Source organism: Papaver somniferum, chromosome 3, assembly GCF_003573695.1.
Source record: "Papaver somniferum cultivar HN1 chromosome 3, ASM357369v1, whole genome shotgun sequence".
In the NCBI taxonomy this organism is placed as follows: Eukaryota; Viridiplantae; Streptophyta; class Magnoliopsida; order Ranunculales; family Papaveraceae; genus Papaver; species Papaver somniferum.
In genome coordinates this window covers 124,775,804-124,847,892 of record NC_039360.1, presented here as the reverse complement: position 1 = coordinate 124,847,892, position 72,089 = coordinate 124,775,804, and the positions used below count along the sequence as shown (strand labels likewise).

At 37.0% G+C, this 72,089-nt stretch overlaps 2 protein-coding genes across 3 annotated transcripts; one reads left to right on the top strand and one right to left on the bottom strand.

The window, feature by feature from the left end:
* The first annotated feature begins 58,452 nt into the window (after positions 1-58,452).
* On the top strand, positions 58,453-59,478 carry LOC113357277 (histone H2AX-like). The gene is made up of 2 exons (XM_026600636.1): positions 58,453-58,755; positions 59,100-59,478. The coding sequence occupies exons 1-2, from the start codon at positions 58,552-58,554 to the stop codon at positions 59,319-59,321; spliced, it is 426 nt and encodes a 141-aa protein (XP_026456421.1). The 5' UTR covers positions 58,453-58,551; the 3' UTR covers positions 59,322-59,478.
* Positions 59,479-59,558: 80 nt separating this feature from the next.
* On the bottom strand, positions 59,559-63,448 carry LOC113357276. 2 transcript variants are annotated; one of them, XM_026600634.1, is made up of 7 exons: positions 62,984-63,441; positions 61,795-61,923; positions 61,217-61,306; positions 60,401-60,541; positions 60,265-60,321; positions 59,996-60,022; positions 59,559-59,860 (listed from the first exon to the last, which is right to left on the bottom strand). In XM_026600634.1, exons 1-7 carry the CDS (start codon positions 63,215-63,217, stop codon positions 59,564-59,566), a joined length of 975 nt encoding a protein of 324 aa, XP_026456419.1. In that variant the 5' UTR covers positions 63,218-63,441; the 3' UTR covers positions 59,559-59,563. The 2 variants fall into 2 exon arrangements, with proteins under 2 accessions (XP_026456419.1, XP_026456420.1); XM_026600635.1 differs by having other exon boundaries at positions 59,575-59,829; positions 62,984-63,448.
* Between the last annotated feature and the right edge of the window lie 8,641 nt (positions 63,449-72,089).

The window sequence follows — 72,089 nt, the reverse complement described above, 5'->3', positions numbered from 1 at the left end:
CCATTTTGTTGATGTCACGGTCGTCATACTGGACGCTAACAACAGGCATGCCGAATGCCTACCGACTCTCGCTTCTAAGTTGCAATTCGAAGGGGCAGAGAAAACAATCACCGTGCAGAGGCGTACTGTATCATCTACCTGGCTCGCTCATGTCGAAGACGTTCCAGCAAATGATTGGCGAGCACCCATCATTCATGAATTGAGCAGCTCTATTATAGAAGGGAAAATCAGTCTCAAAGAATTAAAAAACTATTTCTTGCTCCACGAGGAGTTGTACTATCGAAATCCTGATGGATCCTTATCACGGTGCCTTGGAAACGATGAAGCGGAAGAACAACTCGAGCGCATACATGAAGAAATCTGCGGGCAAACGTTAGTAGTAACACTTTACAGAAAGCTTCAAAGGGCGGGATACTACTGGCCTTCCATGGAGGCTCAGTCAAGAGCTCTACAAGGATCTTGTCCTAATTGTCAGACACCTCCTCATCACTTAGAGGTTTTGACAGTCCACCACACTGGGGGATAGAGGGAACCTTACATCAAATACCTCCGAGACAATGAACTACCACGGGAAAAGAAAAAAACGGTCAAAATCATTCAGAGAGCTAAGAGATTTGTCTTTTTTGATGGGATCTTATACCGCAAAAGCTTTGGTGGTAATTTACTGAGATGCTTAGTTGAGCATGAAATCCTAACAATTCTGAAGGAAATGCACGATGGAGAACATCAAGGAAAAAGAAAATTATTTATCCAAATTCATGAGAAATATTATTAGCCGACCATGGAAGACGATGCAGCTGCACACGTCTAGAGGTGTCACCAATGCCAAATCCATGGTAATCTCATCCACACTCCTTGTATCCCATTGAATTCTATGAATAGTCCATGGTCTTTCTACAGCTGGGGACTATATATCATCAGGAATATCAATCCAGCATCTTCAAAGCAACATGAATACATCATCACCGCAACTGAGTATTTCACCAAATGGGTCGAAGCTATTCCGCTTCTAAGCACCACCGGAGGCACGATTGCAGCCTTCATCAAAGAGCACATAATATGTAGATTCGGTGTTCCTAAGCACATTGTTACCAATAACGGAACTCCTTTCGCCAACAGGCACGTGACGGAATTACTCGAGGAATACGGCATCAAACTGGTCTTCTCCACACCATATTATCCCCAAGGAAACGGACAAGCGGAGAGCACCAACAAAACTTTGATCTGAATTCTCAGTCGGACAATTCATGACAATCCTCTAACGTGGCATGAACAATTGCCTATGGATCTATGGGCTTATCGAACCGCACCAAGGAGCTCAATTGGGACTTCACCATATTCCCTTGTCTACGGAGCCGACGCCATACTTCCGGCAGAAATCAAAATTCCTTCAGCAAGGATTGCAACATCCAGTGGAGTGCAATGGGATGAAGACGAAGTATCCAAATCAAGAATCGTTGAACTAGACATGGTCGAGTCAAGGAGGGCTAAGGTGGAAAAATACATAGAAACCTACACAGAGGATCTCCAGAGCCTATAATAAAATGGTAAGACCTCGAACATTTCAAGTAGGAGATCTAGTATTAAAGACAGCAAAGCACGTTCAACAAGACATGTCCGCTCACAAGTTCTCTCTGAAATGGGAAGGACCATATGTAGTCATCAAAGCAGTATCCAGTAGATATTACAGGATCTTAGCTGTTGATGGAGGAGTGGAAGGAAATATAATCAACGGAAAATGACTCAAAGCATATTACGTCTGATCCATGAATATTTTTTTTTTTTACCTTTTTCATCATTTCAAGCATTTTCAAAAATGTAATTTCATTCCTCCAAAGAGCGTGCAAAATGCTCCTTTGTTCATTAAATGTTTCATAAATGAACAAAATTCCTCCATATCATGATCAATTATTCCACCTAACCAAAAGCCTAAACCTATTCAAAAAACAACAATCATAAGTGCTCACTCAGAGCAAACCGTCCAGCAATGGATAATCTCTATAAGCAACCCTGTCAAGTTTCTTCTGGAAACTTTTGGTTTTCGTCTTCAACTCCTGTACCGCCTTCTCAACCCGGGCCGACTCCAAAGCGAGCATCTTTTCTTCCTCCAGTAAAGCAGTTGTCAGAGAAATTGCATCAGCAGCCTCCGCCGCCTTATGAATCTTGATTATCTCGAGCCGATGACGAAGCCATCTTACGTTGAACCGCAAGGTCTCGCAGTTCGAAATCATCTCATCCCACCTGTCCAATTCTTGATTCTTGACATCTCGCAGGCACATCTGTTTCATCTCCTCGATGATTGGCAACAGCCCTGCAACTGTAGTCAGGAGGGTTGGTAGAAAACCTTTCCACACCTCGGTCATAGCGACATGCCCATATCTTTTCCAGATTTTGGTGTAAAGAGGCGTGTGACACTTGGGAATGACGAATCTACCAAACACCTCATTTTCCGGGAAAGTATTGAGCAAAGAGCTTCGAATAAGAGTCCAGATGTTGGATATTCACGAGCGTGAATCCTGTCTCCATCCTCCACGGATTCTACAAAGTCTTCACCAAATCGGTTGCTGCTGCCTTCAACCTCAACCACGGCCACGAACTTTCCATTTCTCCTCCTTCCAGCATCAACGACCACACGAACATTCGCCTGTGACGAAATGAAGAAGTGTTTAATTTTATCAAAATTAAACATGATAAAGCTTAGGAGGCTATAAGATTGCTTACGGATGATCCAGCCTCATCATGAGCCGACATGTACCGGGCAGGAGCTCTGACGGTTCACTTGGGCCTCGAATTATGAGAATAAAGATTCTTCTGGTTATCCTGCAACAAATCGATTTCTTATGATCAATAACCTCGATCAAACATATACGAAAAATATGTACAACTTACTGAGATGGACACTTCTACTTCATGCTTCGACTGGAGTTCATTTCGAGAAGAAGTACTATCGCTGGACATGGTGATAGAAGGTGTGACAATCAAAGTTTCTTCTGAGATGAAACTAACTCAGGAATAGAATAAATATCTGTGCAAGCATTAAACCCTAAAACTTGAAGATATATACAAGATACAGCAGGCGCATATCTTCTGCAAATAGTCAAATCAGTTGCGAGTCTTACTGAAACCCTAAGTCTCGAGAAAGATGCGGAGTAAGATAATACACTGGGACTGGGGACTGACCAAAAAAAAATCATGGTCAGCAAGACCGTTGTGTGTTACATGTCATCTCTGTGATGTGCCTGGATATTTTCACAGGTAGAAGCCGTAAAGCAAGCAAAGGGAAAATCACGATGGGTTCGGCGTATTTTCAATCAAGAAGAGCCAACATTAATAAAGGATATCTCGTTCGAAAGGAAATTATTAATACGAAGTTCTCCAAATAAGACGTCTACTACGAAGGCTAAAGGACATTCAAATTTTTAATAAAAAAAATAGAATGGAAGTAAAGCTACTCGTCGGACTCATCCGAATTATCAGATTTGTCATCACTGTCCTTCTTGTCATCCGAGTTATCATATTTGTCATCATTGTCTTCCTCTTCGTCGGAATCAGCGTCAGAATCGTCGATGAAGTTTGTATGGATATCGTCTGAGTCCGAGTCCTTTTCTGCTTCAGCTTCAATTTGCTTCATAGTCTTCCGGAACTCTCTTTCATATCGGTCAGGCTTGATCTTGCACTCTGAGAAGACCCACGTAGTTTCCTATTCAGAAGCGTCATCATCAGAGTCAGAGGGTACCCCATCGACGTCTCTCCTCAACCGCTTGTATTCGGCGCCGAATTCGATCCTTTCTGCGCTGATGATTTTCTGCTTCATCATCTTCAGCCTTTCTCTTCATAAGTTCAGCATAAGTGACCCTTCGATCATTCAAGGGTATGCTAGGCTTTGCTCTCTCATCATGAGTTGTCTTAGCTTTCGATTTGGCCACAGAAGCTTTGGAATCCTCGTTAGAAGAGCTGGAGGAAGAAGAGGAATAACTATAATCGTAATCGCTGCTGCTGGGAGTTGACATTTTCTGGAACCAGAAGCACAAAATTATCAACATGCAAGTAAATCCATCTGCGAAAATGGTAATTCTTAACTCTTACCTCTTTACAATTCCACTAACAGTAGTGATGGTAATGCAAGAGTTAACACCTCAAAGTCGTTCGTCCCTTCGAAACCTATAAAAGACGAACGAAACTCAGATTTTCATAAAATCATGAACATTTCTACTGTGTGAACATTCAGCATGGAATTATGAAAAATAAAACATTATTTCATCATAAATAATTGTTTACTTTGAATATTACTCAAAATCGAACTTGGGTTTTCGATAATATATGTTTACAAAAGCGTGAAACGATAACTCGCGTTTTTATTTTGTGAGTGATAACTCAGGCAAAAAAATTTCCATGAGAATGTCACGGCTTTATATACAAAATACTTTTCGTGGACATCACAATTTATATATATATATATATATATATAAAAATTCCTTCGTATCGTCATTTGTCTTTAAAACGAAGGTTTATTTCAATTTTGTGAAAGATCACACCTTATAAGATAAATTTTTGATTTCCATGAAATCTCATAAACAAAGTTTTATCACTGGACCTAGGTCTATTTATGAAAAAAAATCTCTCATAAATCAGGGATTTTTATTAGTTTCTCAAACTAAAACGAACATACGTTTTCAAAAATGAGGGTTTTCAACAAAACTCACACTCATATATGTATGCACATGTATATATAATTTAAACATGATCACTTCACGAAACTCATTAACTTAAAAAAAAACAAAAAAACTTACGTGATCGGCGGTGGCCGGAATTCGGTCGGACGGCACCCGATCGGTGGCAGCAACGACTCCAGCGAATTTTCCCCTGCTACTGTTGACGTGAGGAGGATGAAGAGGTGATGAAGGTACTTGTCGGTCGTGGGAAAAATAATAAAAGAAAAAGAATTAATTCCCTTTTATATCAAATTTTATTTCCAAAACCTAACTCTACAAGGATTTCCTTATCGGGCCCGGCCCGCGAATCCTAAACGACCAAGGTCCCGTCATCCAAATCAGCGGTTCAACACCAATTTATGCTCATTAGATGATGCTCTATTATGCCACTGGGATCTTCATTCCAGTCATGGTTGGCTCGTTCTATCAAAATCCGGTAACGTCTTGACTTACGACTAAGTTCAATTACTTATATTGTTTATGACCGGAAAATCACCATTCAATGCTGACTGAGCAACACGACTGTTCCTCACTAAGCATGGGACTTAATGTAGATGGTGTATTTTCGACAAAGGCTAAAATTGTAAACCCATAATTATACGAAATTCTGATCCAGCAATCAGACGTGAGTATTGAGACACGAGTCTCTCATCGAATCTCTAACTGAGAATACTGTCTCTCAGAGTACATGCAGATATGTAGTCTCTCGGCTAGGCAACGACATATCTCATGAATACTAAACACTTCAGTAATTACTTCTATATAGAATCACGAGATTGGACGGCTCCTAGACAGCTTGCCTGCTAGTATAGAGCAATAACGTCTTCAGGATACAAACAACAGTTTTCCCTGACTATATAAAGGATATGACGCTTCAACAAGCTCATGTCGCTCAGAATAATCAATGCTCCTAGACGTTCATACTAGTAAAGAGTTATCAATTAATTATTCTTAAATTCTTAGATTCATCCACTGAATCTTTGGAAAATATTCAAATATTTTCGTAATATTTCGTTACTTCAATTCATGGTTCTTCTCAGCTGAATTCCATGGGTTAGTAATAAATATTCAACACACGGGGGTATGAGTTACCTTCGAGTAAGCCCTGACTCAAAAGGTGCAAGTGTACTCGACGATGATGCACTAACAATCACCTGCTCGAACGAGTATTTCAAAATACGACGAAACGATGAACCTATGCAAAATAGAAAAACAATAAAAAACAATAAAATATTGACCAAGGCGCTGGGGGACAGGGCCCACTAACCGGTCGGCCGTGTCGTGGCCAGTCCCACGCCAGTATTATATTTTATCATATTTTGTTATTTTCCGTGATCTTATGAAAATCCTTTCATTTGAACAATATCCTTCGTTTTGAGGAAACTCCTCAATTTCATGGTGTTTCCTTCACACCAAGGAAATAATATAAAATTTGGAAAAGTGACGTGGGACCGTGTTTATTGGCCAACCGTCCATGCCTTGATCCTGGCCGGCCCCACACCTCATGGTTCCTCATTATTTTATTAATATTTCCCTAATCTCATGAAAACTCCTTAATCTCATGGTATTTCCTTAAAACCGTGAAAAAATAATATAAAATTAGGGAAACTCGTGGGACCGGGCCCCAGCCGGCCATACATGCCCTAGCCGGTCCCACACATCCCTTTATTTTATTATTATTATTTTAAGTTTCCTTGATCCCATGAAATTCCTTAATTTCATGGTATATCTCTCAAATTATGAAAATTCCTTCAAATCATGGAAATAATACATAATATTAGGGAAAACGCACTGGACCGGGCCCCAACCGGCCGACCATGCTCAAAGTCGGTCCCACACGCCCTTATTTATTATTATTAGTATTTTATTCTTCCTTGATCCCATGGAAACTCCTTAATTTCAACAAATTCCTTGACTTCATGATATTTTCATAAAATCATGAAAAATAATATAAAATTAGGAAAAAGCACCATGGGACCGTGGTCATTGGCCGGGCGGCCATGCCTTGGCCTCAGCGGTCCCATGCTTCATCATTCCTTCATTTTATAGTTATTTTCCTTCATCTCATGAAGTTTCCTCAGTTTCAGCAAAACCCTGATTTTGTCATATTTTCCCAAATGGTCGCTCAAACGCACGCCAGAAAATATCAAAATTCTCAGAACTGAGACACAGACGTTTTGATATCGTGAGCATGTTTCCTTGACCGACCAAGGTTGGATCTTTGGCATGCAAGGAGCCAGTCCCACGATTTGACCTAATTTGCGCAATTGCACGTATTAGTTCCAAAACTCTTCCAAATAATTTTTGAATTTCATAGAGTGATCGTCATTCGATCCCGTGACCATCCAGGGATGGTTTCATGACCCCTTGGTCGGTCTCTCACCTCTTCACAATTAATTAGGTTTTATCACCTAAGGCTCGGACGAGCATTGTATGAGAAATGATTGAACCAACATTTGATCATCCTTTCACCAATTCTTAAAGGGGTCTTGGTATTTGCTCACTCGAGCATATGGGAGCTACATGGTTGACCCACGATCCCATGTATCCAGTCCCTCCTTCATTCCATGGTTATTTTCAATAAACCATCAATTGGTCGTCAGTTGATAAAATTAGGGTTTCTGAGTCCAAGGATCATATTCCAGACTCGGACGAACGTTAATAATTTTACAACGATCTCATGATCAACATTTTATTAATTATACTCGGTCTAGTTGCCAGTATCTTAATTTAATATTTTATTTGGTCACGCTACCAATAATTCATCAAACGATCAACGTACAGATGAATAATATTTGCTCACACTGAGGAATATTGGTTCATCTTAACTATCAACATTTATTCGAGAATTATACCTCTGTCTCAACAGACACGTTCAATTCATGAGTCTCAGAACATTTTGCAAAATCATGTTCAACTCAGCAAATACATGGACTCATCGTCCCATGAAGTCATGAAGTCATCATGACTAACTAAATACATGTCTGCCTTGCAGACTCCACGAGACATCAATCGTGTCACATTGGGGGATATTAACTAGGGTTTTGGTCTGGCGGTCTACGTCACGTGTGTTCATACACACGATGAAAATGTGAGCAAGTCGTGCAATCAATTGAAGGAGTTAACAAAGTAGTGGATGGAAAATCGACCAAGTCTCTGCACGATGAGCAACTGGTTTCAAACACGATTTCCATTTCCCCACTATTTGATTCCATCAACTGTCACACTTCATGGATCACGGTGTTTTCAATTCCAGCAATATAAATAAGTCTCTAAATCATGATTGGAGATACAAGAATCTCACGTCAAACAGACAACAAGAGATTAACAACTCATCATCTGAGTAATTACTCTCAATAGAGATTCAATCATTCAGAAATTATCTTATTCAGAATATACAATACACCTACAATCTTTGATTACCGTTGATTCCACACATTTCTCAGCTTCCCTCCTACAGATCGACCCATCCTCTCTTGTGACTGAATTTACTCTGGAACGACCATTGTCTTGGTTTAAGCCGGAAAACTACAGATTGATCTCTCGAATTCAAAGCACTCTCTTCTTGCAGTGCATCTGTGTGAGGTTGAACATTTCGCTCGGTTCAAGGAGTCTCCTCCGCACGGTCGTATCCCCAATTCCGTAAAAACCAGCAAATCTTTTTGCCCCATCCACACCACTTCTATTTCTTCTTGTGATAAGCAACGTAATATTATATCGTCGAATCTCTTCATATAGAGTATGCCTTCCCTCAGGAAGAATCGTCTGGACTTCTTTTGGATCTTCAGTGCATCTTGTCTGTTAAGCGGCAATCACTCATGCTGGAGATAGTCAATGTATGGTTGTCTCCAGTGTTCTATCTCCAGCATACTTCCGTTTGTTGTGGAGGCGCCTGGCAGTCTTCACATTTATCTTGGATCATTACAGCTTGGACTTCCATGTTTGGCCAATACACGCCCATCCTTTGCAATCTACGGTATAATGGAACTCCTCATATTTGTCCGCATGACTCTTCATGGACGCGATTTAATAGCCCATGTGCTTCTGTTTTTCCTACACATCATGACAATGCCCCTCTGGATGTCCGGAAGTATAAATCCCCTCGGACCACAACAAATTGTTTTAGCAATTTGGTAGGCAGTAACTGCTCGTCCGCTGTTTTAGTCAAGTCTTCGAGGTATGCTGTCCTCCAATCATCCTTCAGTTCAAACGCCGTGTCCTCTTTCCATGTACTAGACAACGCTCTTCTTTTCACCACTATGGTTCATTCATCGGCTTCTTTCAAAGGTAGCTTTGCTACCAAGATGGCCAGAGCATCCGCATGCTTATTGGTTGATCTTCCAGTGTGCTCGACCATAGTACTCCCTATTCTTTCTATTAGTTCTTGAGCTTCCGCTCGATAGGGTGCTAGATGTGATTCTTTTACCTGAAAGTCGTCGGATATCTGATTTGTGACCAGCTTAGAATCTCCTTTGACATTGACAGCCCTTAGGTTGAGCTCTTATGCCATCCGTAATCCAGGAATTAACGCTTCATATTCCGCAACATTATTGCTGCACTCGAAGTCTAGCTTGAAAGCAAATGACATTATTTATTTCTTTGGTGTTTCAAAAACTATCCATGCCCCTCCATAGGAGCCATATGACGATCCATCAAAAAACATCGTCCATCGTTCTTCCTCTTCAACTTCCGCGACTTCCCCAGGTATTTCATCACTTATCTCTGTCATATCCATTCCTGGGAATGCAGCCAGTAGGTTCGCAAATGATTTCCCGCGCACTCCTTTAGATCATTGGTATTTCAGTTCGAACTCACATAGTTGAAGTAACCAGCGAGTTGTTCTTCCGGAAAATACAGGCTTTGTGGCTAGGTAAGCGATTGGATTGGTGGTTGCGATTACTATGGTTTCCTAGGCGAGCAAGTAGGATCTTAATTTCTGTGTAGCGTACACAAGCGCCAAACATGCTTGTTCCGCTCTCGAGTATCGGAACTCCTCATCCCTAAAGCCTCTGCTGATATAGTGAATCAGACATAACCGATCATTGCCGAGATTCTGAGCCAAAAGTGCCCCAATCGCCACGTTGGTGAGCGTTGTGTATAAAGATAGGGGTTCACCCTTGACGGGAGGTCGTAGGACCTTCGTGCTAACCAAGCATTCTTTTAATTTCTGAAAGGCCCGCTCTTGAACTTCTCCCCATTCAAACTGTTTATTCTTCTTTAATAGCGGTGTAAATGCTAACAGCAACTGTGCCAGCCCAGGGATGAATCTCCGGACATAAGAAACTCTCCCTATGAAAGTTTGTAACTTTTTACGTTCACGGGTGCCCTCATAGTATTTATTTCTTCGACTTTATCCGGATCGATCTGTATCCCTTAGTTTGTGACCACAAATTCTAATAATTTCCCGGAGGTGACTCCAAAAGCGCATTTGAGAGGGTTCATCTTTAAACTGTACTTCCTACATCTATTGAAGACGCGTCTCAAGTGATCAAGATGGTCTTCTCGAGCTCGAGATTTAACCACCACATCATCTATGTAAACTTCCATGATCTGATGCATCATGTCATGAAAAATTGTCACCATTGATCGTTGGTAAGTGGCACCCGCATTCTTTATACCAAATGGCATTACTGCATAATAGAAATTTCCATACGGAGTTTGGAACCCCATTTTGTGCGCGTCTTCTGCAGACATCTTTACTTGGTTGTATCCGCTGAATCCGTCCATGAAAGAGAACATACCATACCCGCATGTGTTATTCACCATTACATCTATATTTGGTAATGGAAAATCATCCTTAGGGGATGCTCGGTTCAAATCTCGATAGTCGACACAACAACGGACTTTCCCATTCTTCTTTTCCACATGCACGATATTAGCTAACCATTACGGATGTTGGATTGGCTTGATGAATTATGCTTTTAGCAGTTTCTCCACTTCTTCTTTGATCGCCAGCTCTATCCTCTCCGGAAAATTGCGGCTTCGTTGCTTAATTGGCTTATACTCGGGCGACACATTAATATTATGTGCTATCAAGTTGCTGTCGAGTCCAAGCATCTCGTCGTATGTGAAGGCAAATACATCTCGATATTCTCGAAGCAATTTGATCATTCGTGACTTCTCTTCCTTTTCAAGGTGTTTGCTAATGCGTACGCAGCGAGGTTCGTCTTCCGAGCCAAGGTTTACTTCTTCTAGTGTATCAAGTGTAGGGTCGACCTTCTCCTTTTCTTTGGGCAGACTATTGATTATCTCTTCTTCTGAGGCGTGAGATTTCTCTTATCTTGGTGATTCTTCAAGTATTGGGGTCGCTTCCATCATTTCCTCATCTATTGATGACATAGCACAATCATGCTTAGAACTGGAAGCTTCCCCGACTAATTGCTATAAGCGATAGACATGTCCGCCACCAGGTCGTGAGAAACGCTTGAATTGCATATTCTTAGTCTCAACCATATTTCTCTTATTCCATATGGCAGGTCCCATCCATGAAGGGCTAAATACCGATTTACCTTTCCCTTTTGCTTGTGCTTCCGGTTGGAATTCCTCATATTTTGTCAACGGTTTCAGATGCCCTGGATGTTCTTCCCGATCCTGAATTGGCTGATGTAAAAGACAGCGTCCGCCATGTAAGCCTCCTCTGGTGTGAACGGGTTGCCTGTAGCCGGAATCTGAAATTGCTTCCCCCCAATGTTAGTTTTTACACATTGGTGGTAAGTCGACGCCACTACCTTGTGATTCAATAACCATCCTCGTCCTAGAAGTACGTGGAAAGTTGTGTCATCTTCCAATATGTAAAAAGGAGTGATAGCTCTGATTGGTCTGATCTTCATCATTAGGTGTACTATCCCGATCGTTGTTTGTGTCTGTCCTCCAAATCCCTCTTATAGTCGTTGACCGCATCTTGATTGCTGCTCTTGACACTCCCAAAGATTCCAATGTGTGTAATGAGATTAAATTTAGAGAAGCTCCTCCATCGATGAAGGCCTGCTTAAGAGGTTGCTTGTTAATAAATGCAGTTAAGTATAGGGGTCGGAGGTGCTCTCCTGGATAACATATATCTTCGTCCGTAAAGGTGACAGCTTCCTTCGGTAACCGATTATATACCTTTCTGGATGCTATTGCAGTGATAGCTTTAGATGATTCGCGAATCTGATCCTCACTGAAACTCAGGGAGTCAAAGAATTGCTGGGATAATACAGTATGAGAAAATTTACTAGCTACTCCATTAGTGTCCGAAAAAACGACCGCTTCAGAAGCTTCACACGCTTCTTCTTCTTCCGGATCTTCCCAAGGTCTCCAGACTTCTTCGTTTGTAGGCTCGTGTGAAATCATCATAGCTTGATGCTGGGGAAGCGGATCGTTCTTAATGCTTTTTTCTCCTATCTCCAATTCTCCTCTAGCACGCTTTCTTTTGTACGATATATCGTAAAGAAAAACACTCTGTGGTCGGGTGATGGACTCTTCTATGGTAATGGTAGTATCGCTCATGCGTCTTATCCGCCACCGTAGGCTCTGTGTGTACGGGCGGTAAAGTTTCTTTCTTATTTTCCACCCATTGCTCGAGAAGTCCCACTATCTGTTCCTTGCTACAGGGTAACGGGGGCAGCGGATTGGACCTCCCTCCGTCCGTTCTTCCTTCTCTTCTTCCAAATTGTCCCCCGCGGTAAGAATTGGAGGCAGATCCTCCATTTCCTTTACCGTTCCCTTGATCGTTGAAAGTTGACGCGGAAGCAGCATTGACAGAATGCAATTGCCAAGGATGACCACCTACTCTAGTATGCACAACATCCGCACAATCTGAAATCCAATCTGCAGCCTCCTCGACTTCAACAAAAGTTTGGAATTTGAAATTTATTAAATTTAACCCGAAGATAACGTCCATTCCTCGGATGCAAATTTCTACTAATCGCTCTTCTGGGATGTCCTCATGACATTCTAGTGTGAAGTCCCGGAAGCGGGTGATAAACTTCCCAATCTCTTCTCCCACTCGTTGGGTACATCTTCCCAAATCTATCGATGTAGTTCTTCTTTGCGCGGAGTAAAACTTTTTCAAAAAGAGTTGCACCATAGCAATCCACGAACTAATACTTTCGGGCTTCAAGTTATCATACCAGGTAAAAGCATTATCTGTAAGTGATTTCGGGAATTCGCGCATACAAAGGCTTTCATCCTGAGCGTACGCGTTCATTGCTGAAATAAAACGACTGACATGCTCTCGCGCGTTTCCTTTCCCCCCGTATGTTTTAAAATTTGGTGATGTATAATCTTCAGGGTATGAGTAGTCAGCGACTTCTACAGAATACGGGGGTTCCAATGAATCATAAGCATCATGTTTTGTTACTCGATAGTTGGCCTCTAAGTATTTTGCAATCGCATCTTCCGTTATGCCCGGGACGGTACCTTTTGCGTTAGTTACTTTCGTGGTTACCACGTTCTGTCCCCTTGCTCGCTTAAGGAATCCGCTAGCTCCTGTTGTTTCTTGATGGAAGTATCTAGCTCTTCTTGCATTGCAGAAATTTCTTGTTCGTCTATCTCAGCCGTGGCTTTCTCTTTAAGCGCTTCTTTTTTCCTCTGAGATGATCCTGCTCCTTGTACGATAGGCTTAGCAACTACCGCTCGGACATGTATCTCTTCATCGCTTTCTTCCTATATATCTTCTATAGTAACAAGGTCCGGGTTATAAAGTGCTCCACCCGCTGGTATCTCCTGGATCGCACCTGGGAGTATCATGTTGGACTAGAAGCTAAGAACCTCCCACTGTGGTCGCAATGTTGAGGGGTAAAATGTAGGAAGGAGGAACTAGCCCTAATCAAAGAAAGTACTCCCCAGGAGAGAATAAGTTTATGAAAGTAATGGGGAATTAATGATGATCCCAAGAAGTGTAGCTTCTTTCCATTTTATAATATCCCTCTTATGAATAAACACCCATAAGATCAATATATTACTAAAATACCATTTCCCTCTCCTTAAGCTAATATCAAACCCTAAAGGGCTTCCTCTTTATGCCAAAGCCCAACTTCCTTAATATGTTCTTATATGGGCTAGTACTTCCCATCTTAATGGGTTAGGCCTAGTCCCCAAGTCCCTTTTATTCCAAAAGGGATAACCTTGGTAGGTTAGGGGGGGGGGGGGGCTCTATTTGTATGATTAATCATTTTCATGTATCAACAATACCCCTTATAACTATATGGTAGATATTCCTATCACAAAGTAGTCCCCCACCATTTTTGAGCAGTCCCCAAAAAACGGTTCTAAAATAACAATCTTACCCGTTAGAAAAATTAACAAAAACCCAATAAATATGTAAGTATCTAGACTATCTAGGGCATCTGCCTACGTCGTATCAACTGTTCTAGTTGATCCCTTTCGTCTATATCAACAATGATTGTTGATCCCTTTTACGTTTATTTTAGCTTACTTACTTTACAAGTCTTATAAAGGCTAAGCTATCTTGTTTACATAATATATCTTTTAATAAATCTTATAAATATATATCTTTTAATATATATCTTTTAATCAATTTTATTATCATCAAATTACAACTCTAGAATCTTGTTCCTTGAATCAGATTTTGTTAAGTTTCTGACAAAACTTAAACTCTCTTCGCATCTCCAGCGACTAGTTTGTTTTCACCCTATATTTGCTACATTAGTTGGTACCACAGCCAACGTTACTATATTCTTACCTAAAAACCGATCCTTAAACTGCTTCCGCAAATCAAAACCCTTATAGGAAAAAAAAAAAAAAAAAAAACTAAGATTTCTTTGGATTCTCGTTTTTAATCATGGAATATCTTCTGCAGCTTAGACGAAAATTAATAATTTGTATTGGAGAATATAGCGAGAAAATACCGGAGCTTCGTTATAGGATTAATCCGTACAAAGGAGATAGAAGAGATATAAAAAAAAAAACTTCTTATTGTCAGAGAAGATAAAAGGTAAATCTTGGAGAAGCTTGAAGAATTTCTGATAGCTGAAGCTAAACGTGAAAAGTTTAAGATTGCTTTGGTTGAAGCAAAATGTGAATATAAATATAAATTTGAAAAATTTCCATTAACAAAGAAGAGATGGAAGTTATTGTTCCTAAAGTTTCGTCTTCAACTCAAGAAGTTTTATTGTCATCTATGGGTGCTGGAGATGTTTCGACTACATCTTTTCTTGATGAAAAGAACGTTGTTTCTAAAGGAGAAGAAGAAAATCAGGTCCACGAGGTTCCGTTTGTTTCAGTTGTTATTGAAATTACTTATGAAAAGATCGAAGAAGACCAAGAGGATCCTTTTCTTACTAAAGAAAATCAGCTCAAGGTTTCGCATGATTCACAGGAGTTTAATGATTCATCGTCAACTCAAGAGGATTCATCTTCAACCGCAACATCAACTGGTGAGGAAGAGATGAAAACTACTTCTCAAGCAGACGAAATAAATCATGCTCATAAGGAAGGAAATCAACTCAGCATGGTCCTTCATGAGCCGCATGATTTGTCTGAACGTAATGGTAAGTCTTCGGATCTTAGCTTAATATATTCTGATGTTGATATGCATGTTTAATCTAGGGTTAAAAATAATCAAGTTTTTAATCATGAGAAAGCATGTATGGTCTCTTATATAAACCCTAGTAAGACTGTTGAGTTAACTCATGGAAATTATGTTGATTTCTACCCGTCGACGAGAACAATAAATTAGCTACCGTTATTTTATTTGATCGTCTATGGATGTGGTTTTCAATCTATTGAATATATAACGGTGGAGAATTATAGTGGAAGAATTCGTGGTAGAGTTTTATCAAACATGGAGAGAGTATCGCTGGCAAAAGATTTAGTAGAGAAGTCAACAGATAACATGACAACCTATCAGTACCGAAAAGGTGAGGGCACCCAAATATACCTCAAGCTAAAACTTTTCCTACCTATAAGTCCTTTCTCCGAAAGTGATTGTCTATGGACTGAGTCGAGACAATACAATTACTCGGTTCACACTTCGTGTGATCGTCTATGGATACGAGATCGAGACAATACAACAACGAAGTATGTTTAATTGATACAAAGGTTTGGACTTAACCAAACACAATAGGATTGCTTATCAAGTAAATAGGAATTAACGTTTGTATAATTTACTTTAGTTATAATAAAACAATTATAATGCGGAAAATAAAGATAAATGACACGACAAGATTTTGTTAACGAAGAAACCGAAAATGCAGAAAAACCCCGGGACCTAGTCCAGAATTGAATACTCTCAGATTTAAGCCGCTACACAAAATTACACCTAACTTCGTATAGTTGAGACCAAGTAACTAACCCTATAGTTCACTTAGTTCCGTCTCTATTCCCACGCCTCCGACTTGTGAATAAGTTACGTACTTGGAACAATCCCTTTGGTTCGTATTCCAAACAGTAAAGGAACAAGAAATCTGTTTGGTATCAACTCTATTCAACCAAGTGATATGAGTCGGACAAAGGCTCTTCCGTTTATCTTAACATAAACTTCTTCGTAGGGTCTAGATCTATCTTATGTTCAATCAACCTAAGGTAATCGTTTAAGATTAAGCCAACAACACCTTTAATCTGAAGAACCGTGTTGATGCCGATCTACTGAATTAATCAATCCAATCTACCACAAGAATAAACCGATTATTAATTGGATCCTCTTTTACCGAAACAAGTATTGTGCACACCAAAGATTATAAAACCCAAGTTAGATCTTCAATATCTTCTTTGTCTTCAAATATTCTTAAATCTTCAATAAAAACCTGCACACAATCACTTGTGATCAATCACGCACAAAACGGAGTCTGTTAACAATGGATCATCACAAGATCATCTTTAGAACTAACAACAGTCTAAAGATCCCTGTCGAAACTCTAAATTAGTTTGAGTGAATCTTATATCAGAAGAGAAGATTCTCAAGAATAAACAAACTAGGTGCAATCAAATTTCAACCACCGTTAGTCAATCAAATCAATCGAAAACAAAGATAAACTGCAATTATCTAGTTTCCCACCAACGGGTCGCGCTAGAGCTTCTCAATCCCAAAGAATACTTTAAAACGAGCGGACGTAAGAGATTTCACCTAATTATATTACTCTCCTCTACGATAGGCGGCTACACCAGTAACAAAGACAAAAGAGGAAGTCTGTTGTTACGAAGGATTAGTTTGCTAGAAAGGCAAACTTCGTGTATTTATAGACAAGGAAGTTTGGACACCAAGGAATTTCCAAAACCGAAAATATTCTCAAGATATTCATAAATGCACAGATTCGGTTTTCATAATTCCTGGAAATGCTCTGTCCAAAAATAACAATCGAAATCTCTTGGAGAATATAAGTAGTAACTGCACATTACTAATTTTGTAATTTCCATACAAATGAAATTAATAACCTTAATTAAAATACTCTTAACTTATTTGTGTTTCGATCCTGGGATTCTCTTCCCTTAGCCGTTAAGGAATATCTTTAAACAATTATAGAAATAAACATTCACAGCATGTGTTCAAAGTTTGTCGACAACTTTACTTTGTAAGTTTTATTTCACACTTACAACCTTGAAACCGATTTGCCACACTTCCAAACAAGTTGAGAATTGGTTCATCTGACTTTCAAGAACTACGTGATTGATCAAACCAACATTCAATCACAATCATGGGTTTACGGTTCTACCAAAACAAGTTTCGGTTCTACCTCCATGTGAGTACTACGCATAGTCACACTAGCTTCCCAAAAGATTCGGTTGACTAGGTACTAGGATCGGTTCCCCGCATATATATGGTATCTAACTTATATGTGTTGCACATGTTCACAGGATCGGTTCCCCTTTCTGCTGTAAATGTTGTTGCACCACATACAAGTATCGATTCCCCTTGATGTATTGCACGCCTTACAAGGATCGGTTCCCCATTTCCCTTACAAGGATCGGTTCCCTTTCCCCAAGGCAGACATAATCCGATCATACCAAGGTGATTACTTAAGATTGGTTTTACTAATAAAAGTTATACCAATACAAAAGTCATACCTTTGTGAATAGTTCTACCAAAAACACAACAAGTTGTGAGCGTTCTACTTTATCACACATATTGGTTGTTCATAAGATATGCAATGAATAACAAAACCAATAACACCTGGAAATTTCCTTTTCGGTTCACAAAACAAGTTTATGAACTTACTTCCTTAGAACACATGTAAACATTGTTCCCTAGGATGAAATCCTCACCTCATACTCATTCATAATCACAATATCATTCAAATGATTATGGCGATGTCTTATCTACAAAGTTTAATGGTTAACCAATAAACCTCGTATTGTATTCCTTAATACTATGTCTATCTAGAGTTCAAATATGCTTCGCAGTTATGTTTTCAATATGGACGACTTGAAAGATACGTTAGGGAATGAAACAGTTCAAGTCAAATATCACTAACCTCAAGTGGAAGGATGATTGTTGTCGTTGTAGCTCCTTACTTCTTCACATCTTCAAGTCTTCTCAATACTTGTAAAGTCTCATATCCTAATACTTTCAATCTAACCTATACGAAGTTTAACTCTAGTACATAATCAAGCGACTCTTAACATGAGTTTTGATTCACTAAAATATGACAACCAAACTTGACATACCAACGTTTGGTGGGTTCAACCGAGTCATGCTCTAACAATCTCCCCCTTTGTCAATTTTAGTGACAAAACTCTTACGTCATATGGATAAAAAAATTACAATAATTCATTACAATCCGCTTGATTCCCGATTCAACAGCACAATAAAACTGCTTACATTCAATCCTTGAAAATCTCACTGTTGACATTATAATAACAAAGCTAATACTCCTCCCAAGGAAGATAGGTAGATATTCAATCCGCACATCTTTGTTATACCAATCTATATGACATGTTACTCCCCCTTAGTCTGTGCTTTCACTCTTTCGTTAGATAAAACATTCAAGTACCAATGTTCTTTTCCTTAGTGATACCAATTAATATAAAATCAATTCCAGTATCACTTGTTTACTCCATATATTTCTCCCCCTTTTTTGTCACAAAAATGACAAAGAAACGAAAAAATAAAGGACAACACGAAAAGAATCTTACAAATCTCAGAATAGACTTGCAAACCTATAGAGTTAGGCACGAGGGTTCCACAAATCATGTTCTGATAACCAATATCAAAATCGAAACTACAAGTAGTCTTATTTTGATATGTTATCAAGGAAACAATTGCCCGAAACATTTTTTTTCCATTTAGTTTAGCAAACCAAAAACAACTAATCGCATTAGTTCCTTTGCTAAACCGATTGTTCAAAAACAACCGCTTAATTCGATAAGACCAAAATAAAGAATAAAATCCATTTTTCTCATCAGGTTCTAATTATCCATAAACTTAGACCTTTCAATTTTAAACAAACCAAATACTAGGTTAGTTAACTAGCATTTCTTTGTTTAGGCATTCAATTAGACTTGAATAACCGAAACCTCACTTTGATAAGACAAACTAAGATCAGAATTAACTTAGTTTCTTATCCGGAATCGAATTGGACTAAACAACTCATCTCGTAAACATATTATTTCGTTAAGCCATAAATAATTCATACAAACCAAAATAAATCAACGTGCATAATTATTCACCTCAAACGGAAGCAATTGAAACAATAATAGACATTATAAGCACCGCAATTTCACCGTAATTTTGTAAGCCTAAACGATTGATATCATACAAAAGCAAGATAACAATAGTTTTTCTTAACCGGAACCAATTGAATCACACACACATCAATTGTACCGAAATTTTGTAAGCCTAAACGATTGATATCACACAATAAAGCAAGATAACAATAGTTTTTCTTAACATGAACCAATTGAAACACACATCCACACACACATCATGGAATACATATCAATTGAACCTAAATTTCGTTAAGCAGAAGCAACAATATATATAATATAAACTCAGGCTTTTCTTAAACAGGAAAACAATTAACTAAAAAGATTGTTACCTCAAATTTCGCATCCACTTCTCCAATATGATTGCATCTTCGTCCAGGGAGAATTAATATCGAAATATCACCACGTTGTCATCCTTATGTGTGAACAAAAGAATAACAACATACCTCAACCTTTACCAGAGAAAGGTTGAAAACCGGTTTTAACTATTGCAAGCAAAAGTTGAAAACCGTCGAAACACATATGCTTTTATGCTAAACCAAAACCGATTCAACATATTGTGACTTTTTCACATACTGTTTCTATCAGAACCCCTCATAATCCTTTGATAAAGCCTATCTACTAGGGATAGAACTTAATCCTGCTAAATCAAAAAGTCACCCAAACCATGAGGGTTCACAATCTATGAGATCGACTATTAAGGTATAAAACCAAAATCAAACATCCCATAAACATACATAGCAATAAGGTAAAAGCAATTAAGCACATGCTATGTAAACCAAAAACTACCACAAGAAAAATTACTAATCAAATAATTTTATTCATAATAGTTTTATTCATAATAGACCAATACAATCAATGAAAGAAATCAAAAATTGATGTCTATTAAACTGGATTAAGTATTACATCAAATAACTTAATCTCTATTGGTGCTCTTGTTGTTCATTGAGGTCTCTTCAGTGTTCAAACTCTTAAAGCATTTCTCCAGGGACTTGTCCGCAACCACTTCTTGTTTCTCAAGATCTTCAATTAGAGCCTTGAGCTCACCAAGAATTCCTCTTGTACTTTCGTACCTCTCCTTTATCCAATCTTGATGTCAAATAGTCATAGCAAGATTGGTTTATAGTTCGCCAAAACCTTGAATATATTGAGACATACTATCAGAACGAATCCACTTGGTTTTGGTTGGATCTTGTTCGTTGTAAAACAACAGACATGACTCATCTTGTGATCCAGCAGAGTTAATCAGAGTCATAATAAGACATAATGCCTTTCTTCTTTCTCTCTGTATTGATTCCTTGGCAATCCTTAACTTTCTGAGCTTCCTCCTTATTATTCTTTGAGACACTGCGATTTACTGGAGGCATGTTCGATTATGAACGATTATAAAAAGGATTCCTCAGGGATTCGAATACAGACAAGATAAAGTTTTTCTTCTTGGAGAGATAACTTTCGGACCAAAAGACCTCTGGAAAATCCGAAAATATAAGACCATCTATTATGTTTCCTTAGTACGAGAATACTAAATTGGAAGGTTTATTAACCACATTCGAGAATTCAAAATAACACCTATTTTTTGGAAAATCATGTTAAACATGAACAATTTTTAGACTCCCATGGATTCGCAGCAACCCATAAACTATCACAGAGTTTTTCTGATAAACAACTACACAAAGTACATGTGCTCCTGTTTTACTATGCTTTTCTCATCCAATATCACGAGCACAGTATGGGATGAGAGTGCACAATTCCGATACAACTAAGTTGCATCAGAGTAAGCCTTTTACAGCTTACAGTGATTATCAGAAACATAGTTCATGTCTCTTTTAGGGAATTTCTTCCCAAAATATTTTCTCCCAAGACGATGATCTTTTCTAACACTAGAGATATGATCATGTGGAGAAAATGTGCTAATGTTTGAATTCTTGGAGATAGCTATAACTCTCTTAATTCTTTAAATGAGATTTTCATAAGATTTTCTCATTCTAAGGACTTCCTTATTATTCACATTAGTGTGATCATCTGAAACAATTATCGGAAAATCCTGATTGTTTCTTTTGGTAGAGATTCGCTCTTTCCCTTCCTTCTGAAGTCGTTCCTTATCAAAACCAGAACTGTTTCGATATGGGTGTGAAGGAACCTTTTTCCAGAAGTGATTATCAACTCTTTTCCTCTGACTCCTTTGATTTGATCTTAACGGGATGTAGTATAATCTGTCTTTCTACTGAGGAATAATCTTTCAGTTTTTAAGACAAGAAACTTCTTTCAAAAAATTTACCACCGTATGTTGAAGAAGTATAAGTTTCATGTCAAGTGACTGAAAGTTGTATTCCTTAGAGTCATCACGGAATCTGTTCAAAGTTTCCTTTGGACAAGATTTCGTTTGATCATCAGTAAATCTAGAAGCTGGTTTCTCATCATCTTCTAACTTGATGTAGCTAGGCAAAATACCATCATCTTGATCTGTTCCAGATGTGATTAACCCGGTTTTATCATAATCAGTAAAAGTCGAGCAGGGACTTTTAGTTTCCTCATCAGAAGAAATCACAATAACATCATTAGTCAGAACCATAGTAAGTGTCTCTTCATCTGTAAGATATTTACCAAGAGCTTCTAATTTAACAACGAGATCCATTTTCTCTTTGGCTAGAAAGTTCAGTTGAATGTCTTTTTCTCTAATCTCCTGCTTAAGAAGATTCGACTCTGTCTTTAAGATAAACACTTTAGAAGACAGAGATTGTATAGGCTTTAGGAGTTTTACCAACTCTTTATCAGCATCTTCTTTTTCCTCAGAAAAGGACATAGATGTTTTCGTAACTCCTGGATAATGAGTCAACGAAGTATTAACATCTTCAACATTTGAGCATTCATAATCTTGCATAACTTTAACTGAATCACTTATTAGATTCATTCTTATAGTTTGGATCGCACCAAACACAGATTGTTAGATCTTTTCGTGTTTGCCTGATCTGATACCAATTGAAAAGGCGAGTGTAACCAAATATACCTCAAGCTAAAACTTTTCCTACCTATAAGTCCTTTCTCCGAAAGTGATTGTCTATGGACTGAGTCGAGACAATACAACTAATCGGTTCACATTTCGTGTGATCGTCTATGGATGTGGGATTGAGACAATACAAAAACAAAGTATGTTTACTTGATACAAAGGTTCAGACTTAACCAAACACAATAGGATTGCTTATCAAGTAAATAAGAATTAACGTTTGTGTAATTTACTTTAATTATAATAAAGCAATTATAATGCGTAAAATAAAAGTAAATGACACAACAAGATTTTGTTAACGAGGAAACCGCAAATGCAGAAAAACCCCGGGACCTAGTCCAGAATTGAATACTCTCAGGATTAAGCCGCTACACAAAATTACACCTAACTTCGTATAGTTGAGACCAAGTAACTAACCCTATATTTCACTTAGTTCCGTCTCTATTCCCACGCCTCCGACTTGTGAATAAGTCACGTACTTGGAACAATCCCTTTGGTTCGTATTCCAAACAGTAAAGGAACAATAAATCTGTTTGGTATCAACTCTATTCAACCAAGTGATATGAGTCGGACAAAGGCTCTTCCGTTTATCTTAACATAAACTCCTTCGTCGGGTCTAGATCTATCTTATGTTCAATCACCCTAAGGTAATCGTTTAAGATTAAGCCAAAAACACCTTTAATCTGAAGAACCGTGTTGATGCCGATCTACTCAATTAATCAATCCAATCTACCACAAGGATAGCCGATTATTAATTGGATCCTCTTTTACCGAAACAAGTATTGTGCACACCAAAGATTATAAAACCCAAGTCAGGTCTTCAATATATTCTTTGTCTTTAAATCTTCTTAAATCTTCAATAAAAACCTGCACACAATTACTTGAATCTCTTGTGATCAATCACGCATAGAACGGAGTCTGTTAACAATGGATTATCACAAGATCGTCTTTAGAACTAACAACAGTCTAAAGATCACTGTCGAAACTCTAAACTAGTTTGAGTGAATCTTATATCAGAAGAGAAGATTCTTAAGAATAAACAAACTAGGTGCAATCAGATTTCAACCACCGTTAGTCAATCAAATCAATCGAAAACAAAGATAAACCGCAATTATCTAGTTTCCCTCCATCGGGTCGCGCTAGAGCTTCTCAATCCCAAAGAAGACTTTAAAATGAGCGGCCGTAAGAGATTTCACCTAATTAGATTACTCTCTCTGATAGGCGGCTACACCAGTAACAAAGACAAAAGAGGAAGTTTGTTGTTACGAATGATTAGTTTGCTAGAAAGGCAAACTTCGTATATTTATAGACAAGGAAGTTTGGACACCAAGGAATTTCTAAAACCGAAAATATTCTCAATATATTCATAAATGCACAGATTCGGTTTTCAGAATTCCTGGAAATGCTCTGTCCAAAAATAAAAATCGAAATCTCTTGGAAAATATAATTAGTAAATGCACATTACTAATTCTGTAATTTCCATACAAATGAAATTAATAACCTTATTAAAATATTCTTAACTTATTTGTGTTTCGATCCTGGGATTCTCTTCCCTTGGCCGTTAAAAAATATATTTGAACAATTATAGAAATAAACATTCACAACACGTTTTCAAAGTTTGTCGACATCTTTACTTTGTAAGTTCTCTTTCACACTTACAACCTTGAAACCGATTTTCCACACTTCCAAACAAGTTTAAAATTGGTTCATCTGACTTTCAAGAACTATGTGATTGATCAAACCAACATTCAATCACAATCATGGGTTTACGGTTCTACCAAAACAATTTTTGGTTCTACCTCCATGTGAGTATTACGCATAGTCACACTAGCTTCCCAAAAGATTCGGTTGACTAGGTACTAGGATCGGTTTCCCACATATATATGGTATTTAACTTATATGTGTTGCACATGTTCACAGGATCGGTTCCCCTTTCTGTTGTAAACCTTGTTGCACCCCATACAAGGATCGGTTCCCCTTGATGTATTGCGCCCCTTACAAGGATCAGTTCCCCCTTTCTCATACTAGGATCGGTTCCCCTTTCCGTTACAAGGATCGGTTCGCTTTCCCTTACAAGGATCGGTTACCTTTCCCCAAGGCAGAGATAATCCGATCATACCAAGGTGATTACTTAAGATTGGTTTTACTAATAAAAGTTATACCAATACAAAAGTCAGACCTTTGTGAATAGTTCTACCAAAAACACAACAAGTTGTGAACGGTTCTACTTTATCACACATATTGGTTGTTCATGAGATATGCAATGAATAACAAAACCAATAACACCCGGCAATTTTCTTTTCGGTTCACAAAACAAGTTTATGAACTTACTTCCTTAGAACACATGTAAACATTGTTCCCTAGGATGAAATCCTCACCTCATACCCATACATAATCACAATAGCATTCAAATGATTATAGCGATGTCTTATCTACAAAGTTTAATGGTTAAGCAATAAACCTCGTATTGTATTCCTTAATACTATGTCTATCTAGAGTTCAAATATGCTTCGCAGTTATGTTTTCAATATGCACGACTTGAAAGATACGTTAGGGAATGAAACAGTTCAAGTCAAATATCACTAACCTCAAGTGGAAGGATGATTGTTGTCGTTGTAGCTCCTTGCTTCTTCACATCTTCAAGTCTTCGCAATACTTGTAATGTCTCATATCCTAATACTTTCAAGCTAATACGAAGTTTAACTCTAGTACACAATCAAGCGACTCTTAACATGAGTTTTGATTCACTAAAATATGACAACCAAACTTGACATACCAACGCTTGGTGGGTTCAACCGAGCCATGCTCTAACCAGTACATCGGTACATGCTAGAAGAATACTCTTGTCCAATATAAGGTATAAAATGGACAGTTGCGCATATTACACCTAACATTGTTTATGGAATTCAATCATCTCTTTTCGAGCCGGACTATTTACACCAAGTGATGGATACAGCGTTGATACCAAGTTGATTTTGGTTAGTTGTACCTGTGAGAATTCAACTCTTCTTGGTGATTGGAAGAAGGTAAATCTTGCTGGAGTTATTGTGCAACTACCAACCTTGGCAAAAAGGAGAGAGAAGGACATCTTCCTGGTGGAATTAAATGTGTTTGATTGCTCGAATATACTTTCCAGATTTTATCTACTCAACACATTGGACAGGTGATGACGAAAGCATATGGGAGATTATTAAGTGTTTCACCCTCATGATGAATTTTGGTATATGTGGAGGTCCAATTTTGGAGTGTACAAAGTTGCTAGTGGACCTGTAATGGGAGAAAAAGATGTACATACTCTAAAGTCGCGTGTGGGATATCTCCCAAAGGTTTAAATTGCTTACCGAATGGTTTGATCCAAAGGAAGTATATGGTTCCATATGATGGTCTAAAGAACGGGGAGAATTGCGTTGGTTTGGATGGTAATATTGCATATTGCAGCAAGGACGAGTATGCACGGCTTAATGATATTCTGAATTTTAATTACCAGTGGACATTAGGTATGCAAGCTTTGGTATTTTCTGGCTTGTCTTGTGTTGCTATGGTTGAATTGACATGGTTATCTCAGAAGATATGCAATGAAGATGATAACATTGGCTATTACTACGAGAAGGGAAAATACATTTCAAAGAATTTGGAGTTCAAGAAACAGTGCAATATCACTCTCTTAAAGTATCTCAGCTCAACTATAACATTGATCTATTCCATTTTGCACAAGCTAAGTCAGTTATCTATTTTTATAGAAACCATTTCACATTTCTTGATACATGGAACAAATATTGAAGAGATTATCAAGCATCTAAATTCTGCCATGAAGAAGACAAATGGTAGTGACGTTGGTAATATTTTACTGGAACCATTGTCAAGGGCATATGATCGGCACATCTTGGAAGTTGCAACAAGTAAATACGAATCTTTAATGAGTAAGTCTCTTATAGAGTGTAAGGACCTAGATGCTCGACTTGCTGAAACATTGGTTGGTACAGCTCGAAACAAGTTCTTATTAGTCTTTCCACTGAAGTTATTAAACGAGTTTACAGTGTGGGGATGGTTCAATTATATTTTTAATACAACATTCTTTTCACACATATTGCTGCATTATCAGTTGGAATACTAGATAGCATAATTGATGCTAGAAGTTATGTGGAAGATATACGATTTGGTTGGTGGATTTTATACTAAAACAGAAATGTAGATAGTGAATTAGAGGAACTATTTCATTTCTTGGATCAGCAGAGGAACGAGTCAATTGATTATACTTTAAAAGGAGTAGCTCGGAAGTTGGAAGACACTACTCGTGGAAGTCGTTGCTTGCATGTTTTTCATTACAATTATTATGACGTGATTTTTTTTTTTGATCGTGGGAAATTTAAACACGATCTTATAATGCTTTGAGACATATTTATTGGATACTTCAGTTTATGATATTTAGATCTATAAGTTTTGTGTTTTATCGTGGTAAGCCGTTAAATGTGAAATCTACATTACTTGGAGGAAAAGAACTCATATTTTGTGAAAAAGCGGGGGTCTAACAACCACACCCTATATTTCGTTTAGGCAATCTGTATGGATTAACTCTAATATATTTCGAAGAGAATCAACTAGATAGTCAGACTCAATCAAGGAAAATTCATCCAAGATTTATATCTCTGTTTCTCAATGTAACCGGAAAATCAAACAGATAGAAATCCGCGAGCCTGATTATTATGAGAAACAACTTGAACAGTACCAAAGACCAATGTTCAAGTGCTAATCAATTTATGTCAACAACCAAAGGTTGGATTATCTAATTGATTGAACTACGTACAACATGTGATATTTCAATTATATAAAAATACAATGCGGAAAAGAAATAACACAGACACCGGAAATTTTGTTAACGAGTAAACCGTAAATGCAGAAAAACCCCGGTACCTAGTCTAGATTTGAACACCACACTGTATTAAGCCGCTACAGACTCTAGCCTACTACAAGTTAACTTCGGCCTCGAATGTAGTTGAGCCATAACCAACCTCACACTGATTAAGGTACAGTCGCGTTCCTTACGCCTCTTGAACTACGCCGGAATCTGCGCACTTGATTCCCTTAGCTGATCTCACCCACAACTAAGAGTTGCTACAACCCAAAGTCGAAGACTTGATAAAAAAAATTTCTCACACAGAAAAGTCTATTGAATAGATAAATATGTGTCCCACATAAATACCTACGAGTTTTTGTTCCGTCTTTTGATAAATCAAGGTGAACATGAACCAATTGATACACCGATCTTATATTTCCAAAGAACGACCTAGTAATATCAATCACCTCATAATAATCTTAATTGTATGGTAGCGAAACAAGATATTGTGGAATCACAAACAATGAGACGAAGATGTTTGTGACTACTTTTTATTTTACCTATCGGAGATTAAATCTCGAGCAAATCTTAGAGAAGATAGTACTCAATATGATAGAACAAAGTAAGATAAAAACACGCAACTACATAGAAAATAGTTGGGTCTGGCTTCGGAATCCCAATGAAGTCTTTAAGTCGTTAACCTATAATGGTTTTAGAAAAAACCTAGGTTAAAAGAGAATCGACTCTAGTTGCAACTAGTATCACACATGAGGTGTGGGGATTAGGTTTCCCAGTTGCTAGAGTTCTCCCTTATATAGTCTTCAAATAAGGGTTTGCAATCAATGCTACCTTGGTAACAAAGCATTAAATATTCACTGTTAGACGAAAACCTGATTAGAGTCAAGCTAATATCTTTCAACCGTTAGATTGAACTTATCTTGTTATATACATATGAAATGTGACTTTATTTAGATATGAGTAACCGTACCTAAACGTGTACACTTAGTTGGCTCAACAATAGTTAAACGAAGTTAGCCATATAAACACTTTCATATCAACCTTGTTCATCTTAATCACAACTAGTTCAAATGACTCAAATGAAACTAGTTATAGAGTTGTTTATATTCTCATAAAAGTATACAAGACACAATTGAAGCAAAATTAATTTTGATTTACTCGAATCAATTCATAAACATTATAGCCACGATTTTCAAAAGATTGTATTCGTTATTATATAAATGTATGAACAAACCGATTTTAGAATTTAACCCACTCAAGTATGCAAACGGGTATGCATATCTAAGTAGTCGGACTTGGTATGGGTTTGCCAGTATGCGAACGGGTACGCATACCGTCGTACATGACCACCTCAGTTGAATTCCCGGACTTGAACTTTTAAGCCGGTATGCATACGTGATAGGTGTGGTAAACGCCTTTAAATTTATCTATTGTTTATACTTTCTTTGCGAGTTTTCTTGTAAATTATGTATCTTATGATTGCTTTTAAGTTCATTAGGTGCAACGGAGTCAATAAGAGCAAAAGAAGAGGAAATAAGCGCAAAATGAGTATTATGATCATTTCACAGGCCGGTGTTAACTGAAGCCAATCACAGGTTAAGGGACTACTACTGGGTGGTCCATCAGTGGGTGCAAATAGCCACCCCAGTTCACTACACAACACTGAATCGAGAATTCTCTTCTGGATTCTCATTACAACTCCCCTGAAACCAAGAGATGTGTGAAGAACAGATGGCGTTGCTGTAGATCGAGAATGGAAGAAGAAATGGTTTCGATAATTGAAGACTAGGGTTGAATTCAAACTAGAATTGGGGTTGATGTTGCTCCATTGAGTGATCTGTGTTGTGAATCGAAAGAGGAGAAGTTGTTGCTGCTGTACAAAGTTAAGAATACGGAAGATTAGTAAGAATGCAAGATGGAGCATGAATCAGGTGAAGAGATTCAAGGGTTGAGTTCTCTGTGTGTATTGATGAAGAAATTGATGAAGGGTTTTGAGAGTTTGATTCAGAGATGAATAAGGGTTCTGAATTAGGGTTTGAGATGATGCTGCTGTGAAATTCATAGAAGATGGTGGTAATTGAGATGAAATTCAAGATCTCAGCATGAGCTCGATTTGAGAAGATGAGCATTTTAACTAGGCAAGAAATACGAAGTTGTCGCTAATTGTTGTTTCGATGGAGGTTTTGGAGGGATGGGTTGCACTTGGATTTGAGTCTGGTAGTGGCTGTAACTAGATTGAGAGAAGATGGTGTTGAACTGATTCATAAGACCCAGTCGGTGTTGGTCGATGTTCAAGGAATAGTTGGTGATATCTGAAGCTGCAGTTGGGGTTTTGAGATTGGCAAGGATGGGTCGCTGCTGTTAAAATTGATGCTGGGAAGCTAGAATGAGGCTCAAATGAAATACAGTGGAGATTATGTGTGATGGGTTTGTAATGATTCTGAGTTCGAGGGGGCAACGACGAGATTGTGCTTGAATGCTTGTTGTTCCAGTTGGGCTAGAGAATTCTACATCTAATATGATGAATTGAACTGCAGATTTGTATTGTAGGATATGGATGAATATGCTGAGCTTGTGCAATGCAGGTAAGTGATAGTTACAACTGAAGTTGGGGATGTTAACTGGTGCTTCTGGTGTTGAACATGACTTGCAAGTAAGAAGCTGATTGCAGAGAATGATATTTCTTATGAGGCACTGGTGTGAAGTTAGTGGATAACTTTGAGAAACAAGTGAAGGCCTAGAAGGTGAAACATTTGATGGAGAATGAGAACTCGATTCACAGATGGAGATGGGTTTTGAATAAAGGATGGTTGCAGTTGCAGTTCTGCTATTAAGGGATGATGGAAGCTGAGTTAGCAGGTGGACTGCGAAGAAGATATGGATTCTGGGGAAACTGAGGCAAGAAGCGTTAGAGTTAATGGAATGCGGCAATGTAGAGAAGGAATAAAGCTGGTGATATACGCAAGTGATGCAGCTGCAATGGTTGTGCAGGCATGAACTGAAATGGAAATGGTGATTGCAGGTGCTCAGATGATAGAAAGTATTGTTCTTGCTGGTGATTGTCATGGGTGCAGTGGTTGATTATTGGAAGGTGTTAGAGCTGAGTTGGTACTGGTGGTTGCTGCCAAGGGAGTGAGTTGCAATTGCATTGCAAGTGGAGAAGGAAAATGGTGGATTGCTGGCTGCAGTTGAGTTCAGAATTGCAGGTGCGGTGACTTGAGTGGAGGTTGGATGTACTCTGGTGCTGTGTTGCAGAGAACTGTAATGGGAAGAACGATTCAAGCTCAAGGATATTGCAGGTGCAATACAAGAATGGAATTGAAGATGGAGTTGGAACTGATGTTGTTTCTTACAGAGAATGAGAACAAGCAGGAGATGATGTAGCAATGGTAGTGTAGTGTGAATTACAGGGAATGTGCTAGCATTGTGCACGTGGTGTTTGAGGATTTGAGCTTATGCAGTACAAGGTGGAGCTGATATCAATAGATGAATGTTAGGATATTTACAGGGTTGGAATGGCTTGAATTTGACCGGGAAAACAAGCCTGAACAGTCAAAACTCGGCAGGAATTAGTTATGGCTGAGTTGACTCAGCGAGTTATACCGAGTTGACAGAGAAGGACATGGGCCTGTATTAACCGGGCTGTGGCTGCTAGTGGGTTGGAACAAAAGTGGTAAGGTGGTCAGGCTTGGTTGAGTTATATCCCTAGGAAAGCTACTTCACACAACAGGGGGAAGCTATATAAGCTCTTTAGGGTTCTATTCTCTTAGGATATCTATTATCTTCTTCTACTACTTTTGTTCTAGGGTTTAGACATGGAAACTCTTCTCTTTATCCTTGTTATGAACTCCATTAACATGAGCTAGTTTTTATTATTGGTTAAGGAATAAGTTGAATTTCCAAACATGGGTTTTGTTCAATAAATTAGTTCTGTCTCACAATTATCGATTATGATTCACTAGAAATATCGCATGTATGATTGATTGTTAGTTTCATCAAGTTGCAAATTGGTAGAACTCGTAATCATATCTATTGGTAGTTTAGGGTTTATTATACGTAAACGTGATACACCTTGAATACAAGTAGCATAATTGTGATTATTTCTTGTAGTGATACATCCTAGTAGTCACATGTGAGTCATAACCTTTGTTAAATCGGATTAGTGCTTTTACACGTTCGATTGCTTTGATTGGCCTGATTTCATAAAACTTAGTGCATCTAGGGAATTAAACTTGATAGTGCTTTTACACGTTAGGTTGTTCTCTTAGGTAGAATTCATATTCGCATCTTTTAATGTGTTTGTTGATGATAAGAGGAAATTAGCGGGATATTCTTGCGATCAAGGTATCCTAGGGCCTTTGATAAAAATTGAGATTAAATATCAATTCTAGTTATTGTTTCGAATACATGTTTGTGAATGAAAACTGATCCTTGACCAATATCTTCATCTTATTGATTTGCTTGTTTATTTCATTATTTGCTTTTGGTTTATTTTCCTTTACATAAAAATCAGAAAAATCCCCCCTTGTTATTTATAGGAAACCACAAATATATTGACAACCTAGTCCTCTTTGTGGGAACGATCCTTTCTTGCCCTTGCTATATTATATATATTGAGTAGTGAGAAAGTAATTTATTTTTGACGCATACGACAACGATCAATACGGGTATGCATACTAAGTTCCCGGACTTCAACTATTAAACCAGTTTGCATACGGATATGCATACTATGGTTCCCGGACTTGTAATAACTTGCAACAGTTAGCATACAAGTACGCATACTGTGTTATATCAAATCAATGGTTAATCATTCTAAACTCTATGTTAATCATTGAAACATTCTTGGAAGATAATAGTTGTCTCACACAAACTATGAGCTTCAAAGCAATTTTCAAGTGATCAATAAATCAATATGAAACATTCTGAGTCTACATCAAATGACTGTCTCACACATATCATGTAAGATGTTACCAGGCAATTTTCACATGATCATTTTTTGACTTTAATCAAGAATAAAGATGAACTTGGTTAAAGCGAAAGCTTACCAACACATATTTCGAGAAATATGTAAGCTAGTTAAACTTCGCTCGAAACATCAAATGTGTATAAAATAAAGTCTATATAGCTATACGACTTTTGTCTCAATAGGAGACAGAATAGAAATAGACTTCTGAGTGATAGATGAGTTCAAGTATCCACATACCTTTTGTTGATGAAGTTCCACAAGCTCCCCTTAGTAGTTCTTCGTCTTCAATCGATGAACGTCGTGAAGTCTAAAGCTCAACTACACATTCTATCCTAATCCGAGACATAGCTATAAGTAGACTAGAAATAAATGCTCTAACAATTTCCCCCTTTGTTAGTTTTATTGACAAAACTATCAATACGTATGGATTACAAAATAAATAAATTTTGTAGCTTCTCATCCAAATGCTTGATTTCCTTGGTTCTTCAACATTACTCGAAATCTTCGTCAGTTCCAAGTACTCCAGTGATGTTGAACGTGTTTAACTCAGCATCATAGTTGTTAAAGATCCGTAGCCATAACAATAAGAAAACCATTGTTCTCAATTATTGTTATACAGTGTCATAGTATTATTACACAACATCAAAGTTCAATTGTATCACAACTTTGACAATAATATTATGGTGATATGTATCACTCCCCCTTAGTCAATACTTCATCTCACAATGAAAACCGCTCCCCCTTACATAATGATCCATAAACTATATGTATTTGTAATATTAACTACACAATAATTCTCCCCCTTTTGTCAATATAAATTGGCAAAGGTACGAAAACTAGCGGGATCATAATGAAATTATCATAGAGATACTTCATGACTAAAAAGAGAACATATCAACTTTGTTTCGATGATTTCACATAGTCGAAACTTAGTGTATTCATCAAGGAGTTTATAAAGATATAAGAAAACTCCTACAATATTCCAGAGCCACACTCCCCCACAAAGATATGGCAATTAAACACAAGTTCAATTAAGAACTCTTCCCCATATAATGTCATTCCCGAAAGGAACAACACGAGCGACCTTGCTTTCACAAGAAAAGAAGGATTTCTTTGGACATTAACAAATTACATGAAACATGAATTTGTGTCCAGTAAAATCAATTAAATTAACCACAAGAAAACCCATGATTAATTTAATCGGAGATGCTCAACATAAGAGAACTTATGGAGCCATACAGGACTTTCACATGGAAGTGGATCAGGGGAAGATCAATACTGCGAAATATTCAAAGATTGATTCTATTTTTCATCAATATTTGCAAAATGATACCGCAGACTTAATCTTTGCAATCCAAAAGTTCATTCTTTTTTCCATCACTATTTGCATAATGGCACAATAGACTTAACTTTTGACATATATGGGACAATCATAGTTCACGGACGCAAACACACATATCCCATAAAAAAATTTGCAATATATAAAACCAATAAAGATTAATACTGCAAAATCATCTTCTAAATAAACTTTAGAATTTAAATAAATAAATCTAAAAACATTGTAAGATGAAAATCGTTGGAAATAGCTATGTGTAATCACAATATAGACGATTCCAAACCCTAGTTATCCTTCTTAAAACACAAGAATAAAATCTCATAATAAGTTTCCTAGACAAATTAATAATCAACAAGCTAAAAACAAAAAGACTCATAAGCCAGCAACACCGATCATGAACTAAAATCAAAAAGCTTTTCCGGAACCCTCACGAGTCTTGAGACCTTTGAGCTTGTGATTGACAACATCCACTGCTTCTTCAGAGGAGCTATCCTCATTGAGAAGATCTTTAACATGTATTTTCATGAGAAAAAGGTCATATTTAACCTATTTCCACTCAGTTATAACACATCGAGACCCTTCATAGTATCAACGAGATGCAGTTTTGCTTCCTCAAAGTGTTTAAGAAAATCATGAACCACTTCGGCCGAAACCATCTCCTCATTCTTAACAACTTGATGAGAATAGGCATAGTAGCATGAGGCATCAAGATTTTGACCATCAACATCTACTAAGGTTCTTTTCTTCCTCCATTTGGCCTCGAAACCAATACCTTTATCAAGAAAACCTCTTGCAGAATCACAAGTGCGAGAAGGTAAATACATTCTTGACAAGAAAGAAAATATCCTAGAGTACGCGTACGTGACTCAATAGATTTGGTATTTAAAGGGTTTCTTAGGGACGGTAACTTTTAGGGTTTCTAAAGACAGTTCGTGGCAAGTAAGTCATGGGTACCCGTACGAACACAACCCGAACCCAAAGGAAAAACAAAACTAAAACCGTAACGTACCCTTTTACAAGGTAAAACAAAACAGTATAATTTTGCTACATGAAGATTTTCTTTCACAATTTTTGGCTCAATAAATTTTATATTTTCATATAGAGAAAAAATTTAGAGCACAAGAGTAGCATGCAACTTAGTTGCAACAAAAATCTTTAAAAAAAACAAATAAAAACAAAGCGAAGAGATTCTCGAGACACAACCAATAACTTAGGAAAATATGTATGTAGACAATAGTTTAGTTATGGACGATAAGAAAATATCTCGACTAATCAGAAAGCATTTTGCCAATAAGTATACCTGATTATTAGCAAATCTTACTCAACGGGATTTTTATGAGTAAGCATTCAACCCTTGTGATTAATTAGCACAAGTGTGAGCTTTATGCTCATCAAATGATTAATCTTCATGGTTAATCCTATTTTTCCTTCTAATTTTTAGAGGACCCTTTGTATGGAAGATTTTGACAGCTCGTTCATAAGATCCTTGTATCCTTCAATTATCACATTAAGGTTGTCCTTCATATCTCCACTGTTGCTTCCACCTATTGGTACCTTTTTCACATCTTGAACATCATTCTTCACATTAGGTTGAGAAGAACCTCTCTGAAATCTCCTTGAACGATTTGTATTATTGCCACAATTGGTTCGAATGTTCGATGAGCATATTGAACTGACTTTCCTGAAAGAATTCACAGGGAGAGTACTAAAACCAATAGGTTTAGACATCCGAATGTCAGTTACACCTTTGAGTATCAAATCTAAGGTGTGCTGAAGTCGACCAAAGTAATTGTCATTCTTCAATTTTCTCTTTCGTTGAACATGTCCTTTTGAATCACAAAAAAGACATACTTTCTGATTACCAGAGTGATTAGAGTGTGTAGCATTAGACACATCGTTAGAAGATTTCTTCCTTCCATGAGACGTGGTAAATCCATGATCAGTGGAAGAACCAAGAACTTCTTTAGCAATAGGAATGGTTTGCAGTTTAGCTTCTGAAGTTGTTTTCATTAGAGAAACATGATTAGAACTAGCCACGTTTTCTAATATCATAGCAGAGTCAGAAGTAATTGGTATGGAGGACTCCACAGAACAACCTTTGTCTTGAATAGAGAGATTACTCAACAGTCGTTCTATTTCAAGGGCATCTTCTTTGAGTTTAGCCCCGAATAAGGTTTTGGAAGAACAAACAATATCATTTTCTTCACGAAGAACCTTTAATTGAGAATCACGATATTTTACCATACCAACCATAGCATTGACCTTGTGTCTCATCCTATTGATTTCAACTGCCTGGATTCTAACAAGTTTTAGAATCGCTGCACTTTCCTGGGTTGCTTCCATTTGTACTTCAGAGTCAGACTCGTCAGTAAGATAATCAGGGTAACACATATCAATACTTATATGTTTCGTTGAACCGCATGTTCATCTATATGTGAGATCGCAAGTCTTTCTCTTTCATATATTTCATAGTCCATAAAGTCAGATTGCTACAAACACAGACTTATGAGGTCTTAAACGTGTTTGCCTGCTCTAATACCAATTGAAAAAGCAAGGGTCTATCAAACACACCCTATATTTCGTTTAGGCAATCTGTATGGACTAACTCCAATATATTTCCAAGAGAATCAACTAGACGGTCAAACTCAGTCAAGGAAAATACATCCAAGAGTTATATCTTTGTTTCTCAATGTAATCAAAAAATCAAACAGATAGAAATCTGGGATCCTGATTATTATGAGAAAAAACTTGGACAGTACCAAAGACCAATGTTCAAGTGCCAATCAATTTATATCAACAACCAAAAGTTGGATTATCTAATTTATTGAACTACGCACAACCTGTGATATTTCAATTATATAAAAATATAATGCGGAAAACAAATAACACAGACACCAGAAATTTTGTTAACGAGGAAACCGCAAACGCAGAAAACCCCCGGGACCTAGTCCATATTTGAACACCATAATGTATTAAGTCGCTACAGACTCTAGCCTACTATAAGTTAACTTCGGACTGGAATGTAGTTGAGCCTTAACCAATCTCACACTGATTAAGGTACATTCGCGTTCCTTACGCCTCTTGAACCACGTCGGGTTATGCGCACTTGATTCCCTTAGCTGCTCTCACCGACAACTAATAGTTTCTACGTCCCAAAGTCGAAGACTTGATAGACAGATCTGCCTCACACAGAAAAGTCTATTGAATAGATACAAATCTGTCTCCTGCAGAAATAACTACGAGTTTATGTTTCGTCTTTTGATAAATCAAGGTGAACATAAACCAATTGATACACCGGTCTTATATTCCCGAAGAACAACCTAGTAATATCAATCACCTCACAATAATATTAATCTTATGGTAGCGAAACAAGATAATGTGAAATCACAAACGATGAGACGAATATGTTTGTGACTAGTTTTTATCTTACCTATTGTATATTAAATCTCAAGAAAATCTTAGAGAAGATAGTACTCAATACGATAGAAAAAAGTAAGATCAGAACACGCACTACAGAGAAAGTAGTTGGGTCTGGCTTCAGAATCCCAATGCAGTTTTTAAGTCGTTAACCTATAATGGTTTTAGAAAGAAAAAAACCCAGGTTAAAGGAGAATCGACTCTAGACGCAACTAGTATCACACAGGAGGTGTGGGGATTAGGTTTCCCAGTTGCTAGAGTTCTGCCTTATATAGTCTTCAAATCAGCGTTTGCAATTAATGCTACCTTGGTAACAAAGCATTAAATATTCACAGTCATATGAAAACCTGATTAGAGTCAAGCTAATATCTTTCAACCGTTAGATTGAACTTAGATTGTTATACACAAATGAAATGTGACTTCATTCATATATGGGTAACCGTACCTAAACGTGTACACTTAGTTAGCTCAACAATGTATAACCGAAGTTAGCAATATGAACACTTTCATATCAACCTTGTTCATCTTAATCACAACTAGTTCAAATGACTCAAATGAAACTAGTTATAGAGTTGTTAATTGTTTATATTCTCATAGAAGTATACAAGACACAATTGAAGCAAAATAGGTTTTGATTCACTCAAATCAATTCATGAACATTATATCCACGGTTTGCAAAGATTGCATTCCTTATTATATAAATGTATTTTTTCATGAGTATGTAAACATGCATAACCGATTTCAGAACTTAACCCACTCAAGTATGCAAACAGGTACGCATACGGGTATGCATACTAAGTTCCTGGACTTCAACTATTAAACCAGTACGCATACGAATATGCATACTATGGTTCCCGGACTTGTAATAACTTGCAAAAGTTAGCATACAAGTACGCATACTGTGTTATATCCAATCAATGGTTAATCGTTCTAAACTCCATGTTAATCATTGAAACATTCTTGGAAGACGAGAATAGTTGTCTAACACAAACTATTAGCTTCAAAGCAATTTTCAGGTGATCAATATATCAATATGAAATATTCCGAGTCTACATCAAATGGTTGTCTCACACAAATCATGTAAGATGTTACCAAGCGATTTTCACATTATTATCTTTTGACTTTCGTCAAGAATAAAGATGAACTTGGTTAAAGCGAAAGCTTACCAACACATATTTCGAGAAATATGTAAGCGAGTTAAACTTAGCTCGAAATATCAAATATGTATAAAATAAAGTGTATACAACTATATGACTTTTGTCTCGATAGGAGATATAATAGAAATAGACTTCTGAGTGATATATGAGTTCAAGTCTTCACATACCTTTTGTCGATGAAGTTCCACAAGCTCCCCTTAGTAGTTATTCGTCTTAAATAGATGAACACCACGAAGTATAAAGTTCAACTACACATTTTATCCTAATCCAAGACATAGATATATGTAGACTAGAAATCAAGACATATAGTTTGACAACTAAACTTGACAGACAAGCTTGAGATCGCAACGCTTGAGAGTTCGACCGTGCAGTGATCTAACAATTTTTGATGATAACTCGAGGCTAGAGTAATATATGGATAGAATCAATTTCTTTTTACTGTTTAACTCGAGGGCTAGTTTCTTTCTAGAAGGGTGGACTAATGCAGGGCATCTGCGTACATCGTATCAACTATTCTAGTTGATCCCTTTGGTTTGTATCAACAATGATTGTTGAGATGTTTATTTTAGCTTACTTGCTTTACAAGTCTTTACTTTCCTAGTTTAGGTATAATTATATTTTCTTTTCTTTTAACTGGTTCATCTAAGCCTATATAAAGGCTAAGCTATCTTGTTTAGAGAATACATATTTTAATTAATCTTATTATAAATATTATTATTATTATCAAATTAAAACTCTGGAATCTTGATCCTTAAATCATATTTTATTAAGTTTCCGACGAAACTTAAACTCTCTTCGCATCCCCAACAACTAATTTGCTTTCACCCTATCTTTGCTACATTACATCTTAGGTTAACTTCGCTTCTAGTTACCATAACTTGACTAATGTTGAACTAATAATTCATTTTTTTCCAGGTGTATGCAAAGATTAGAGATGAAGAGAATGCTTAGGCAATATACTTTATCGCAGTGGAGGCAATTGTGTGGCCGAAGGAAAGGAGTATCACTCATCCTCACCAAGATGGAGACACTAGGAGTGTCGTAGATGCAATAAATGGAAAGGTTTCAGTCATTAAATGGACAACCAATGCCATTATTTTAGATTGCATCAATTTTTTCAGAGATTTTGAGAGTTGGAAATGCACTTTTGTTAGAGCACTGCTCGGTTCGCAAGCGTTGCTATCTCAAGCTTATTTGTCAAGTTTAGTTGTCAAAACTATAAGTCTTGATTTTTAGTCTACTTACAAATATGTCTCGGATTAGGATAAAATGTGTAGTTGAGCTTTAGACTTCACGTTGTTCATTGATTGAAGACGAAGAAATCCTAAGGGGAGCTTGTGGAACTTCATCAACAATGGGTATGTGGAGACTTGAACTCATATATCACTCAGAAGCCTATTTGTATTCTATCTCCTATTGAGAAAAAAGTCGTATAGCTATACAGATTCTACATTATACACATTTGATATTTCAAGAGTTTAACTCGCTTACATATTTCTCGAAATATGTGTTGGTAAGCTTTCGCTTTAACCAAGTTCATCTTTAATTCTTGACGAAAGTCAAAAGATGATCATGTGAAAATCGCCCGGTAACATCTTATATGATTTGTGTGAGACAGTCATTTTATATAGACTCAGAATGTTTCGTATTGATCATTTGATCACTTGAAAATTTCTTTGAAGATAATAGTTTGTGTGAGACAGCTATTCTCTTCTTCCAAGAATGTTTTAATGATTAAAATGGGAGTTTAGAACAATTAACCATTGATTGTATATAGCACAACATGCGTACTTGTATGCTAACTATTGCAAGTGTATTCCAAGTCTGGGAATTTAGTATGCATACCCGTGTGCGTACTGATTCAACAGTTAAAGTTCGAAAACTATAGTATGCATACCCGTGTGCGTACTGATTCTACTGAGTTTGGTCATGAACGACGGTATGCGTACCCGTCTGCGTACTGGCCAACAAGACCAAGTTCGGGAACTTAGGTATGTGTACCTGTTTGCATACTTGAGTGGTTTAAGTTCTAAAATTGGTTATGTATGTTTACATAGTCATGAACAAATACATTTATATAATAAGGAATGCAATCTTTGCAAACCGTGGCTATAATTTTCATGAATTGATTCGAGTGAATCAAAACCTATTTTTCTTCAATTGTGTCTTGTATACTTCTATGAGAATATAAACAATTGAACAACTCTATAACTAGTTTCATTTGAGTCATCTGAACTAGTTGTGATTAACATGAACAAGGTTGATATGAAAGTGTTCATATGGCTAACATTGGTTAACTATTGTTGAGCCAACTATGTGTACACGTTTAGGTACGGTTACCCATATCTAAATGAAGGTACATTTTATTTGTGTGTAACAAGCTAAGATAATCTAACGGTTGAAAGATATTAGCTTGAATCTTGAATCAGGTTTCATCAATATTGATTGCTTTGTTCCAAAGTTATCAAACCCTGATTTGAAGACTATATAAGGGAGAACTCTAGCTACTGGGAAACCTAATCCCCATACCTCCTGTGTGATATTAGTTGCGACTAGAGTTGATTCTCCTTTAACCTAGGTTTTTCATAAAACCATTATAGGTTAACGACTTAAAGACTTCATTGGGATTCTGAAGCCATACCCAACTATTTTCTTTGTAGTTGCGTGTTCTGATCTTACTTTGTTTTATTATATTGAGTACTATCTTGTCTAATATTTGCTCGAGATTTAATCTCCGATAGGTAAGATAAAAAGTAATCACAAAGCTCTCTGTCTCATTCTTTGTAATTCCACAATATCTTGTTCCACTACCATACAGTTAAGATTATTGTGAGGTGGTTGATATTATTAGGTTGTTCTTCGAGAATATAAGTCTGGTGTATCAAGTGGTTCCTGTTCACCTTGATTTATCAAAAGACGGAACAAAAACTCTTAGGTATTTCTGTGGGATGCAGATTTATCTATTAAATAGACTTTTCTGTGTGAGACAATTTTTTTTATCAAGTATTCAACTTTGGGTTGTAGCAACTCTTAGTTGTGGGTGAGATCAGCTAAGGGAATCAAGTGCGTAGAATCCTGCTGGGATTTAGAGATGTAACGAACATGATTGTACCTTAATCAGTGTGAGATTGGTTAGGTCTCAACTACATTTCAGTCTGAAGTTAACTTGTAGTAGGATAGAGTCTGTAATGGCTTAATACGATGTAGTGTTCAAATCTAGACTAAGTCCCGAGGTTTTTCTGCATCTGCGGTTTTCTCGTTAACAAAACTTCTGGTGTATGTGTTATTTCTTTTCCGCATTATATTTTCTATATAATTAAAATATCACAGGTTGTGCATAGTTCAATCAATTGGTGAATCCAACCTTTGGTTGTTGATTGAAATTGATTGACGCTTGGATATTGGTTTTTGGTACCACCCAAGTTATTTCTCATATTAATCCATCTCACAGATTTCTATCCGTTCGATTGCAGATTGATTTGAGAAATTGAGATATAACTCTTGGATATATTTTCCTTGATTGAGTCTAATTGTCTAGTTGATTTTCTTGGAATTATATTGGACTTAGTCCATACAGATTGTCTAAACGAAATATTGGGTGTGGTTGTTAGACTCCCGCTTTTTCAACTTTTATACCAATGGAAGCAAACAACGTAGTTTCCTTCTAGCTAGTTAAAGAAGCCTACAGTTATTTATTATTTATTTTTTATTTAGATCTGATATTTTTTTACCATCTTGATTAATCCATCCAATAAATTCTAAATCCACTCCAGCTTATATGAACTTCGCCGGCTATAAAACTCACAAAATCAAATTTTCTTACACGAGCTCTCATCTCTCGCCCATCCTCTCTTGAAACCGAATTTTCACAACCCAGAAATCTCTGCAAATTAAATTAAAACTCAAAATAATCAACAAAAACGAAAAATTTGAAACCAAATTTGACCTACTAGATCCCTGATTTGACCTAGTTTGTATAAAATTAGTTAAGATGGTTAACAAAAACGTGGAGTAAGACTAAAGTAAATAAAAAAATAAACAAAACAATTAAAAACCACCCAAATGGTAAATTAAAACAAATAAAGTTCTCTTGACTTTGGTTGCTGGTGGGATTTTGAAAGAACCTACAAACTGACCTGCAAGTGCACAGGATCAATTGTAGTTAGTGATGGGAAGAAAAGGTTTGTCCACAGGGACTTGGAGGGAGCTATTGAAGTTTTCTAGCTAGTCTGAGCTAGTGACAGGCAGTGAAGTTAAGAGACAAAGCAATGAAGTAAAGCAATGAAACATGAATAAGATGGTGTTTACAGGGGCAGTGAAAATGGTATTTACAGAAGCAATAAAAATGAAGCAAAGAGAAAGACCAAGGCAGTGAGCCAAGGGCAGGGACAGAGAGCAAATAACCAAAGGCAGTGAAAGAGAAGGAAACAAAGATGAGGTAAAATACTAAAGAACACTAGGGATTTGAATCCACCATCTAACCTATCTAGGCAGTGTTACTTGTGAACTAAAATCTTGTCCCTAATGGACCTAGGTTAAGGTTCAAGCCTGCCTATGGTCCAGGGCTGCATTAGTGGAAGATAATTAGCTTAATTCACTAGCATCACCCCTAGCATTGAGTGTCTGTTTAAGGCACACTCAATCACAGGTGATGTTTGATCCCTAAACTTCATTACTTCCCTATTTCAGTTAAATGTGGATGGTTAAGTCCCTAAATTCTCTAGTTCACCCCTAGCATTGAGTGTCTTCTTACAGCACACTCAATCACAGGTGACTTCGATCACCAAGAACACTAACATCCTAATTCAATTATACCTACAAGAGTGTTCACTAAGATTTTGCTACCCAACAAGGTCTTCAGGCTTCATCTAAGCCCCAACTGATGATCTAGAACATGTTGACAGTAATTGATGACATGATAAACATAAAGAGTAATTGAAATTGCAAGTGGAACATGAACATAAAACAAAGCATCAAATTGAACTAAAACATTAACAGAAATTATGACCCTTGAGGCACTGGCTAGTTCAGTCCTCTTGGGTGACACTGGCTATTCCAGCATGTCCTCAACACTAATCCCACACCCATATTTATACCCAATACCCAATTAGGGTTTACAATAAAAATCCCCAAATTTCTCCAATGACAGTACAGTTAGGGTTTGGTAAATTCTTACCTAATTTGATGTAGCAACATCAAATTAAACTCGACCCATGCTTTGTAATTGCTCCCTGACCTCTTCTCATGCGCCAATTGCAACTCTAGGTTACCTAATTCATCAGTTTTTCACGCCTAGGGATTCAGGCAGAGAAGCGTGAAAAAGTGAGAAAATAGGGAACTAGAGGGCTAGGTCGGAGATGGGTTTTGGTTGTTGGGTGATAGGGTGATGATGGTGGAGGTGTGGTGGTGGCAGTGAGTTGGTGGCAGAGGTGGAGAAGGTGGTGGCGACATGGTGTATCTGCAGAGGGAGAGGTGGTTTTGCAGCAGGGTAAGGTGGAGGAGATGGGTTCGATAGAATGGGAGAAGGGTCTGTTTGTTTGGGGTGTAGATGCTCGGTCGCTAGGGTGTGAGGCGGGTCCATCAAGAGATGATGTTTCGTGAGATGGGCCGTGGGATGTGAAGCTGGTAGGTGGATCGGATGGTTCCTCCTGATGAGGTTGGTAGCGACCGTCAGATTTTTTGATACAACGAAGTTAACGGCTCTAGATGGGGTTAGGTGTTGTAGTGTAAGGCGGAGATATCAAACGTTGATGAACAGCAAGGGAGCGACCGTTGGATTCAACTACCATCTAATCTGAAGGCTTGGAATTTCAGCGCTGTGGTGCTTGGCAGAGACTTCAGATTTTGATGCTCTATGAAGGAGCGACCGTCGGATGCTTCTGAGAACCGATCTGATGGCTGAGAACGGAGGCGTTTTTGTGTGTAGAAAATGAGGTTGTGCGCACCATTCTTCGCGGCTTCCTTGCGTGATTTCTCCCGGCTTTTCACTACTTTTCTTCTCTATTCCGCTCCGCAATTCATCCAGACTTTATTTATTACCTAAAAATGCAAAATTAATTAATAAAAATATTTATTCTTGAAAACAATGAAAATACAGAATATGGGATAAAATGTAGAATTAATGCGCAAAAGATGAGTTAAATGCCAACAAAAAGGGATAAATATATACAATATTTGGCACTCATCAAATACCCCCAAACCTGAATTTTACTTGTCCTCAAGTAAAACAAAACTAAGGAAATCCTAACTATACCACTGTCGCTGGTCTCTCGAATGCATTTAGCGTATGCACTAAGCCTTTTAAACCACTAAGTGTCCCTAGTGGACGAGTTGAAGTCTCGTGAAGGTTTGCTTAGAACGTACCTACAAAGTTCTAGGTCAAAATATAAGCTCAGATTCCATCAAATGTGACATGTGCAAAACAGTTTAAGCTCACAGCAAAATGGAGATGTCAATCTAGCTATCGAAGGCACAATCCTAGCACTGATAACAAAAAAAGACATGTGATAAGAGTGTAAAGTGTATCTACACATGTGTAAAGAAAGATCTGAAGTTATGACTACTAATCACCAAGAGATAGTTTCTCAGGCTAAGAACTGAGGTCGAAATCTAGCTAGCTGTCCGGACTTTACGAGAATTGTGAATGAGTTGGAGGTATTTCACAATTACTCGCGTTGTACATCAATGGCATACACCCTCCTTGCTTATTACAATGAAACAACAAAGATGACTATTTACATGACTCTTATTTACATTGACTATTCTCTTTTATTTTTGGAACAAGAGATGATGGAATTGAAATACTTGATTTTTTTTTTTTGATATTTTTTTTTTTTTTTTTTTTTTTTTTTTTTTGAATATATACATCGTTTTTTTTTTTTTTTTTTTTTTTTTAAGGAAACACTTTTGATACATAAAAAAGAAACAAAAGATTACATGACACTTTGCAAGAGGTAGCCCTTTTTGATGCACCCAGTTAAATTCGATGGTTGTCTTTCTTAATGTAACCTCCACCTTCTATCCCAACCAACCAAAGAACAAGCTAGTCAAGTTTCGTTCAGTATTCTAAAGTGATTGGCAATCGTAACTTCCTATCAAACACCTTGAAGATCGAGGCCATACATGTATTGGTAGATCGTGCGCGTGCAAATTTCTTATCACTATGTGAATTGTGCTAGAATCAGGGTGCCTAAATATCTAGACTAAGACTCCTAATAAAAATACATATTTGCACAAGAGTCAACATTTCAAGGTAAATGAGCTCCATTTTTATGATTTTTCATTTTTTAATTTTTTTTTTTGAATTTTTCTTTTTCAAAAAGAAGAAGGAGTTCGTTTTCAATTATGGCATATTATCGTATCTACTCTATACCCCCAAACCTAAACTAAACATTGTCCTCAATGTTTCAAAATATGGAAAGAATTAAATGCAACATATGGAAAGGGACATGCTGAGTAGAGTAAAAGGAGAGAGAATACCCGATTTCGGCGAAAGCAAATTAAAACTCCGTTATTCAAGGCAAAAATCCACATATTCAGCCGAGATCATATTGGATTAGCAAAATATATACAAAAGGAACAAAAGGGTTTTTAAGAAATTTTATCTACTGGATTATATACAAAAAAATTCACCATACACTAACAATCTAAAGAGTTGAGGATCAACCCAAAAGACAAAGTGTAGGTTTCAACACTTCACACATAAAGAAAACGCAAGTGAAACTGTGAAACAAAATGAGCTACCCCCAAACCTGGATTTTACAGAAGATATAATTTTGAAAACAAAATCGCGCAGTTTCGGGGGTTCATCATGCAAAGGTCTAGCTCGAAATGAACTGTGCTAGGGACGGGCAAACATGCTAATTCCAACTGTGGTTCCTCAAATGTATTATACTTAGAAGCAAAATAGTCCAAGAGGACTTGGGAAGCACACAGTTCCAAACCTAGATTAGGGCTCTCAGAAAATTGGTTTTACAATATGGTACAAACCAAATCTAGGTTGGGTGGAAGGCCATCAGATTGTGACTCATGTAGGAGGATAGGCACATCATTACTAATCAATCAACATCTCCTAAGTCTTCTACAAGTGTCACAACATGCTCACAATCATCAACAAATTGGCAAGATCACAATCAGAGTCATCAACATCATCAAAGATTCATTCTCATGCATTGGCAAATCAGGAGAAATATCACAATGTGACCTAGGTAGAGAATCAGACACATCAAATATTTTCATGCATATTAGTGTCTACAGAAGATTCAACTATTCCTATGTCATGTTCATCTTCACAGAATAATTGTACGAATCCCATGTCAATATCAAAATCATATGAATTACAATGAGTATTAGAAAAAACAACATTCATGAAGGTCGAGGGCGAGAAGCCATATGTTATTGAACCAACAGGTTCCACAATATTTTCATGTTCTTCTAACATCATCATAATCATCATAATCATCATCATGGTAGCATGCATATTGGTCCTCATTAAAAGTGGTGGTGTCGTTAGTCGATTCATGTTCCTCTAAATTAGGTTCATATTCAACATCTTTACATGAATGGGACTAGACACTTCATTAGGGACAACATACATTTCCTCATGAATTTCCTCCTTTTGTAGGTGAAGCAAAATCTGATCTAAATATGCCTGAATTCGTGATGTAGATCTATCGAAGTTTTGCTCACTGAGTCTGAAAGCTTCTGTGGTGGAGTCTAAATTCATGGGAGTACAAAATTCTTCATGTTCAAATTGTGGTGATTGGTACATGTGTGCATGGTCATTAGGGTTTATAAAAGATTGATCGCAACCCTCAAAGGATTGATTATGGTCCCAATGACTACCATTCTCACAATTTATGGGCATTTCATACCTTGGATTTTCTCTAGATTGCCTAAAATTATGCAAAATATGACAATTCTCAACAGGGTGGTCTAAACTACCACATGCGGGACATGCATAGATTTTAGGTTGCCTAAGAAAATTAGATGTGACAGATTCCTCATGTGATTGCATTTCTAAAGCTGCGATTCGAGCTTCTAATTGATCCACAAGAGATGATTGTGTGAGTGAGGCACTAGCAAAATGTTCATTTTCACGTTGTGGCAAACGATGCATGTGCGAATAGTCATTAGGGTTCATGTATTGAGGCTCGGGACTTTGAAAATGTCCATAATAATTCCTATAACTATTGACATCATGGTCTGTGGGAGGTTCATAACGTGAAGTTTGTCCATACGCAAGTTCTCTAAGGGATTCGTTGTATTCCCCAACTGTAGAAAAAGATCTAGACATGATTGGGCTCAAAGGCTAAGTAAAGAGTTTACAAAGCTCAAAATTTGGTTTTTAAGGGATTGGACTTTTTGGAAAAATTTGGTTTGTGGCGGGAGACATTTGGTTTTAATGGAAAAAGAAAAATTTTGGTTTTTAATGTGGGAGCAGAATAAAATTTGGTTTTTGAATTTGGGAGCAAGTAATTTTTTTTTTTTTTTTTTTTTTTTTAAATTATCCTATCATAAATTAGCACAACCCATAAAAGAAAATAAAAACAACAATAATAATTACAAACCCATAAAAGAAAGAAAAAGAAGAAAAAGAAAAATTATTACAAGCCCAAATAAAAAATTAAAGAAAAACAAAAATTATTACAAGCCCACAAATTAAAAATGGAAGCCCACAGGTTGGGTTCTCTTAATGGGTTTAGGCTTACCTTTGAAGCACAGCCCAGCTTTTCAGTTAGGTTGCAAAAGCCCAGTTGGGCTTTGGATCATCCTAAGCTTTGGCTTTTCTGAGGCCCAGTTGGGCTTTGGTTCACCTTCTGCAGCTTACAGCCCAGTTGGGCTTTGGTTCACTTTCTTCACCTTCTGCAGCTTACAGCCCAGTTGGGCTTTGGTTCAGCAAAGCTGCAAGTGCACAGGGTCAGTTGGCCTGGCACCAGGTGCAGCAGCTTTGGTTCAGCAACAGGTGCAACAGCTCACAGGATTCTTGGCCTGGCACCAGCAGGAGCACCACAGCAGCATAAGAGCATCAGCAGCAGCAGGTGGTTCAGTTCAGGGCTTGCAGGCAGGGCAGCAACAACAAGGGTCAAGTTCTTACAACCCAGCATCTTGGCAAGCTCAGCAGCAAGGTTAAGAAAGGTCTAGCAACAGGCAACAGTTAGCTAGCTAGCTAGCAAAGGATAGCCAGCAACAAGACCTGCACCAGCAAACAAATGCAGAGAACAGCAAACAAAGGTAGAACACAACAAAATCAAAATTCAAAAAAAACAACAACAACGCCGCTAACCGAGTCCCCGGCAACGGCGCCAAAAACTTGATAGTCCCCGGCAACGGCGCCAAAAACTTGGCAGGCCTGGAAAAGGGTATAGAAAATTATCCCCGGCAGCGGCGCCAAAAACTTGGTGGGATTTTGAAAGAACCTACAAACTGACCTGCAAGTGCACAGGATCAATTGTAGTTAGTGATGGGAAGAAAAGGTTTGTCCACATGGACTTGGAGGGAGCTATTGAAGTTTTCTAGCTAGTCTGAGCTAGTAACAGGCAGTGAAGTTAAGAGATAAAGCAATGAAGTAAAGCAATGAAACATGAATAAGATGGTGTTTACAGGGGCAGTGAAAATGGTATTTACAGAAGCAATAAAAATGAAGCAAAGAGAAAGACCAAGGCAGTGAGCCAAGGGCAGGGACAGAGAGCAAATAACCAAAGGCAGTGAAAGAGAAGGAAACAAAGATGAGGTAAAATACTAAAGAACACTAGGGATTTGAATCCACCATCTAACCTATCTAGGCAGTGTTACTTGTGAACTAAAATCTTGTCCCTAATGGACCTAGGTTAAGGTTCAAGCCTGCCTATGGTCCAGGGCTGCATTAGTGGAAGATAATTAGCTTAATTCACTAGCATCACCCCTAGCATTGAGTGTCTGTTTAAGGCACACTCAATCACAGGTGATGTTTGATCCCTAAACTTCATTACTTCCCTATTTCAGTTAAATGTGGATGGTTAAGTCCCTAAATTCTCTAGTTCACCCCTAGCATTGAGTGTCTTCTTACAGCACACTCAATCACAGGTGACTTCGATCACCAAGAACACTAACATCCTAATTCAATTATACCTACAAGAGTGTTCACTAAGATTTTGCTACCCAACAAGGTCTTCAGGCTTCATCTAAGCCCCAACTGATGATCTAGAACATGTTGACAGTAATTGATGACATGATAAACATAAAGAGTAATTGAAATTGCAAGTGGAACATGAACATAAAACAAAGCATCAAATTGAACTAAAACATTAACAGAAATTATGACCCTTGAGGCACTGGCTAGTTCAGTCCTCTTGGGTGACACTGGCTATTCCAGCATGTCCTCAACACTAATCCCACACCCATATTTATACCCAATACCCAATTAGGGTTTACAATAAAAATCCCCAAATTTCTCCAATGACAGTACAGTTAGGGTTTGGTAAATTCTTACCTAATTTGATGTAGCAACATCAAATTAAACTCGACCCATGCTTTGTAATTGCTCCCTGACCTCTTCTCATGCGCCAATTGCAACTCTAGGTTACCTAATTCATCAGTTTTTCACGCCTAGGGATTCAGGCAGAGAAGCGTGAAAAAGTGAGAAAATAGGGAACTAGAGGGCTAGGGGGGAGATGGGTTTTGGTTGTTGGGTGATAGGGTGATGATGGTGGAGGTGTGGTGGTGGCAGTGAGTTGGTGGCAGAGGTGGAGAAGGTGGTGGCGACATGGTGTCTCTGCAGAGGGAGAGGTGGTTTTGCAGCAGGGTAAGGTGGAGGAGATGGGTTCGATAGAATGGGAGAAGGGTCTGTTTGTTTGGGGTGTAGGTGCTCGGTCGCTAGGGTGTGAGGCGGGTCCATCAAGAGATGATGTTTCGTGAGATGGGCCGTGGGATGTGAAGCTGGTAGGTGGATCGGATGGTTCCTCCTGATGAGGTTGGTAGCGACCGTCAGATTTTTTGATACAACGAAGTTAACGGCTCTAGATGGGGTTAGGTGTTGTAGTGTAAGGCGGAGATATCAAACGTTGATGAACAGCAAGGGAGCGACCGTTGGATTCAACTACCATCTAATCTGAAGGCTTGGAATTTCAGCGCTGTGGTGCTTGGCAGAGACTTCAGATTTTGATGCTCTATGAAGGAGCGACCGTCGGATGCTTCTGAGAACTGATCTGATGGCTGAGAACGGAGGCGTTTTTGTGTGTAGAAAATGAGGTTGTGCGCACCATTCTTCGCGGCTTCCTTGCGTGATTTCTCCCGGCTTTTCACTACTTTTCTGCTCTATTCCGCTCCGCAATTCATCCAGAATTTATTTATTACCTAAAAATGCAAAATTAATTAATAAAAATATTTATTCTTGAAAACAATGAAAATACAGAATATGGGATAAAATGTAGAATTAATGCGCAAAAGATGAGTTAAATGCCAACAAAAAGGGATAAATATATACAATATTTGGCACTCATCAGTTGCAACAAGTTTCAAATCATAATTTGTTTTAGAAAAAGTCAACTTTGAAAATCGTTGAAAAGTGTTAGAGCACTGCTCGGTCGAACTCGCAAGTTTTACTATCTCAAGCTTTTTGTCAGTGTTAGATGTACAAAACAATATATTTATTTCTAAAGGAAAGTTCGGAGTAGGATTTTATGGCAGTTGAGTATCAAACATCATTGAGTAACCTTGAAGATTGAAGATCAAATGAAGATATCTGGAGAACTTCATTGACAAAGAGGTATGTGAAGACTGAACCATCTTATTTACTCACGGCATTTGCCATTCTATCTTATGAAACTATGTCATATATAGTTTTACCAAATTTAATATTGCAAAGAAGAAATGTCGAGTCAACCTTGTCTTGATAAATCTCTCGAAATATGACTCAAGCAATGGATGTTCTAGATCCTTAACAATGTAGGTTAGGAACAATTTTTTGTTCATGAATGATTATTATTTCAAGTTTATCATTTGGAAATTCCCCAAGCAATTAATGGTATTTATTATCTATGGCGATTGGGAATATTTTGATTTTTCAAAGAGATTTTTCAGAACTTACTGATATTCTGGACATATAGTAGGTACGCATAACCAGTTCGCGTACCTCAATGATATGAGTTCCATAATGGGGTATGTATGCATACTGGGGTTTTGAGTTCGTGAATGGATAAGGGTACACATAACTGGTTTGCGTATCCCAACAACGTGATTTCACGGACTGGTCAACGGGTATGCATACACCTATCCATATATCCATAGTACATAACTAAGCATATGCTCATAAACTATTTTCACAAATAAGTTTGGCATTGCTGCAACTCTTATAAACACTTCTAAGAAAATTTTGTTCACTAAATCACTCTATGTTTGTGAATCACGGTTTACGTTTTGAGTTTTAATGAACGCGACTTATGCTTGAAAGTTTAAAAGGCATATTAGCCAGTATAAATAATCATTGTACATGGTTCCAGAAACCTGAAGCATAGTGTATATTATTCTGTGTGATTTGAATGCGGGATTCTCATATGCTTATATGAATTCCTAATGAGAATCTCATTTAAACTGAGAAAGTGTTTGCATGCATCTCAAGTTATCTTAGTTTGAATCCAAAACTACCTAGAGCTTTGAAGATCTATAAATAGGGAGACTCTTAATCTCTAACACTTTTATATCCTAGTTGCTTGTTAGAGTCGTCCTTTAAAAATCTAGGCTTCCTCTGAGTAACATAATTAGGTTAGACTTAAAGACTTCACTTAGGGATTCATGAATCCAAATCAGACCATCATTTACCTGATAGTTATTTTATATTGATCTTGTTATTATTGATCGTTGAAGTTTTTCATTATCTCCAATCAGTTATGAGATAGGTAGAAATCACAAAGTCCTTTTCGTCTCATACTTTTTGATTTTCAAGATAGATATCTAAACTCTTTTTTGATTTTGTTAGAGCATTGCTCGGCCGAACCCACCAAGCGTTGGTATGTCAAGTTTGGTTATCATATTTTAGTGAACCAAAACTCATTTAAAGAGTCGTTTGATTATTTACTAGAGTCAACTTCGTATAGGTTAGCTAGAAAGTTATTAGGATATGAGACTTACTAGTATTACTCGAAGACTTGAAGAATGTGAAGAAGTAAAGAGCTACATCGACGACATCATCCTTCCTCTTGATGTTAGTAATATTTTGACTTGAACTGTTTTATTCCTAACGTATCTTTCAAGTCGTGTTATATTGAAAACATAACTGCGAAGCTGTGAATGATTATACTAGAATTGAACCGTGTCTGTACTGGGTTCCGTAGAATATTCCGTGGTAGGTAAAAAGAAACTTGTGTGTCGGCATGGTTTTTTTGGTTGAAAGCTATGCCAGATTGCATTTCAAAATGAGGGATATTGTTGGCCGGCATGGATGTAGTATGAATACAAAACCGGGAATGCTGCTGCCAGCATTGTATTCAAACTACGTCCATGCCGGCACCGAGCTATTTCAGCTGCAAAAATGGTGGATTCAAAGAAAAAAAATCAAATTTTCAAGACGTTGACACCTTTACCTAAGTATTAGGAGCGCTTGTATGTTGAACTAGTTTACTCTCTTGGGTTGTTTCTTCACGAAACACTTCATGCTCATTAAAATGATGATCCAAGGGTGTTGGTTCCACAAATACTTGCAATTGTGAGTTGCTGTCATTAGCAGAAGATTGAATATATGCTCCTTGTTGTAGTTGAGCTAAAGATTCAACATTAATTCTCTCTTCACAATCATCCTCTATTTTCACCAAAAAAAAAAAATCTCATTCAAATTTTTTCCGTCCTTCTACTCTCACTTCACCCACCCAAATATAAATAAAAATACACACTAATCATTTATCAAATAATCTTATGATTTTCCTAATTATAATTAACCACTAAACCTGATTAGTGAGCGGTAGATTAGGAATTAGATAAAATACCTAGATAAGGGGTGACCCTGATTTGATATTTAAATCCAGTTTTTGTCCTTTTCCTCTATCCCCCAGTTAGTTTTAGTATCCCAAAATTGCGCGTTCTTTATCATTTGAAAATTACCCAAGTACTGATATTTATTATCTGTGGCGATTGGGAATGTCTTTAATTGTTTAATTGTTTAATAATACTCTGGACACATGGTAGGTACGCATACCTAGTACGCGTACCCTAGTGATATGAGTTCCAGAATATGGTAGGTACGTATCCCAAGTACGCGTATCTTAAGGTTTTGAGTTAAGAGGGAGGTACATACCCAGTGCGCATACCCTAACATACCGAGTTCCCTGACTGGTCCATAGGTATGCATACCCCTATATCTATACACCTACTACAAAACTAAGCAGATGTTCAAAAACCATATTCACAAATACGTTAGGCATTGATACAACTTTCATAAAAATTTCTAAGAAAAATTTGTTAACTGAATAACTCTGTGTTTGTGAATCATGGTTTAAGTCTTCAGTGTTAATGAATACGACTTATGTTTGAAATTTCAAAGGCATATTTGCCAATACGAACAATCATTGTACACGGTTCCAAAACCCTTGACCATAGTGTATATTCTTCTATATAATTTCAAGGCAGACTTGATCTCACATGCTTCCATGAATTCTTAATAAAAATTTCATGTAAACTGAAAAAGTGTTTGCTTGAATGTTAAGTTGTCTTAGCTTAAATTTAAAGCTACCTAGATTCGTGAAAATCTATAAATAGAGAGACTCGTGCGACATGACGTCTTAATCAATGACACTTCAGTGTCCTAGTTTCTTTCTAGGGTCATCCTATAAAAACTTAGGTTTCCTCTGAAACACAATTAGGTTACGACTTAAATACTTCACTTAGGTATTCGTGAAGCCATATGAGACTATCTTTTACCTGATAACTCTTATATTCTAATCTTGTTTCTATTAAACGTTGAGGTTTTCGTGATCTCCGATCATAAACGAGAAAGATAGAATTCACAAATGTTTTTTCATCTCATATTATGTGATTTCTCAAGATAAATGTCTAAACTCATTTTTGATTTGTTTGGATTATTGTTGAGAGGTGGTTAGTAAACCATGCTTCTCATCTAATTAGTGCAAGTGTTCCAGATTCGTGAGGTTTGTTAGAATTTGTCTATTCCAAACAGATTTACAAACATAGATCGAAAGGAAAATCAAATGGCTTATCTGTTAGAGGAAGATTGGTATGAAAAGCCTTCAATTAGGTTGAAGAAACTCTTAGATTATAAAGGACGTCAGCTAAGGGAAAAAATTGCGTAGATCCTTGCGAGGTTCAAGAGACGTAAGGAGCACGACTGCAACTGAATTTCTTGGAGGGTTGATTTGGTTTTAAATACATTCCAATCCGAAGTCTGATATTTTGCTAGTATCTATACGGCTTAATGTAGTTTGGTGTTCAAAGCTGGACGAGGTCACATGGTTTTTTTGCATGTGCAATTTTCCTTGATAACAAAACTTCTCGTATCTTGTGTATTTTCCTATTATACATTATATTGTTTTATAATTGAAATGACGAGGGTACTAAGTACACCACAATATTTTTGATATCAACCCATGCGAAAAATACCTTCCGTGATTTAATATAGACAAAAACTGTCAAGAACATAGTAACCACAAGGTATACACTTGTTTTATAGAATAGGTATCAGAACTGAACCTAACTATAGGGATCAACCCAAGTATTTTGATTAACGTGTACGTGAACTTACATTATTATAACTAAATCGATAATTATAATGTATGAAGTAAAGTAAAAGCACAGAACAAGTTCCAATGTAAGCTTGGTATATAAAAGACATCATCAATGGTGAAAACACCATCTTCAATGATAAAACGAAGCCCATTCACACATAATTGACCCATACTGAATAAGTTCCAATGTAAGCTTGGTATATAAAAGACATCATGAATACAATGATGTGAATTATCTGCTAAAGCAATGAGAACTTTACCTTTGCCTAGAATAGGAACCTTGGCTTTGTTTCTGAGGTTCACTAATCCACGAACAGATTCATCAAGATGGGAAATTAACTCCTAAGTTCCACACATATGATTACTGCAAGCGGAATCTAAAAACCATGTATTGTTGCTGCCATCGTCTTCTTGTGAAACACTGCAAACAAAGAAAAACTTTTCTGGTTCCTCAATCTCCACAAAGTTTGCCTGCTCTGTCTTCTTTTTCGAATTTTTAAACCAACAATTATAGTTGTAGTGTCCAGGTTTTCCACAATGATAGCATTCTTTGGACTTATCTTTCTTGTGTGTAGAGTCATTTTTGCTTGGACTTGATGACGTTCCTTTGCTAGAGCTTCCCTTATCGGTGATAACGACCTTTCTTTTCAAAGCATGTTCTGACGAACTTGTCTTTCTTGGCTTCATCCTGAACTCATAAGAAGACAATGAACCCTCTAATCCCTCAATGGTTAGAGTAGACATATTTTTTCCTTCTTCTATTGCAGCAACAACATGATAGAAATTTTATGTTAATGATCTCATGATCTTTTCAACTACACGAGGATCAACTAACTACTCACCATTAACCCTTAATTGATTCACAACAACTTGAACTCGAGAAAAATATTCAGAAATCGATTCAGATTCATTCATGGATAAAGTTTCGAATTTACCCCGTAAGGTTCGCAACCTTACACTTTTCACCTTGTCATCACGTTTATAAGCTTTTTGCAAGATGTCCCATGCTTGCTTAGATGTTTTTACAGCTGAAATCTTTTCAAATACTGCATCATCCAAGGTTTGGTGTATGAAGTATAACGCTTTCTTGTCCTTCTTTCTGTTCTCTCTCAAATCATCCCTCTGGGCTTGAGGAAGAGCTGCACCAACTTCAGGATCATCTACATCGAAGAATACAGACTCCACAATCTCTGTAATCTCCTGAAAACCAAACAAGACTTTCATCTGGATGCTCCATCGATCGTAATTCTTTCCACTGAACTGTGGAACCTGACGCTGTAATGATTCCTTCATTGTAGCTTTTTATCAAACACCTAATCTGCAAAACTATTAACAACGGAAACTTTAATGATCGAGCACTATCTCTGATACCAGATGTAGGATCTAACAACTGTTAGTCTACCTTAGGGATGGTCATTTGCCCCACCCAAACCCATCCCCGTGGGTATCCGCCCCGTTTGGGTAGGGTTTTACCCGCACATATGGGGATGGGGTCGGGTATGGGTAATACCCGAAACCTAAGCTACAGGGATGAGATTCAAGGTCCCCGCCCCATACCCGCCCCTTTGCTTCCATATTATAAGGGTTTCAACTTTGATACAAGAATTTGTATCGAATTTTATGCTTTTACCACTTAGTCGAGTTTTCTTACATTTGTTATATTCTTGATAGTTCTTGTATATTCATCACTTTCGTTTCTTTGTTGTGATCAAACACATTCTTTGATCGTTCTTGTATCGAAAGGACAAAGTAGAAAAACTAAGAAGTCATTTAAAGATTCTTTTGTTCACCTTAAGATGAATTTCTGAATTTAAAATTTTAAAATGCATTATTCTTATGTCATTATTTTTGTGTGCTTCATATTTAAGTTTTGATTATAAATAAATTTATGTATTAACTCTGTGTTACGGGTAAACCATGGAAAACCCGCCCCAAACGGGTATTCCCCATACCCGCCCCGCCCCAATTCATGTGGATAACGGGGCGGTTATGGGTATTTTTTTAACGAACGGGACAGTGACTTGGATTGGCATACTCGCCCCTTGACCATCCCTAATCTACCTGCAATCACAACTGGTAGTGAAGAAGAAATCAAATATTTTATTGATACTTAAACTTCAGTTCTATGGAATACTTAGAACAACACCTATTTATAGATGTTCACAGATGAACTAACCCGTAGAAAACTAGCCAGTAAGGGTAACAAACCAAAAGAAATACTGCTAAGTAAACTCCTAAATACTTGGTATAACAAATGAACAAATACTGTGACCTATTCAATACAAAACACAGAAAGATAAACTTATACTATGTTTGAGCTTAATTCCAACAAGAACCTTAATCAGTTCAAGAAAATTTGTCAAGAAGACTAATCGATTATTTTTTCTTTTCAAAAAATTCTTAGAAATTCTTAAAATGAGTTTCATTTTTTTAAATTTCCAACTACTTTATGATCTAAGCACTATAATTTGACAACAAATTTTCACTTTTCGCAAGGAATTTTACAATGAAATTTCTTCTTTCATGTTATACATCTAGGTTCAACTTGAATGGCTGATCTTGATTTAATTTTAGTGCATGATATTGATTCAAATTATTATTCTTATTAAAGATAGAGCAAATAAATTAGTGCTAATTAAAATTAAAATGACTTGATTCCCAAAACTATAACTGGTTCGGTTCACTTCAGGCCCTTACACCTACTGGGCGTATTGCCTTGGGGCCATAGTCTGGACCCACAAACCACCTAAGAGCGTCCACAGTGGTGCGAGTATAACCAAAGACCAAAGACTAAAAAAAAGACTAAATTTGGGTTTAGTCCGTCATGTGGCGTAGTGGGAAAAGAGTATATTTGATCGCGCGTTGATAAACATTACGCCTGGGATCAGGCGTTGATAAAGATAACGCCCGAGTGGGGCGTTGGTAAAGATAACACGCGAGTGGGGCGTTGGTATAGTATACGCTTCAGAAACAAAAAAAAAAAAAAGAAAGAAAAAAATGGGGCGGAGGTATAAAGCCCGCCCCATGCAAGTTTCATAAATTGTGAAAGTGGGGCGTTAAGTATATGAACGCCCCATTTCGCGCGTTGTCTTACCAACGCCCCATCGGGCGTACATTATATCAACGTCCCGTTTCAGGCGTACATTATATCAAAGCCCCTTGTGTAGCGGACATTATATCAACGCCCGATGAATGGCGGAGATTATATCAACGCCCGATGTGTAGCGAAGATTATATCAATGCCCGACTATATTTGGATTTGGTCTTGATTGCAGACCAAATTTGGTCTGGATTTTACTCTTTGATCAAATTTTGATCGATGGTCCGTCCCGCCAGCCCACTCGACTAAAAATTTGGGTTTACTCGTCAATTGCAGTTGCTCTAAAGAAGCACCCTGGAGAAATAGTTGACCGGGAAGATAGTTAGCCCAAAACGATTTAATTTCTCCCGAAAAACCCGGTTAGTCCGTTTTTAAAACTACAGCCGCGAAAACCCAAAAAATATCGAAAACCCAAAATTTCAAAAACTTTTCGTTTCCCGCAAAAACCAAATTAACATGCCACGTCGTCGATCCGCATGATAGGAAATAAACCAATGAGGAACGAGATGCATCCTCTATATAAACCAAGCTCTCATTTCTCAAAACATCTCATTCACAATCTCTCCTCTCTCTCAAGAATCTCCAAATCTCTTTTACAGTTCTCATAAATTAGGGTTAGGGTTTCAGTTTAATTTTCAAAGAAGAAGATTCCAAGATGAGTTCTCCAGCAACAAAATCAACCAAAGGAGGAAGAGGAAAGCCAAAAGCAACAAAATCAGTAACAAGATCTTCAAAAGCTGGTCTACAATTCCCTGTTGGTAGAATCGCTAGGTTTCTGAAAGCTGGTAAATATGCTGAACGTGTTGGTGGTGGTGCTCCTGTTTACCTCGCCGCCGTGCTTGAATACCTCGCTGCTGAGGTAACGATTCTACGCTCTTTAACTTCTATTTTGATTGTTTTACTTCTGGTTTTGAAGCGATTTCTGAAATGGGTTTTTTGTTTTATGTTGATTTCTGAAATGAGTTTTTATTTTAACAAATTTTCTGATAATCCTTGTTTTCAATGGTTTTGCGTTGGTTTTGATTGTTTTTCTTTTCTTTTGTAGATCTGACTTTTGATTTTGAAACGATATCTGAAATGGATTTTCTCTTTTATGTTGATTTCTAAAATGGGTTTTTATTTTATTTTCTGATAATTCTTGTTTTTAGTGGTTTTGCGCTGGATGTGTTTGATATAATGACTGAAGGATTGTTTTTGTTTTAGGTTTTGGAATTAGCTGGAAATGCTGCAAGAGATAACAAGAAGAATAGGATTGTACCAAGACACATCCAACTTGCAGTTAGGAATGATGAAGAGTTGAGTAAGCTATTGGGTGCTGTTACTATTGCTAATGGAGGTGTTCTACCTAATATTCATCAGAATCTGTTGCCAAAGAAGGCTGGGAAAGGGAAGGGTGAAGTCGGTTCTGCTTCTCAAGAATTTTAGAGTGTTGGGTCTATGTGTTTTTATTTTGTCATTTTATGATGTTATTGAATCAGTTTCAGAAGATGTTAGTAGATTTTAGTTTAGGGTTTATGAATCTTGTCAAGTTTATGTAATTACATCCATCCGTATCAATATATGCAAGTTTCAGTTCTTCCAATTTGTGTATTTTCAATGTTATCTTCTATTTTAAAACCCAATGTTTGAAAGAAATGAAGGCAAAACAATTGTAGAATCAACTGCACCTAAATTTCACTTCCAACCAAGGAACTTTCAATTGTATCAATACAGAAGCCAATAGATTTTCCAGAAGACATTGCAGCAGCTAGTTTTAGTATTGCACTGTAATGCCGACTTAACATTGAAAGAGTATTCAGTACAGACCATTTAATTTGGGCATCTGTTTCAGCCCTTGTGAAACCTAAAGATTGGAATAATGTTTCAATCTGTTCCACATCGTTAAAGCTTCCTTCAGAGTATCCGAATGAAAGGCACTCTGCTGTCAATCCTCCTAATGCCACACATGATAACCTGTTATAATTCTGCAGGGAAAAATATGTTATAAGACTGAATGCTTTACAAGTAGTTTGTATTTGTAGGTTGTCGTCTTTTGAAGGAGTAGATGGACAGCACTCATAAGCAGAGCTATTGAAAGACAATAGGGGCATGTAACTCACCCTAGATGACACCTGAACTCGATTTTCCTGCAATGTACATAAGCACAAGTAAGCGAGTTGAAGTTTTATAAATAATTGCTTCGACTTGCTCATATGAATAAACTGATGGTCTGGTATAGGCAACTGACTCATTGATACATACCCAGAGTTTCAATTTAAAATACAAACATGAGGGTTTAGGCTAAAGCTCAAAATCCTTCTGCAAAGGACAATGAACAACAAGAAAACCAATCTAGATGAGCTTTTATCTCTTAAAAAAATTTTCTCACCATTGGGGATACTTTTCCAGCATCCCTTTTATCCTTCAAAGATGTCATCCTTCTAACCTGATGCAAGATGAAGATGATAGTCATGTTGCAATTGATACCATGGTCAAAACTAAAAAAAAGAGTAAGATAAACTTACACTGCTAAGAAACTCAAACCCGATAAAGTCTACTCGACCTCCAACTAATTCATTGTTCCGCATAGCTTCCAAACTTGGTATTGTATATCTTTTTGGAAGTACTCCAAGTAAGTAAGCAGTCAGGAAATGACCAGCTTCATGCTGCAGAAAAGTTAGTTCTAGATAAATGATCTTTATGCTGCATCAATGAACAGAAATACAGAAGTAGCATGACAAAAGTTCAGATGTATGGAAAACTTAATCCTGTAAGGGGTATGCTGATTAAGAAATTTCACATAGGAATAAGGAGTACGCATGTAAGATGAAGGTACACGTGTTTGTAAGAAATTTGACCATGATCTATGCCAAATTTAAATGTTGGGTTGAAAGTTGTTACAACCTCCATCCATGTCATTTCAAATTCCCCTAACTCTCATGTTTACTGCAGCAGCCTCAGCGTTTATTCTAGAAGCCTAAACCGTTTTAGCTAGAATCACATGTACCGAAGCAATTTACAAGAGATTAAAAAGGATCTGGTCCACAAAGATCAGCATGATACCTTTGCACTAACTCGAGAATATTCACTGGTTAACATTGGATCCCAAGAGTGTCCATCTCATTGTTTTCAAAAATGTCCGAACATCCATAAGATAATCAAGAACCTGTTTCCCCAGAAGCAAATAGTGACAAAGATTTGGCGTTTGTGGCATGTTTGGACTCTCAATAGTAGTGCGGTTACTCTTTTATATTTCTTGTCAACAATTTTTAGTGTTGTATATGTCTTTGTCTACAAAGGCGCGGTGAATTGGTACTGTAAGAACAGTAATGCATCCTTACTTGCGTGCACATTCTATGGTAATCTTCACAGGGAACATCATCCACGATGTCAAGCTTCATACCTTCCTCCTCTAGTCGTTCAAGGGACTCCTAAAAATCAATATTTTTCGTTAAACCATCAATGGCTGATAATAAATACCAAATATAAATAACTTCTAGTAGAATCTGAAAGCAGCAAATCTATACAAGGAAGTGCATAGTCGAAGAAGTGACAGAACTCTCCTATTCAAAGATAGAAATGGTAGTTTGTGTCTGGACACTTAAGTATGTTCCAGGGAGACCGATGAGGAATAGTATTTCTACCATGACTTTGATACTCACTCTCATTGCAAGAGTGACATCATTTTATTAAAGAACCATAGCTGTCAAGTCGTTACTCAACTCATTCCTAATTACCATATCAATATTGGGTACTCCTCACATATAAATAAGTTTCTTGGATTTCCATCTTGGCAGCCTTCTTTATTTGCCTCATCATTTTCACAACACCAAGTTGCAGTTGCATAAAAATCTTTGCATGACTACCAACAAGGAAACTGGATATAGAGAAACAATCATACAAGAGAAAAGGAATCTACCGATGGAAGTGCAGCAAGGCGAAGACTTATATTTATAGACTTCAGAATTGACTTCATCACTGGTTGAAGTGTTGAAATCTCCGTTTCACTCAGATTCAGTTCATCCAGGCTGTATCGTCTTAGAGGTACCTACAAAAATAAGTAATTCATTACACATTTTTAAGCATAAGAGTTTCTATTATTTGACACTTCTAGATCTGAAATTACCAAGTAGCGTAATCAGGAGTTTTAGGAGATACCCATAAAACAAAGCACTTCTCATTCCATAAAAATCTTAAAGAAAATTGATCAATGACTCGTGCAAACAAGTCACGATGCTAACGAAAACTTAAAAGCGGCACAATTGTGAAATCCATAGAAATCATTACATTTTAACTGAGATAAGATATCAAAAGTAACTTTCTTCTTGACATTTTCCCACTATCTGCTAGTTTAGCAAGTTATGTTCTTTCCCCAAAAAATATTAAGGTAACTCTGAAGTTTTAAAGAAGGCTACACCTGCACATACCATCTCCAACACCTGCTGTACAGTATGCTCTAGGGTCTAGGAAAAAAACACAAATTTCTAAAGTTTCTTTCGAACACTACCTATTCAGATTGAAACGGCTCTTCACGTTGAAGAGAAAGATTTCAGAGACATAATAATCCAGGCATTGTCTAGGAAAATAGGGACAATAATGTTTACAGGTGACGCTGGCATAACTAGTTGGACTGTTGGAGAAATGGCATAATGTTTACAGGTGGCCTAGATATTTTGATCGGATAAGAAACAGTCCCCGGCATGTTTCTAGTGGTGCATACATGAAGCAAAATCCTACCCACTTTTATTACATAACTAATTGGACTGTTGGAGACTTGACAATTGACAATGATGTCGGTCATTCATAAAGCAATCCTCTCAACAATTCCACTTACAATACAAAGTCTGTATATAAAAACTAAACAGTGTAGTTATCTATATGTGGAGCTCTTTTACCCCATCTTTTCAATCTTTCTTTTATTGTCCTTCCTAATTCAATTCACAAATTCTTAAAGCAACTCCGATTTTTTTGGAACTTCATACCGACAATTAATCATACACAGCATTCTTAACAAAAATGAGCACTCAAGAAACCAGTTCAACAAAAACCAAATATCCAATTTCCAATTCTAAAGAACAGAATAAAACAAAACAAATGAACATTGGAACCTGTTTAGCTCCACCGAAACCGCGTAAACCCCCGGGCTTCCCTTGCAATTGCTTAACAAGAGAAAGTGCAGTTTTAGTATTCCCTTTAGCCAATTCATTGTCTACTTTCCTTAGCACTCGAAGACGCATTGCCCCAGGTTCTTTCCGTTCAGAACATACTACAGGTACAAGAACTCCAAATTCCGGTCTAACAGGCATACACACACCAGTGCTGTAGTATAAAGAAAAACCCATTTTCACTTTGTGCCCCAGAATCAAGAAATTTGTACTACCTGAAACTTCAGTTTATAAACAATCAAAAAGTTTGGACTTTTTTGTTTGTTGGCTGTTGTGGGTAAAACCTGAAGTGGTTCTTAACCATACAAACTTCAGACATAAAAGGATAACATATAAACAATTGAATTGGAGTTGTTGAAATTAAGGAATATAAGATATAATTCTAATGAGTTCTGTATTTAAATCAGAAATGGTATTATGTATATCATTTCATAATTAGGGTTTCTTAAACAAGATTAGCTTTTCTTCTGATTAGGACGGAGTATACCCCACCTGGTCTACCGGGGGGTGTTGCATCATCCATCATGTAGCAGATAACCAATGCTGTGATGCCATCGAATGGCGTACACCCACTGTTGTGCATTCATGTAAGGGCCTACTGGCACGGTTTAAGCAACCAAGTTCCAGGTTCTAACTTCTATCAACAAGATATTCAATTGATGTATTCTGATGTCACCAGACAGTTCTCAATTCTCGGGTAAGAGGGGTGACTCGGGCGATTAAATCGGTTTTAACTCGGTTCTCAATTCTCTGCAAAATCTTTCGTCTTCTTCCTCTTTATTTCTTGTATGCATTAATTGTCGATTTCTGAATTTACCATGTGATTTCTGAATAGTTTTCTTTTTCGATAATCTCGAATTGATCTGTCTTTTTATCTTTTAATGCTTTTGATATAAATTGATCTTAAATCGATGAATTGCAGGTAGTGCTTTTCAGTGATCCCTCTGCCAAAGGTTTCTGTCTTTAAATGTTGGTCCCAGTCTCGGTAAGGTTGATTAATGGTTGTTGTTGATACAAAGACAAACAAACTATTTTGATTTACACAAAAGATTCTGGAAAATATCGATGAAGGAAGAATATTGTTTTCTCCGTCAAGATTTAACAATTTAGAAAATCTCAAAGGGCTTGAAAGTTGGTGAATTTCTTCTGATAAACTCTACACATAGCAAAGAAAAATCATCCAGAACTAGTATAAATCTACTTCGACTTCGCTGTTTTCTAATCATCACACTCCTTGCTCTAACTAATCTCTCAATCAATATGTCGGATTACGCCTCTTATGGGGATGTTTCTGAACTCATTGGAAAAATCAATTCAACAAATTTGGGAGAAAATGATGATGTTAGGAGAGTCATACGTTATCCTCACATCAAACTTAGCAAAGAAATCAAGCAATGGGAAAAAAGTTTAATTGGGAAAGTCATGGTTGAAAACCCAATTTCAATAGGCAAAGTGGAGTATGAAGCAACTATGGCACGGGGGCATGGTCATTTTCAAGTCAGACAGAGAGCTACAAATGTTTTCACTTTCAAATTCTATGAATGGAAGGAGTATAATGATGTCCTTGTTGGTGGCCCATGGAATTTTGATGGTTACCTGGTTGTCTTGAAGGAATGGAATCCAACAATTGATCACATAAATGTGGATTTCAACATTCAACAATTCTGGATTGATATCAAGAAGCCGCCTCCTGAATTTCTGAATGCAGAAGTTGCAAATCAAATTGCTGGCATTATGGGAAGAGTTATCAAACTTGGCCCAGAGGATGGAAATCCATTGGACACAAACTGTGTAAGTGCTCTAATTGAATTTAACATTAATAATCTCATGCTGAGAGGTATCTTAACTGAGAATGCTGCTAAATATACTCAATGGATTCCTATTTATTTTCAAAAGCAACCTAGAAAGCTCTGCCTAGCTTGTTTGATTGCTAATCATGTAGAAGGAGACTGCGAAGAAAAGGCTAATCATGTTCAAATCATTGGAGGATACATCTTTAAGTTTGGAGAAGATTATGGAGAAGTTATCCATCCAAGAACCAATAATCCATACTATGGAATTGGAGAAGAAATTCACATCTCTCTTAAAAAGAGTAACAAAAGAAGAAACAACTCAAACATGCCTTTCATCATTCCAGAGGATGGCCATAAAGTCTCCACCATCTACACTGACAACAAAAATGAAGCTGAACCTTCAACTGCTAGAAGGGGAAAAAGATATAGAGAACATGGCTCTTATTCTCAAGCAAGCAATGACAGTTATCAAGAAGAGCAAGAAGTTCAGAATGAGATTCAGGAATGGGGGGAACAAGAAAGTAAGATGTACTACAACCAACTATACAACAATGCAACTGGAGACTGGGACTATCCAGTTCAGCAACAGACAGAACAAGGAAACCGACATAGGGATCAGGTTTTTTCTTACATCAACTCTTCTAAAGTTTTTGCTTTGAATTACTCTTTTTCTTTCAATTCCAGAATTTTCCTTTTTAAATTTCTTAATCCTATCTTCAGAAATAACATCATAGTTGTTTAGCATATCACTGATTTCAATCTTAACAACAAGATTTGCATGCTAAATTTCCCTGGTCATCCTGAATTCTTTATCCTTAACTACAATCAATCTAACATAATCATGAAGATCTTTGCTTGGAATGTCCAAGGTATAGGCAATAAAAACACTAGACAGCATCTTAGAGACTGCATATACAATTATAACCCTGGCATTATCTTCCTTTATGAGACCAAAAACAAGGCAGAAAAAACTATAAACTTCTTAATGCATTTGGGATATCCCAATATCAATTGTAAAAGTTTTATAGGAAGTTCAGGGAGAGTTGTTTTGCTTTGGAAGGATGGTTTAAGAATTGAAATATCTAGTTTTTCTAGTAATATGATGAATGTTATTGTCAATGCTAATGTTATAGATTGTAGCTAGTTTCTAACATTCATGTATGGGTTACATAAAAAGAGTGAGAGACAAAGTCAGTGGAATTTCTTACAAAAACTGGGAGAACATATGTCCATGCCATGGGTTATTTTGGGGGATCTTAACATTACTCTCCATACCTCAGAAAAGAAAAGCTTTTCTAGTCACCCTTCCCCCTCTTATCAGTTTGTTTGTGACACAATTGACTCTCATGGTTTAAGAGACATTCCATTCACAGGATCTCCATTCACTTGGTCCAACCAAAGAAACCCAAAACAAAATATTCAAACCAGAATAGACAGAGCTTTATCTAACCCAGATTGGTTCAACAAATTCCAAACTTCTATCATAAATAATCTTCTTCCCCATGGATCGGATCATGCACCAATTCTTCTCCATACCCCTGCTCTAGAAAACAAAATAAAAAGCCCAAGCAGATTTTATCAAGCGTGGCTGACAAACCCAACATGTAAAGAGGTTATTCAGAACAGTTGGCAGAAGAACAAGACAAGACAAGGCAAAAAGAATTTGGTGGAAAAACTGGAAACTACAACTGAAGCTCTCAAGGAGTGGAACCACAAGATCTTTGGTCATGTTAAAACATAGATAAAGAAAACACAGGGAAAACTTCAACAAGAAAAGGATGCCAGAGTCCAAGACAAGCTCCAGATCAAGCAACTAAAAGATCAACTAAATTCCTTGTACAAGAAAAGAGATCTAATCAGCTATCAACAATCAAGAGAGTATAAAATCAAATTTGAAAACAAAAATAATAAATATTTTCATTCAAGAGAAAATTACAGAAGGAAAATAAATAATATAGATACAATACAAGATAAAGATGGGAAATGGACTTCAACTAGAGAGGAACAAAACTTGATAAATGAGATCTATACCTCTTGAAATCATATTATTGATGAAGATATTATGCAGCTGATTGAACCATGTATAACGGAAGAAGAAAACAATCTCCTAATTCAAACTCCAACAGATGAAGAGATAAAAGAAGCAGTTTATTCTATAAATTCTTGTGCAGCTCTTGGACCAGATGGCTATCAAGCAGACTTCTATCAACAAGTGTGAGATATAGTCAAAGAAGAAGTTAATCAACTTATTAAAGATTTCTTCATCACAGATGAATTTCCTTCTAAAATAAATGATACATTTCAAGTGCTGATACCAAAGAAAGAAGTTGTCACTTAACCAGAAGAGCTGAGACCAATCAGTCTATGCAATATATCTTATAAAATCATAACCAAGATATTAGCAACAAGACTGAAGCCTTTACTTCACAAAATGATCTCTCCATGACAAGAAGCTTATGTTCCAGGAAGACATATACTAGACAATGTCATCATAGCACAAGAAATGGTCCATTTTATGAAGAAAACTGGAGCTTCTCAAGGAACTGTTGGAGTTAAACTAGACATGGACAAAGATTTTGATAGAATAGAGTGGGACTTCCTTATTCAAATTATGAAACAATTGGGATTTTCCTCAAGATGGTGTGATCTCATCAAGCACTTCATCCATATCTCTTCTTATAAATGGTTCACCTTCAGAAAGAATCTACCCATCCAGAGGACTAAGGCAGGGTGATTCCATCTCTCCATACTTATTCATATTATGCATGGAAGGCTTTAGTAGATTAATCACCAAGGCATCTCAAGAAAGATTGATACTTCCAATTAAACCAGCCAAGTCTAAGGATTGTCCACCCATCTCTCATATGTTCTTTGCAGATGATTGTATTCTCTTCACTAAAGATAGTAAGGAAGCTATCACAAACCTCAAACAAATTATCAAAAAGTTCACTTCTTCTTCAGGTCAGATGGTCAATTTGGGGAAGTCAAGCATTTTCTTAAGCAAGAATGTGACACCTCAAGAAGCCAAAGATATTTCTTCAATGTTACAGATGAAAGAAATTGAGCTCAAGGAAAGGTATTTGGGAATTAACTTTATTACTTACAGAAACAGAAATCAGAATGCAGATTATGCTGTGGAGAAAATGCAAAATATGCTCCAAGGTTGGCAGGGAAAGCTTGTTAGTCAGGCAAGAAGAACTACACAAATCCAATCCTCACTAAGTTCAGCTGCACAATATCAAATGAGTGTGTTTCTTCTTCCAGATAAGACTCATGATAGAATTAACATAATTCAAAGAAACTACTTCTGGAATAAGAAAAAGAAGAAGTACTTCTGCCAAATTTCTTGGATTTCTATGAGTAAACCAAAGAGGTGTGGAGGTCTGGGGTTCAAAGATTCAAAAAAGTACAACTTAACAATGCTTACTAAACTAGCTTGGAGGATGGTAACTAATCCAACAGAAAAATGGGCTCCATTTCTTAAGGCTTTATACTTCCCAAACAAAGATCCACTGGTGGATGATATCTCAAAAAGCTATAGCTCTTGGGTACAATATACAACATGGTCTCAAAATTGTTAAGCAACGTTACATATGGGAAATTGGTGATGGCAGATCAACTAAAGTATTTAAGCACAACTGGATAAGTAAACAAGATAAGTCATCTGATGTTCTTAATTCTCAAGATACTCATATTCAAGGAAGTGAAGAGCTAATGGTAGCTGACTCATGGATGAAGATTCAAAGAACTGGAATGTGAACCTTCTTAATCAAGTCTTCAATCAAAATCTGGTTCAAAAAATAAGATCCATTAGAATACCAAAAGAGGGTCAAGATAAGATAAAATGGTCTCTTAATAGATGTGGAAACTTCACTACCAAATCTGTTTACAAAGAGCTGAGCATCGACAAAAATCAACTACCACCAACACATAACATGACAGATCAAGACTGACTGAAACTGTGGCATATGAATATTCCCTACAAAATACAATGATTCTTATGGAAGTGCAGCCTTGATGTCTTGCCATTTAACAAGAAATTGGGCACCTACATAAGAGATATCAAGAGTACCTGTCCTATGTGTAACAAAGAAGAAGAAACAAGCTCTCATCTTCTACTAAACTGTGAATTTGCAGATGTAGTTTGGTTTGGAATGTCCTCAGCTCTTCACCACTCAAAGAACAATAGCCAGTCTCTTCAGCAGTGGATAAACTCCTGGTTTCCAAACAGAAACACTTTAGAAGCCACCAATCCTGATCTAACTAACACAACTGCTTGCATTCTGTGGCACTTGTGGAAAATCAGATGTGATAGAGTCTTCCAAAATAAAACCCATGATCCTAGAGAAGTAATCCAGAAAATTAAGTCTTATATTAAGGATAACATTACAACTAGAAGTAGCATAAGCAAAATAACTGTCAGGAAAAAAGAAAATTGGCAAAGACCACCTAGAGACTGGATTAAAATTAATATTGATGCCTCTATGATTTCTGATTTTTCTAAAGCTGGATTTGCTTTAATAATTCGAAATTGTACAGGAGGATTCATGGGGCAATGGCCTTCTCTTCAGTAGCCAGGGATGTGATGCAAGCTGAAGCTATGATTCTCTTGAAAGCTCTGCAGTGGATTAAAGTTCATAATCTTCAAAGATCATAGTTGAAGGTGATAATGTTTCCGTCATAAATGGTTGTAATGGTAATTTAGTTGGTGTTCCATGGGAAGATCATGATCTAATTTTAGAGTGTCAACATGTCTTTCGTGGATTGAGTCACTGTGTAGTGTCTTGTGAAATAATGGATCGCAACCATGCAGCAGACTTGCTTGCAAAACATGCGAGGAGGAGCATAAGATTGCAGTCTTGGTGGGAATCACCTCCTAACATCATCAGTGAAATCCTCAGTAGAGAAGGCATCATTTCTGCTCCAGAGTCAGTCTAGTTTTTAGTCAGTCTTTCCCGTTTTTCTTCAGTTGTTCTGTGTCTGTTGAGAGTCTGTGAGTGTTATGGTCTTTGGTTAGTCTGTAATACTCCTTTTTATTTCAATGAAACTTCCTTCTGCTCAAAAAAAAAAAAAAAAAAAAACTTCTAACAACAAAAAAAATCTTAAGGCTACACCAAAAGAGAAGACTTGCACTTTTGCACTCACTATGGATATAATAAATGCTTTTATCTATTTCCTATCCCCACTTTCTCTAAATTTCATCCAACTATCCAATTTAATTTTGTATAACTTATTTTATGTTAGGTAAACAAAAGAGCGAACCTCAAGAAAATTGAGTATTTCACGGAAAGGTTCGCTGACAGTCCAACTCTTTAAAAAGCTTACAACCATGTGCGCATTGGACTCAGTCTGACCCGCCGAGTTTTTAATTCCGGTTTCTTACTATTTTACCCTTCATAGTCGAGTCAGGTATAGTTCCATGGAGTTCAGTTAAGTAAACTTGTATCAAATCTTGCATGAAAAAGTTTTGTAGAGACTTAGAGTGCATGAAGTTGTTGTTGAAGTTGATGGCTGCTGGTGTTACATTCAAGATTATTTTCTTGCTGTTCTTCAACTCTTAATTATGCTTGGAATAATCAAGCTTTCACTTAACTGGTTAAGGTAATTCTTATCAACTGGTGAGTTGTGTGATTCTACTAGATGCATGATTTGATTAAACACTTTTCTAATATCGCTTCCATGAATTGAAATTGCTTTTCGCAGTTTACAGTTTATATCAATCTAGTTTTTTTTTAATGGAATTTGATGATCTAACTCCGCATTGATGTTGATATTGAATCATGGGTCAACTATATTTTATATCAATATTAGGGTTATCAATCCCAATGGTATGCCAATTGATAAGCTAAGGTTCACAATTTGAGAACCAGAATTCTTCGTGATGAAATTTGGGGCTTTCTTTGATATTTTATATGTAACTAATTGAGTAACTGGGAAGCTAGCGAAACTGAAAACTAGGGTATGAAAACATGTTTTGGTTGGCAGAACCCAACATTTTTAACTACAATATATACATCTGTTGAATCTCTTAGGGCAAATTTGTTAGTTTCAGAAATCATTTAATATTTTCGGAGTAGTATATGAATGCAGTAAACGCTCGTCATATTAAGAGTTGAGTACTCGAACCTTGTGAGATGTATTGTCTTACTTGCACGTAATTTTTGTTGTGTTCGATACCTTATGCTTTCTGATTAATTCATAACCTATTAATTTTATCTTCTTTTCTATAGTAATTTTGTTCTTAATTTGTACATGAACTTCATGGTCGCAATATGTCGTCGAGAAAATTCGTAAAATCTACAAGTGACTTCAGTGAGCCATAAATGAATTCTGATTTTTTGTAATTAATTATGAAGTATATCGACTTAAAAAGGTTAACATAATTTGTTTTAATGAATCTTAAAATCTAGATATACAATTCGTTTATTAGCTATGATCAAGAGTTAAATGCATAACTTAAAGTAAATAAAGAGAAGACATTGTTATTTACATGGACTTGGAATGCTTTCTTGTAACCTGTAAGTAAGGGAAGGTTACAGATTCAAAACTTCACTACTTGTTCAATAATTACTATCCAACTCAGGTTTCATATAACTGGCATTGTTTTATACCACTGTGTGAATCAGTTACCCATTTAAATTTATAGTGTAACAGAGCAACATACCCAATTAATTTAATGTGGCCTTCATAAATGTGGTATCCAATTTATTTTATACAACCGTCTGAAGTATAATACATATTTAAGCAATCATTTAGCATTGCAACCATTAGCAGCAGAAATCAAAAATGAGGTTGAAGAATGCCCAAAGAGTACCAAAGCAGTCCAAAAATGACGGAGAATAAGAAATGAAGTTAAGATATCATTAGCAATAATGATCGTAAATGACAAAAACAATACAATAAGTATTTCTTGTATAAATTATGTCTTGTTTAAGTGTACCCTTTACAACGATTGATACATGCCAAGGAGTCATTCCTTTAATGTATACGACCATCAAAATAAAAAAAAAAACCATTATAATTTATGATACCATGAAGAATATGTACCTATTTTAAATTATACGACCACGTTGGGGAGGCACCCAATTTATTTTATAGGACCGCCTGAAAGTCGATATAGAAAAGTGAAGTTCGTGGCAGACACCTTGGACAAACAACTCGCTACTAGTGTTCAGGATTGAAAATATGAACATATTCACTAGTAGAAAATGGTCTTTTTAAGACTGTTATTACAAGTCTTGAAACCAATTAGATCG

Bases quoted from the DNA above. Each gene is read 5' to 3' on its own strand.
- LOC113357277 (XM_026600636.1), top strand. From the start codon at position 58,552: ATGAGTTCTCCAGCAACAAAATCAACCAAAGGAGGAAGAGGAAAGCCA. The intron at 58,756-59,099 runs GTAACGATTCTA...TTTTTGTTTTAG, and splicing joins TTGAATACCTCGCTGCTGAG to GTTTTGGAATTAGCTGGAAA.
- LOC113357276 (XM_026600634.1), bottom strand. From the start codon at position 63,217: ATGGGTTTTTCTTTATACTACAGCACTGGTGTGTGTATGCCTGTTAGA. The intron at 61,307-61,794 runs GTAGATTCCTTT...ATTGATTTTTAG, and splicing joins GCCTTGCTGCACTTCCATCG to GAGTCCCTTGAACGACTAGA. The intron at 60,023-60,264 runs GTGAGAAAATTT...TGTACATTGCAG, and splicing joins CTGGAAAAGTATCCCCAATG to GAAAATCGAGTTCAGGTGTC.